Below are 72,089 nucleotides of genomic sequence, written 5' to 3'. Positions count from 1 at the left end.
TTTAACAGTGAAATACAAATTTACTAACAAGCCTCGGATATTAACACATAGGTGTTGAGAGGTATCTGAATCTCCTTCCACATAACAGACTAAATTGGAGACTTAGATAAATCAGTATACGAACAGTGTATTCGGAAATGCTACGAGTGGTTGTAAATGGTTTCCGGGTACGACATCCATCGACGCTACACAGCGCCGAACTTGTAGGTGCCGGCACCTGTCGCAATCCCACCCCTTCGATAGCAAATGTCTCCTTTATCTACCCCATTTATTCAACCAGGGAAAGCTGACCTGCAGTCTGGCGTGGCATTTGAACCACGTGGCGGTGCTGGACACTCCCCACTTCGCTGAGAGGTGAAAACTATGTAAAACGCAGAATCAAAATATTTGCGGTCTCGCTGGGATTCGATTACGTGACGTCGCAGTTTCCAGGCGAGCAGTTTACCGCTAGACTCCCAGACCCGATGGAATGTAACTGGCAAACAGTATCTAACTCATCCTCGGTCGATTCACTCCTGTTACTTCAACGTGTGCTTGCAAAGTAGACAATGTCTAGGACAAGTAGTCCGATAACGAGTGGTTCACTCTCACAATGTTCCATATGAACCACCAATCATCATCAAAGAATGGATTGTTGGGCGTCGGTAGCGTTTGACAGCCCTAAGATGCCTTTACTACCACTTTGTATGCATTTGGTGTCCGCAGCAACTGGTTCCATATTTTAACTTTACTTTGTTTTGTTAAGAGAAAACCGGTGTTAAATGCATATAGTGTCTCGAAATTCTACAATGTATTCTTCCAAGGTGCCAAGTGAATTCTCAGAAATGTTTCGATATTTCGAAAAAACAATGTGGATGTACAGAGATTACAGAGTGGTTGTACAGAGTTTCAGGGAGAGCATAAGGTAACAATTGACAGGAATGTGGGAAAGAAATACAGTAGAACAAGAATGGGTAGCTTTGAGAGATCAAGTAGTGAAGACAGTAGAAGATCAAGTAGGTAAAATGCGAGCGCTCGTAGAAACCCTTGGGTAACAGAAGAAATATTGAATTTAATTGATGAAAGGAGAAAATATAAAAATGCAGTAAGTGAAACAGGCAAAAAGGAATACAAACGTCTCAAAAATGAGATCGACAGGAAGTGCAAAATGGCTAAGCAGTGATGGCTAGAGGACAAATGTAAGGATGTAGAGGCTTATCTCACTTGGGGCTAGATAGATACTTTATACAGGAAAATTAAAGAGACCTTTGGAGATAAGAGAACGACTTGTATGAATATCAAGAGCTCAGATGGAAACCCAGTTCTAAGCAAAGAAGGGAAAGCAGAAAGGTGGAAGGAGTATATAGAGGATGTATACAAGGCTAATGTACTTGAGGACAATATTATGGAAACGGAAGAGAATGGAGATGAAGATGAAATGGGAGATACGATACTGAGTGAAGAGTTTGACACAGCACTGAAAGACCCGAGTCGAAACAAGGCCCCGGAAGTAGACAACATTCAATTGGAACTACTGACGGCCTTGGAAGAGCCAATCCTGACAAAACTCTACCATCTGGTGAGCAAGATGTATGAGACAAGCGAAAAAAGCCTCAGACTTCAAGAAGAATATAATAATTCCAATCCCAAAGAAAGCAGGTGGTGACAGATGTGAAAATTACCGAACAATCAGTTTAATAAGTCACGGATGCAAAATACTAACGCAAATTCTTTACAGAGGAATAGAAAAACTGGTAGAGGCTGACCTCGGGGAAGATCAGTATGGATTCCGTAGAAATATTGGAACACGTGAGGCAATACTGGCCCTACGACTTGTCTTAGAAGCTAGATTAAGGAAAGGCAAACCTACGTTTATAGAATTTGTAGACTTAGACAAAGATTGTGACAATGTTGACTGGAATACTCTCTTTCAAATCCTGAAGGTGGTAGGGGTAAAATACAGGGAGCTAAAGGCTATTTACAATTTGTACAGAAACCAGATGGCAGTTATAAGAGTCGAGGGGCGTGAAAGGGAAGCAGTGGTTGGGAAGGGAGTGAGACAGTGTTGTAGCCTCTCCTCTATGTTATTCAATCTGTATATTGAACAAGCAGTGAAGGAAACAAAAGAAAAATTCGGATTAGGTATTAAAATCCATGGGGAAGAAATAAAAACATTGAGGTTCGCCGATGACATTGTAATTCTGTCAGAGAAAGCAAAGGACTAGGAAGAGCAGTTGAACGGAATGGATAGTGTCTTGAAAGGTGGGTATAAAATGAACATCAACAAAAGCAAAACAAGAATAATGGAATGTAGTCGAATTAAGTTGGGGGATGCTGAGAGAATTAGAGTAGGAAATGAGACACTTAAAGTAGTAAAGGAGTCTTGCTATTTGGGGAGCAAAATAACTGATGATGGTCGAAGTAGAGAGGATATAAAATGTAGACTGGCAATGGCAAGGAAAACGTTTCTGAAGAAGAGAAATTTGTTAACATCGAGTATAGATTTAAGTGTCAGGAAGTCGTTTCTGAAAGTATTTGTATGGAGCGTACCCATGTATGGAAGTGAAACATGGACGATAACTAGTTCGGACAAGAAGAGAATAGAAGCTTTCGAAATGTGGTGCTACAGAAGAATGCTGAAGATAAGGTGGGTAGATCACGTAACTAATGAGGAGGTATTGAATAGGATTGGGGAGAAGAGACGTTTGTGGCACAACTTGACTAGAAGGAGGGATCGGTTGGTAGGACATGTTCTGAGGCATAAAGGGATCACCAATTTAGTATTGGAGGGAAGCGTGAAGGGTAAAACTCGTAGAGGGAGGCCAAGAGATGAATATACTAAACAGATTCGGAAGGATGTAGGTTGCAGTAGGTACTGGGAGATGAAGAAGCTTGCACAGGATAGAGTAGCATGGAGAGCTGCATCAAACCAGTCTCAGGACTGAAGACCACAACAACAATGTGGATGGCATAATGAACAGCATTTTGTAATATTTCTTCCGATGAATAACAACTAAACTAGTTACCACGTACAGGCACTGAATTTTTTCGAAATGATTTGCTGTTCATACAAAATATTTGTAAAACGATGCTGCTCCTAGTATTAGAAAAGTAAGAATTTCTTTTATGCTACGGACACCGTACGTTGTTTTGGATGTACTCGTAAAAGATTGATTTAATGGAAGTTTTTCAGAATCATTTTGGTTCCAGAAGTTCACGAGTTTACTACTAAGCACGTACCACAGACTTATCGTACCTAATGAGTTCTTCCTCCTTACTCTCCTGGAGGTATACAAGAACTCAACAGACGACAGATTCAGAACTCGAGACTCTCGAACATCCCCTTCAGATTAAGACCGTGGAACTAAGTTCACTGCACAGGCAGTAGCATAACCGCCCAAAAACATTGCTCCTTAGGGAAAATTAACCTCCTATGTTAGGCTTAAGCGCGGCACACAGACAGCGCAGTATCGGCGGACCCCTGTATCACAGTAAACCTGACTGGCAGGGTTCAAAGATAGTTCAAATTGCTCTGAGCACTATGGGACTTAACTGCTGAGGTCATCAGTCCCCTAGAACCTAGAACTACTTAAACCTAACTAACCTAAGGACATCACACACATCCATGCCCGAGACAGGATTCGAACCTGCGACCGTAGCGGTCGCGCGGTTCCAGACTGTAGCGCCCAGAACCGCTCGGCCACACTGGCCGGCTGACTGGCAGGGCCATCTAAGCTCATACAGCCTATTAACTAACAGTAACAGGGAATACGACCACACGAAACACCAAACACCTACGAGTCTATACAACTTCTCTGATGACGACTTTGGTATGTTACAGGTACGCTGACGCTGTAGCCCTGGAGATATCGTCGGAGCTACCTACAACAGTAACTAGTACAAATCCGCCAGTAGCACAACTACCCGCCCATGCTATCACAGAGTTGTTTTTCAGCCACGGTGCTCGCCGTGGTGCCTCCCCCCCCCTCCTCCCCTCCCCCACCCCGTGCCTATGAAACCGCTGTCATTCAATTCCCTTCAATCTATTATCTCCTCGATGAGACCGTACTAGTGGGTGATTACATACAGACGTATGGACAACATCACACTCCCGCAACCTGTGGCTCCTCGATTTACATACTAAATATTTTCCCAGAGGTGACAGTAGAATTTAATGCACTGGTCACTATGCTAATGCGGGAGTGGAATGACTCCACTTCGGAAAAAAGAGTGTATACTGTGAATCGGCGGGCAATAAGTGCAACAGTTCGTTTATGATTATTAAAAGACTAGCGCCAAGAATTGCAGATGTAAAAAATCCTTATCCTTTATCAATGTCAATCGAACTGATCATCAAGTAACATAAAACCATAACAGCATCCTTTGCAGTATCACGTCTAATGTAGTGTCAATAATAAAAAATAATTGTGTTCTGCCTTACGGCAGGTCTTGTCATGGGGGAAGCCTCGTCTGAGAGGTCCACCGCATGAGCGTCTAGGGAAGTGATTCCAGCGGTGCCTCTCACTGATGATGCTCAAATGATAATGAGGACGACACAGCAACCAGCCCCCTGAGCTGAAAAAATCTCCGACCCATCCGGGAATCGAACCCGGGCCCCTTGAGGTGACAGACCGCAGCGCTGACTACTCAGCTATCGGGGTGGACGTCAATAATGAAAATAAATTATAAAAATTGTGTGCTTCATTGTCGTGAAGGAAGTTTTAAAGCATACATTTCTACGTTCTCTTATATCATTAGGACTGCATATCCTCATTTCGTGAACAGTAACGATTTTGTCAGACTTCTTTGAGGTACACTGGCCTCCGTTTTCTAGTCTGTTTTTCCCTATTAGAAACGATTACCTTGTCAGCTTTTGTAGGAAATCTGCACCCTATGTTAATTCTAAGAAAGGGCTTTGCATGAAAATGCTTCTGTTAAGTTTCATGTCAACAGTGATTCGGTATTAAGAATTCCGGTTTACGGTCTGATGTACCAGCAGTTATCAATACAGCTACAAGCTTCCGTACCACGTTCACTTACATTAATAAAGATCAGCATATATCTGTATATTGTTGGGTAAGAGTGTGAACTGACACTGTATCAAAAGATTTGAGAAAATGGATGTCACAAATAGTACATTGCATTTACAATCACGCTATATAAATACAATGTTTATCCAAAGAAAATCGAAAATCGTTAACATTATTTCTTTAATTTACAATGCATCTGCATTAGTTTTTCTCCTTCCAAGATTAGTACCTTCTGAACGCGACTCCTTAAACTGACAGTGCAGTGACTCTAACGCTATTTTCATTTCATCCTCTCCAAAAAACGACATCTCCATCGGTTACGTTCTACCGAATAGAAGGAAAGAAAAATATCAAAACCAAAATAATCGAGTAAAGAACAAGTCTTTATCTGGGAGTCCACAATTTGAAAGATTTTTCAGTTATGAACAGTTTCAGCTTTAGAAACAGTCGACATTCAGTCTATAGTAGTTATAAAGTAATTCATCAGACTAGGAGCCAAGTAGCCCTCATATGTAAAAGCATATAACTGTATGACATTAGGTCCTTGAGTCTAGAAATGTACCTACAGCCAGCTTCAGGAATGATTACCGATATGCTACTAAAGAAACAGATCGGCGGCGGTTTCTCGTGATCTACAAACTGATACATAAGGTAAGGCAACATTCGCTGATGGGGAACAGTATCAAAACGTACAGCTGACGCATTTCATTCCACTTAAAAAATCGCCCATCACCTCTATGAACGCAGAGGTTTTTGCTACAAAGACATATGGCTTCATGCGATTTTCGTACGTATTATATCTAACCATCTGTGTGTGTCGACATGTACTTTACTCTCGCCCCAGTTGTCCAGTAGTCATCAGAAAGGTTTTCTGCCCGATAACGGGGAGGATGTTCTAAATGTTATAGCTGCGATCCACTTATCAGGTCGATGACAGACAGGAACTAACAGATGAGCATGTTTTTCACCCGAAGTTTGGTTCCTGCGGCGCGGCGGTGGTATGCTGTGTAAGAGTAAAGTCTTGATACTTGGCTTGTGAGAAAGCTCTGTGCCTCCACCACATCGGTATATCCCAAGGGTCTCATTTCCACCAAATGCGCTGATATCACGGCTATGCCGACGGCTAGTGCAAAGTAAGAGGACCAAATAGTCGCCCGAAACGCCAGAGTTTTTCACCGAGTTGACTTGATGCTCTCGCCAGTCCAAAGTAGCTTCAGTTAAGTTGTCTATGTGCTTATTTGTGATATTCCATTGCATTCACTGATATTCCTTATAAGCTCCCGTGTCCTCGGAGATTATATGGGTTAATTCATGATTATTATGTTACAATCCTCTTGTTGTAGTTGACCGTGTATATCGAGACTTCACTCATTGTTAAATGCAATGGTGCGGTACGGACTGATGGAGACGCATTAAGAACTGGCAAAATTTTATTTATTTCCTTTATCACACTGCACAAACATAAACATACTATTATTCAAACTGTGTGCCACTACTATTAAACATAGAGATAAATCCTTCGCTATGCAACCGCCTTCAGCTCACGCAGCCCACACCTTCCACAGCCTCTCAACAACTGCCTCTGCTTGCGACTCTCTGCTCCACTGGGCATTGTCGCCCTGCAAAGAACAACCACTTACAGATGCTACAGACCGGTACCCTCACATCTTGTGAAATTTGAGTTTCAGCATCCAACAGGAAAACAAATAATGACTGCCGCACCTTGTGCAGTCAAGATATCCGAGATATATAACAGTACAACATCGCGTTGTAAGTTCACTCTACGAGGGCGGCGCATCCGAATTCTTTATTGTCTTCTCAGTATCTCAGTACCACGTGATGCAAATTAACTGGACGACATTCCAGATTCGCTGACGCAAGTTGCAATCTCTATGACGCTAGAGGTCTCCAAAATACAGCGTGTAATGTGGTACTGTATAACGTAACTATGCAGGTGAGTGAGAGACCCTTAGAGGTCGTCCATACATGGGGCAACCTCTCCTTGAAGAAGACAATGCCAGGTCACACACGCACGCCTTAGAATCAGCAACAATCCGACTCCTTGGGTTCACTGCCATCAGTCATCCTCCATAATGTTCCGAACTGACCACATCTGATTTTTATTCGGCTTCTGAAATTTAAAGGACTTCTTTTTTGATAGTGCCGAAGGTAGAAGTGAGGTTATGGCCCATCAACAAAGTCATTCATAACGGTATCAACAAACTAGTCTTTCATCGATAGAAATGTGTTCGCCGCGAGGGTGATTATATTGGGAAATAAATATGTAGAAATTCTTCCAATCCATATGTGGCATACAGCAAACCAGTAGTTAACAGTATTCGTTAAAAACAGTCTTGGTTGCAATTTTAGTTGTTTTTTTTTTTATTTTTCAACGGCGCATTTCGCCTTATTTAGGCATCTTCAGGTTATTTTTTCTAGATGGACGCGAGAGGCACCAAGATCTGCATAACGCGTTCCCGTTCACAGGAGCGAGTAACAGAGTAAGATGGGGGCTCAGGTAGTAAGCATAACACGCCACAGCGTCGTGTGCAAATAAGGCGAAACGCGTCGTTGAAAAATAAAAAACTAAAATTGCAACCAAGACTGTTTTTAACCAAATGTAGACATAAAGAATAGAGATGTAGAATTTTATTAAAGTTCGTTTTATTTAAAAACCTTTTAGAGTACTCACCTAAAAAATACGGAGGCATTACTTTTAATCAAATCGACATATAAGAAGCCTATTGTGACGGCTTTTTACTGCAGTCCTAGTGTCAAATCACACACCCTTATATTTATCCATCAGTGTTACCATCAGTACTTGCTGTAGTCTGTAAATTAATGTACACTGTGAGAGACCTCCGCCGTAAACGTCGACCGTAGTTGTGCATCTACAGTCCCATTAATGGTGAAGCTCCATCTTGAAGGGATAGATTTGATCATGTTGCCATTAATGAATTTTTCTAATAAAAGGTCAAACCTTTATTTGTAGAGCTTAAATCTACTGCACTAATCTGCCATATTAGAATCTAGAAATTAATGGTAGTTCTGAGTAACTGGTCTGGTACCAGTACTAGGTCTCACTCAGAACAGAAGGCTGACTGTTGAAGTTACGCTACGGATTTAGGATAACGCGATCTGGTGTAAAGGGTCCCAAGCAATGAATCCTGATGGAGTCTCATTAAATCTTCTCTAACTCTTTACTAAGACGTGACATTTAATGGCTATGAAATTCAAGTCGCCAGTTACAATATCCAGAATTTATCGCCTTTCGCTGCTCAAAAAGTGAGACGTAAGACGGATATCACAGCTCGTCCGCCAATGACAAGGTGTGGTGTCACCGCCAGGCACCAAACTTGCTAGGTGGTAGCCTTTAAATCGGCCGCGGTCCGTTAGTATACGTCGGACCCGCGTGTCGCCACTATCAGTGATTGCAGACCGAGCGCCGCCACACGGCAGGTCTAGAGAGACGTCCTAGCACTCGCCCAGTTGTACAGCCGACTTTGCCGAGACGATAGTTAGCATAGCCTTCAGCTACGTCATTTGCTACGACCTAGTAAGGCGCCATTATCAATTGCTATTTATCTTGTGGTGCATGTACCGTCAGACCGATGTTCACCAATTATGGATTAAAGTTAAGTATTCCAACAGCTACGTACTTTATTTGCTAGACTCAAATCCTTTAACTGTTCCAGACCTCACGCCAGCCTGTGTGAGCTTAAACGCGTGCCTTTCGGCTTCCTCTCATAGTGACTTGGCTGTCTTGCCAAGTCGCAACACAAGGTGTGTTATTTCTGCCTACAGTGGAGGTACAAAAGGAAAGAAATAGGTTCTGTTCTTTTAGCATCGCCTGAGAGATACAGCCGCAACTTTATAAAGGCACATATCGTGGTGTTGATTTTTTTTTTTTTTTTGTTGTCAAGTTTCCAAAGTGTTATCTCACTCCGGAGGGTATATACTCCTGCACGCCGGAATAACGTTTCTCCGAACTCCCCCATGCCATCGACTGTTTTTCCTCGTCCACTTGCAAACGGTCTATGTTGTCTGTGGCCTGGGCAGGTAGAAACAAGGGCTGGAGAGGGGGTGAGCGGGAAGGGGGGGAAGGGGTTCGTACTTTTATCGCCGTAGCCTCCTCTGACCGGTTTCTCTTATGTCGGGATGTGCCGGTGATCGGCGCCAGGCCTTCTGCCAGTACAAAAGCCTGACCTGCCGCTTTACCCCCATTGTGCGTTCACAGCCCAGACCTGAAAGGACCCCGCTGCGGGCGTCCCGAGGGAGTGACCGTTGCATCGACCCTTCGCTGCCTCGCTATCGCCTGCTCTGAAAGGCCAAATGCCCGTCTTTTACATCTCCAGTTATAGAATCCCAATAAGGAAAGCACAATCATAGCTGGTTGTTACAGCTATATCTGACCTTACGGTTCTATGTTCAATTGCTACTTCCTGTCATTTCTTTCCTCACCGGTGACAGGCAGGGTACTGTACATACTATCCACCTTTCATAACTCCTTCCTTGGAATACAAATTTCGCAAAGGAGGTGACACACTGAAAAAATAAGTAGTGTTGGCCTTCGGCAGCATAATGTTTTTAGGTTAATGCCTCCTCATCATATCATTAATTTACCTTACCTGTAAGGGATAAGAAGGATAGGACACATATTTCATCCTTGCCAACATAAATCTAAATACACCTCGTCAGATTATTATGCTTCTTTAGGTATACATATCAAGCTTGGTTGGTTTGTGGGGGGGGGGGGGGGGTCTAAACAGGGAAGTAATCGGTCCCAAAGGATTAGGGAAGTGAAAGGAAATCGGCCGTTCCCTTCCAGGGGAGCCATAGGAATTCGCCTGAAGCGATGTAAGTTTAGAACCGTCGTCCTCCCGAATGCGAGTCCGGTGTGGTAACCAATGCGCCGCGTCGCTCAGTTTACTCATCAAAAACCACATTATTTATCTACTCTTAGCACTGGGCCTGTTGTGGACGGTAATTGCAGTGTTGCCATGGCAGACATTTTCTTACAAATATAACATAACAAAGTTTCACAGAAAAAATCTAAGTTACGTTATCGTCGCGGTCGAGCCAATTTGCTACACAGTTGTCACAAAGGGAAAAACGAAGAAGAGGATCAGTTTAGTAATTTCAACTCATTCTGCGTAATTAATAATGGACCATATTTAATAAACCAGTCACTTGATACAGCATGTAGGAGGGTGATAACATAAGGCACAGTCTGATTTCCAAAGATGTTATGCTCATTAACATACATATATATTATATCAAGCATCAATAAATTTATTTGAGTGAACATGTGACAGACAAACCCATAATTAACTACACTACTGGCCATTAAAATTGCAACACCAAGAAGAAATGCAGATGATAAATGGGTATTCATTGGACAGATATATTATACTACAACTGACATGTGATTATATTTTCACGAAATTTTGGGTGCATAGATCCTGAGAAATCAGTACCCAGAACAACCACCTCTGGCCGTAATAACGGCCTCGATACGCTGGGGCATTGAGTCAAACAGAGCTTGGATGACGTGTACAGGTACACCTGCCCATGCATCTTCTACACGAGACCACAGTTCACCAAGAGTAGTGACTGGCGTATTGTTACGAGCCAGGTGCTCGGCCACCATTTACCAGAAATTTTCAGTTGGTGAGAGATCTGGAGAATGTGCTGGCCAGGGCAACAGTTGAACATGTTCTGTATCCAGAAAGGCCCGTAAACGACCTACAACGTGCGGTCGTTCATTATCCTGCTGAAATGTAGGGTTACGCAGGGATCGAGTGAAGGGTAGAGTCACGGGTCGTAACACAACTGAAATGTAACGTCCACTGTTCAAAGTGCCGTCAATGCGAACAAGAGGTAACCGAGATGTGTAACCAATGGCACCCCATACCATCACGCCGGGTGATACGCCAGTGTGGCGATGACGAATACACGCTTCCAACGTGTGTTCACCGCGATGTCGCCAAACACGGATGCGACCATCATGATGCTGTAAACAGAACCAAGATTCATCCGAAAAAATGACGTTTTGCCATTCGTGCACCCAGGTTCGTCGTTGAGTACACCATCGCAGGCGCTCCTGTCTGTGATGCAGCGTCAAGGCTAACCACGGCCATGCTCTCCGAGCTGATAGTCCATGCTGCTGCAAACGTCGTCGAACTGTTCGTGCAGATGGTTGTTGTCTTGCAAACGTCCCCATTTGTTGACTCAGAGATCGAGACGTGGCTCCACGATCCGTTACAGCCATGCGGATAAGATGTCTGTCATCTCGACTGCTAGTGATACGAGGCCGTTGGGATCCAGCACGGCGTTCTGTATTACCCTCCTGAACCCACCGATTCCATATTCTGCTAACAGTCATTGGATCTCGACAAACTCGAGCAGCAATGTCGCGATACGATAAACCGCAATCGCTACAATATGACCTTTATCAATGTCGGAAACGTGATGGTACGCATTTCTCCTCCTTACACGAGGCATCACAACAACGTTTCACCAGGCAACGCCGGTCAACTGCTTTTTGTGTATGAGAAATCGGTAGGAAACTTCCGTGATGTCAGCACGTTGTAGGTGTCGCCACCGGCGCCAACCTTGTGTGAATGCTCTGAAAAGCTAATCATTTGCATATGACAGCATCTTCTTCCTGTCGGTTAAATTTCGAGTCTGTAGCACGTCATCTTCGTGGTGTAGCAGTTTTAATGGCCAGTAGTGTATTTGGAATTTCCATTGAGCAACAGCTCTGCATCTTTTATCCAAACACATAGTACAAGACAGTTCTCATTGCTGAATCCATTTTATATAGTACACATATAATTAATTGCAACAACACATGACAATGCCCAACAAAGTTTTACTGTACCAACGTCTAACATGTTTATACGAAATATTACGAGTGAATGTTAAAACCACGATTCCATATTACCTGTTATTATTTTCATGTTCAGTTTACCATCGACATGCCTTTCTAAGTTTGTAATGACACACACGATGTAATAACGCTCTGGTTGGGGTATACAGAATCGCCTGTATGTCATTAAATAAAAGTTAAGTAAGTAGCCGATCTCATACGTAAGACTGTCTTATTCAAACCTTACTCTCTTTATCTGGTATAATCAGTCTCCACGTGCTTCGATGTTTCATGCATAAATAAGAAACAGCCCAAGTACCCCATAGGAATTAAGCCGTCAGACCACTGAAAAAGAAAAACACAGTTTATTGAATATATAGGGAGACTATTCTGCCTCTACCTGACAGAAATAACACTTTCTCACAGAGTAGTTCGGATATGCACTGTCACTCTCCAGAAAGGCTATATGGCACTGGTATGTGAGTATATGTGAGCAGAGGGTTCATACGGAGGGAGAGTAGGGCGAATTCACGCCGTCCGTTGTCTGCTGCTCTGTGAATTTGTGGACATAGTAACATTCATCCTTTCTTCATAGCAATGGCCTGTCTAGACATTGGATCTCCTGCGGACCATACATCGGCAAATACGTCCCAGCCAGCGTACTATAGGGATTGGTATTACTCAAGGTATTTATGTGTGCTGGAGTGCCACATGGTGGCAGTGTCTCAGTACTTGCATTTTCACCTGCGTAAGGAGCTTGGACGTTTAGTACCTCTACACAAAACTGTCGTTCCTGTGGGCATCCTCAGTTACTCGAATATAGGAAAATACCATAGGGCTCCACGCAGGGAAAATTTGCTTAACATCAAGCAGAGTGGTAGGCAGGTCGCTGTTTGAAGTCGCATTGTACGGTTGGATGCGCGTATGTAATTCTCACCAGCAAAAAGTCTACATACATTACAGAATTCCTGGTACAGTGCTACTAATGTTGCAGCCTGGCCAAGTGGGCGTCCTCCTAAATGGAATGGTCCTGTTCCCTTGTGGTTTCGCCACTGTGCCATGACATACAGCAGAAAGAATTCATGGGACACCATCTTCTTCTGTTTGATAAACTATGCGATCGTATTAAAATCTTCTGACCCACTTCATACTGTATTCCCAGTCTTATCCTTTACTTTTGCTTGACCATCGTCGTTTGTATGTGCTTAATAGCTGCTTCTGTCACTTCTCTATGGACCGAGCGAGGTGGCGCAGTGGTTAGACACTGGACACACATTCGGGAGGACGACGGTTCAATCCCGCGCCCGGCCATCCTGATTTAGGTTTTCCGTGATTTCCCTAAATCGCTCCAGGCGAATGCCGGGATGGTTCCTCTGAAAGGGCACGGTCGACTTCCTTCCCCGTCCTTCCCTAATCCGATGAGACCGATGACCTCGCTGTCTGGTCTCCTTCCCCCAAAAACCACCACCACTTCTCTATGATGTAGCTGTTGTCTCTGAGGCAAACCTATTATCTCCGTAGTGTTGTCTGATGCTGCCTGTTATCAGCGCGAATTTTGTGTGACTTACGGATATGTCTTCTGTGTCTGTGTAACCGTGGTTTCCTCTACAAATACTTCTCAAAGGCTTCATGTGCACTGCGTTTTATCTTCTGTTCTATTCTGAGTTCATTCACAGTCAACTCCTTCCTTTTACCCATTGATTTGCGCGTCAGTGAAATGATGACGGCCCTGCAGATTGGTTCATTCGTGGCTAGCATCGGTTAGTTGTAGTGGTTGTGCACGCTAATTTCCATCCCGTCTGTAGTCCATATGCCCGTTATTCGAATGGCCATTGGAGAGTCGTTGCTCCATCGATCGATCTTGTTACCCCATCCTCCGTTTTGCGGTTGATATGGTCTAAAATGCCCGGCTCCGTTGGAATACACCATGTTGCTTCTACAGCCATGGTGTGGTCCCCGCATACGACTCGAGTTCGATATTTGTGTCACAGGCTGATTTCCTACACCAAACTGTACATACTGCGATACTTAATAGGCCAGTAAGCAGCTCAGTTGCAGAGGAATGAACGTCTCCAAAAAGGACAATCAGAGAAACTGAAACAAATATAGGTACAAATAAGATAGCGACTACGAAACTTAGGGTAACATAAGAAATACTTCAGTTGACTAATGAAAGACGGAAGAACAACGGGCAAATATAGGAATACAGAAATACAAGTCGCTGAGGAATGAAGTAGATAGTAAACCCATGGGGGCTAAGACGAAATGGCTCCATGAAAAATGTGGAAGAATCGAAAAACATATGATTATCGGTAGGACTGAATTACCGTACAGAAAATTCAAAACACCCTTCGGTGAAATTAAAAGCAAGGATGTTAACAAGTGTGCAATGGGGATTCCACTGTAAAATAGAGTAGAGAAAACAGATAGGTGGTAATAGTACACTGAAGACCTCTTAGAGTGTGAGGCCTTGTCTGAGGACGTGATAAAAGAAGAATCAGGAGCCAGTAGGGAGGTGATATGGGATACGGAATTAGAATCAGACCTTTGGAGGACTTAAGATAAAGGCAGGTGGGATAGATAACATAGCATCAGGGTTTCTGAGATCACTGGGGGAAGTGGCAACAAGGCGCGTATCACGTTGGTGTATTGAATGTGCGAGACTTTCGGAAAAATATCATCCACACAAATCCCAAGATTACAAATGCCAACAAGTGCGAGAGTCGTCGTACAGTCAGCATAACAGCTCATGCATCGCAGTTGCTGACAAGAATGATATACAGCAGGGTGGAAAAGGAAATCGAAGATCAGTTAGATAACGATCTGTTTGTCTTAAGGAAAGGTAAAGGCAAGAGAGAGGCAGTTCTGACGTTGCGGTAGCTAATGGAAGGAAGGCTAAAAAAAAATCAAGACATATTCATATGATTAGAGGACCTGTAGAAAGCGTGCAACAATATCAAATGGTCCAAGGTGTCCGAAATTCTGAGATGTATAGGGATAAGCTATAGCGAAAGAAGGGGGATACACAATATGAACAAGAACCAAGAGGGAACAAAAAAGTGTAAGACCAAGATCGTAGTATTCGGATTAAAAGGAGTATAAGACAGGGATGTAGTCTTTTGCCGCTACTGCTCAAGCTGCACAATGAAGAAGCGATGACTGAAGTAAGAGAAACGTTTAAGAGTGGAATTAAAATCAAGGTAAAGCATTCACTTGTCACATTGCTTTCCTGAATGGAAGTAAAGACGACCATGATATGCTGAATGGAATGATCAGGCTAATGAGTACGGAATATGGATTAAGAGTAAATCTAAGAAAGACAAAAGTAGTGGGAAGTAGCAGAAATGAGAGCAGCGATAAACTAAACATCATAATTGATGATCACGAAGTAAGTGAAATTAAAAAATTCGGCTACCTACGCAGCAAAATAACTCATGACTGATGGAACAAGGAGGGTTATTGGTAAGAGTTCGAAATCTATGCACGTAATATGAAATTTCGGACTTTTATCATGCCGTGATGGCAAGTCTTAGGTTTCACCAGTTAATTCTAGGATTTACCAATCACTTTACTTTTACAGTAACATATACATAACTTGCGTTGTTGCAAACAAGGTCGCAAAATAAATGTAATTAATTACACAAAATTAGAAGTCTTCAGATAGTGGCTTTGTTGTTTCATATCAATTTCCGTTAACCCAAATTCACTACCCACTACCCACTAAGCGTTCATTCGCTACCACCACATAAAGTTTGTGAAACAGCACATAACTTAATGTACTGTACAAGTACGCACGTACCAGTGTTCAAATACTGCAGTTAGCCGAGTTGGTGATGTTAATGTTAATCACATCTCATCCTGGCCCGTGAGATGTTACATTATCACAAGAAAGTACAGTTCACATTATGTCCCTCGGCCACGAATGTCACTGAGTCCCTTTCGTTCCTTTTGACTAAAAAAACACTAAAGGCTGTTTACCACATAAAATCAGTCTCCCATAAGAATTTCAGAGTCGAACAGTCTCACGTGACACTATAGTCAAATCCAATAACGATAATAACAACTTCTAAGTGGAACTACACAGTGATTTAAGTTCAAGTTATCATCGCATTAAGCCCATTTTTCGTCTCCCGACATTCGCAATTTTGAGACTTGAGAGCAATATGATACTCCTGACGACCGTAAATAGGACGTAGGTATGGTTGGATCACTAAAATACACACTACAAAGCAAACGCATCTACATTTTGTTCAACTGATTATTGCGGCACCGCTATGAAGCAACTATTGCTGCTGTCTTCTTACATGCTGTTAAAAGTTACATAGTTCAAACCACTTTTATAAAACTGTCAGTTTTATTAATTGCCGTTATGTTGAAATGTTAGTCTTGCATAAAAGGAATCTTAAAGCAACAACATTTCCTCATAGGTAGGTAGATAACTTGTATATTTACATTGTGCAGTCGTTTTACTACGAGAACATGTCCGAATTACAACGTTCTAATAAATGTACTTATTGCTCACTTTTAATTCTTGTTATAGTGTCTGAAACGCTTAATGACTCTGCGAGATCCCTTGGTCAGCTGGTGCCAGGGGTAATCGTTAACGTAGTGTATGTCTCTGTAGCTCTACAGGTGTTAAGTTAATTTAGCTTCGTTGGTTAGTGTTAGAGGTGGTAAGTTCCCATGCAACCAAATTGCTGAGGTTATCGGTCGTTGATTAGTGTAATGATGTTTTGTACGCCACGACTTTGCCAGTTTCCGTCAAACATACTGTTCTCCAACGTCAATGAGCTCATCTTCGCGATACGAATAAAACTTTGCACTCAGATTTTTCATAATTTTAATGGATTATGAATAAAGTGATTATCATTGGATACATTGACCACAAATCTACAATATGCAGCCACCCACAGTCGGTAACAGCGCAAAGTTATTCCATAGATTATTTATACAGATCTTCTCTTCCTCCTTGCAGAAAGAGCCACCTGACATGCAAATGTCAAACCCTGTCTCAGGTAACCACCTTGAGTTACGCTAAGTTCTGCCAATCACACTAGTGTTTAGTCCACTCAGCTGGTTCGTCACCCAGCACCAGCTATCGCCGTAATAACTGCTTCGTACGTCACGTAACATTGTTACTTTCTCATTACAAGGTAAGTATATTAATCACAGAATTTCTCCCTGACAGCTACACGTTTGCGAAGTGAACAATGTTCTATTCAACTCATTTTTAGCTGCAATACAGTTCTGGAACGTGTGCCATTATCAAGAGTCCACAAGCCTGAATATAAAGCACAGAAAAAATATAATATGTGATTAACAGCTTGTATGTCGGTTTTGCCACTCTTTAACGTTACTATATTTACAATATATGGCGTCATAAAACAGGTTGAACACATCAGCAGTGTATGGCAGTGTTATTATTTACATTGATAGGTTTGTTGAAGACATGCAAGTTGAAGATGAGCAAGAACGTAAGATATATATTAAAAATAACTAGGTAGCAGTACATTATCGATCATGATACTCCATTTTATGTGATGTGTTCTTGAGTCAACTACATTCATGACGATGGTTGTTTACATGTTTGAAAGTGTGTATTTACAGTACATTATAGTAAACGCCTCAAACAGTCTCGAAAATTTTTAATATTTCGGCCCGTCTCTTCACTGGTTTGAATGTGTTATGAATGTCAATTTCTTCTAAAGCGTCCATTAATCAGCCAGCCTTCACCGAACATAGTGCCTTGAAAGATTCTTCAATGCTACTGGTGTTATGATTGTAATTGCACCGGTGAGATGTAAAGGAGGATTAACAACTTCCTCTTATGGTTGTGTGCGCTCTGCATCTGCTGGAGGAATATCTCACTATTTGGCTGGCGCAGAACATTTCACATCGCTGTCGGCATGGGCTAGCACTAGGATGGGTGACCATACGGTCTGCTGAGCGCTGTCGGCAAGCGGGGTGCACTCAGCTCTTGTGAGGCAAACTATGGGGCTACTTGATTGAGAAGTGGCGGCTCCGGTCTCGTAAACTGTCATACGGCCGGGAGAGCGGGGTGCTGAGCACATGCCCCTCCATACCCGCATCCAGTGACGCCTGTGGGCTGAGGATGACACGGCGTGGCCGATCGGTTCTAGGCGCTCAGTCCGGAACCGCGCGACCGCTACGGTCGCAGGTTCGAATCCTGCCTCGGGCATGGATGTGGGTGATGTCCTTAGGTTAGTTAGGTTTAAGTAGTTCTAAGTCTAGGGGACTGACGACCTAGGATGTTAAGTCCCATGGTGATCAGAGCCATTTGAACCATGACACGGCGGCCGGTCGGTACAGTTGGCCTTTATGTACTGTTCGGGCGGAGTTCAGTTAAGTTTTTAAGTTTTAGTATATCTCACATACACCACATTTAATTTTATAAATGCTTGGCTGCTGTAGCGCATAATTTGGGGTAGGGTTTGGCTTGGGCTTGCGCATGGGAAACTCTCGTATAATTAGCAATATAACGTAAAATGGAGTGCGTAACAAAAATAAAAGCTTTGCGTTTGGTGGCAGACTAACACATCTAAAAAACTGTTAATATCAGAAATAAAGACCGTCCGGCAAGAACAGAGAAGTAGTTATTCTTCCTTAACATGCGGAACGATATAAAAGAACACTCATCCGTGATGACGACGAACGAGTCGTCGCCAATGTGAACGACTGGTGGCCAATGCTAAATGGAAACATACAAATCTCTACTTTGCATATACTGCAGATTCGTCAGTGAAGTCGATAAGGAGCTGACTGCACGGTCTGGGTCTACATCGACTAAAATTATTAGAAGTCGTTGGTAAAAAATAAAATATGGTACTTAACTGGTGGTACAGGAGTCTTTATAGTCAGGAGGAATATAATTACAAACAGAGAGCTATAGAGGCATCACATACGCCATACTTTAACTAAGCGCCTTGTTAGAGGTTTCTTCCTATCAGCTGAAGGCTATACTACTTTCCTACTTGACGTCCCGAGCAAGAGTGGCCGAGCGCACGCTAGAGACTAGTTGCAAGCCACGGAGCGGCGCTGGTCTCGACTCGCGGGTCCAGCGATACTAGTATGGACCGCGGTCGATAACTGCAGACCCTAACAAGTGTGGTATCGGACGTTCATACCATATACACTCCTGGAAATGGAAAAAAGAACACATTGACACCGGTGTGTCAGACCCACCATACTTGCTCCGGACACTGCGAGAGGGCTGTACAAGCAATGATCACACACACGGCACAGCGGACACACCAGGAACCGCGGTGTTGGCCGTCGAATGGCGCTAGCTGCGCAGCATTTGTGCACCGCCGCCGTCAGTGTCAGCCAGTTTGCCGTGGCATACGGAGCTCCATCGCAGTCTTTAACACTGGTAGCATGCCGCGACAGCGTGGACGTGAACCGTATGTGCAGTTGACGGACTTTGAGCGAGGGCGTATAGTGGGCATGCGGGAGGCCGGGTGGACGTACCGCCGAATTGCTCAACACGTGGGGCGTGAGGTCTCCACAGTACATCGATGTTGTCGCCAGTGGTCGGCGGAAGGTGCACGTGCCCGTCGACCTGCGACCGGACCGCAGCGACGCACGGATGCACGCCAAGACCGTAGGATCCTACGCAGTGCCGTAGGGGACCGCACCGCCACTTCCCAGCAAATTAGGGACACTGTTGCTCCTGGGGTATCGGCGAGGACCATTCGCAACCGTCTCCATGAAGCTGGGCTACGGTCCCGCACACCGTTAGGCCGTCTTCCGCTCACGCCCCAACATCGTGCAGCCCGCCTCCAGTGGTGTCGCGACAGGCGTGAATGGAGGGACGAATGGAGACGTGTCGTCTTCAGCGATGAGAGTCGCTTCTGCCTTGGTGCCAATGATGGTCGTATGCGTGTTTGGCGCCGTGCAGGTGAGCGCCACAATCAGGACTGCATACGACTGAGGCACACAGGGCCAACACCCGGCATCATGGTGTGGGGAGCGATCTCCTACACTGGCCGTACACCACTGGTGATTGTCGAGGGGACACTGAATAGTGCACGGTACATCCAAACCGTCATCGAACCCATCGTTCTACCATTCCTAGACCGGTAAGGGAACTTTCTGTTCCAACAGGACAATGCACGTCCGCATGTATCCTGTGCCACTCAACGTGCTCTAGAAGGTGTAAGTCAACTACCCTGGCTAGCAAGATCTCCGGATCTGTCCCCCATTGAGCATGTTTGGGACTGGATGAAGCGTCGTCTCACGCGGTCTGCACGTCCAGCACGAACGCTGGTCCAACTGAGGAGCCAGGTGGAAATGGCATGGCAAGTCGTTCCACAGGACTACATCCAGCATCTCTACGATCGTCTCCATGGGAGAATAGCAGCCTGCATTGCTGCGAAAGGTGGATATACACGGTACTAGTGCCGACATTGTGCATGCTCTGTTGCCTGTGTCTATGTGCCTGTGGTTCTGTCAATGTGATCATGTGATGTATCTGACCCCAGGAATGTGTCAATAAAGTTTCCCCTTCCTGGGACAATGGATTCACGGTGTTCTTATTTCAATTTCCAGGAGTATATAACGAAATATATTTCTAAGGCAAAAGAACGCACCACGAAGAAATGTTCCGAATAATAAGTGATTGTAACTTCAAAATTCGAAGATTTATTCAATAAAATCAATTTTTTTTTAAGTTGACGATTTCTTCAAGAGAAAGAGGCTCACAAACTAAGCAGTACAGTTGGTCCATTTCTGGCCCTCATACAAGCAGCGACTCGGCCTGCGGTTGATATACAGAGTTGTTGGATTCCTTCTGGTGGGACATCGCCCCTAACTCCTTCCAGCTGGCACGTTACATCTTCGAAATATCCAGCTGGTTGACAAGCCCATAATGCTCCAAGCGTTGGCAATTGGAGGGGTTTGGCGATCTCGCTGGCCAAGGTAAAATTTGGCAAGCCCGAAGACAAGCAGCATAAGCTCTGACCGAGTGCAAGCGGGCATTTTCTTACTGAAATAAAAGCCCAGGATGGATTGCCGTGAAATTCAGCTAAACGGGAAGTAGAAAATCGTCGACGTACCGCTGCGCTGTAAGGGTAGCTAGGTCGGATAACAACCAGAGAGGTCGTGCTATGAAATGAAATGGCACTCCAGAGCATCGCAATTAATTGCTGGGGCGCAGGGCGGCCGACATCACTCTGGCATCCCATCACTGTCTCCGGAGTATCTGTCATCGGGGCAGAATTCTAAGCCGGTCTTGTCACAAGACAATCCTTCCAGCATGCTGAAGTAACGGCAGGTTAGCAATTTATGTTGACCGGTATAACGGAAAAGCGGCCAAAGTTGCAATTTTGCAAAGTGAAATTTGCAACACTGGCTGTTGTTCCGTTGTATTAATGCTACTCCACTCAATGAGATTCCAGGGCGAAAGTGCTCGACACTACGGCAGACGCGCTTGTTGATGTACACAGGTTAGTCAGTTGCACCCAACGCAAGGTGTGACGTGAAGTCAGCCCCCTTCCTGTGAACCAACTGTTAATGGTGCCTGTCGTCTCTGAAGCAGTAGCTCAATGTCGGATTCAATGTCGGATCGACTTACACGTACAATGACATCAACGTGGTTAGTCGGCAAATCACATCTCTACTACTCCAGTCTCATACAGCGGGCGGAAGAAACGAACACCTATATCTTTCCGTGCGAGTTTTGATTTCTGTTATTTTATTATGATGATCGTTTCTCCCTATGTAGGTCCGCGTCAACAAAATATTTTCGCATTCGGAGAAGAAAACTGGTGATTGAAATTTCGCGAGAAGATGCTGCCTCAACGAGAAACGACTTTGGTTCAATGATTGTCACCCCAAATCCTGTATAATTTCATTGACATTGTCTCCCCTACTTCGCGGTAATACAAAACATGCTTCCCCTCTTTGAACTTTCTCAATGTAATCCGTCAATCCTATCTGGTAAGAATCTCACACCGAGCAGCAATATTCTAAAAGAGCGCAGACAAGCGTAGTGTACGCAGTCTCTTTAGCAGATTTGTTGCGTATTCTAAGTGTCCTGCCAATAAAACGCAGTCTTTGGGTAGCCTTCCTCACAACATTTCCTATGTGTTCCTTTCAATTGAAGTTGTCCGGTAATTCCTAGGTATTTAGTGGACTTTACGGTCTTTACATTTGACTGATTTATCGTGTAAACCAAGTTTAACGGATTCCTTTTAGCGCTCATGTGGATGACCTCACACTTCTCGTTATTTAGCGTCAACTGCCAAATTTGCACCATACACATATCTTTGCTAAATCGTTTTGCAGTTTGTTCTGATTTTCTGATGACTTTACTGGTGAATAGCGACAGTATCCTCTGTAAACAACTTGAGACGGCTAATCAGATTGTCTCCTAAGTCGTTTACATAGCAAAGGGTTTATGAAACTCTCTTGGGGAACACCAGATATCACTTCTGTTTTACTCGATGACTTTCCGCCAATTACTACGAACTGTGACCTGTCCAACAGGCAACCACGAATCCAGTCACATAACTGAGATGATATTTCATAAGCACGCAGTTTCACAACGAGCTGCCTGTGTGGTACCGTGTCAAAAGCCTTCTGGAAATCCAGAAATACGGAATCGATCTGTATCCCTTGTCACTAGCACTCAACACTCCATGTGAATAAAGAGCTAGTTGTGTTTCACAAGAACGACGTTGTCTAGATCCGTCTTGACTGTGTTCCAATATACCGTTCTCTTCGAGGTAATTCATAATGATCGAGTAATATTTTGGAAATCTATGGTAAGGACTTATGGGACCAAACTGATGAGGTCATCAGTCCATAAGCTTACACACTACTTCATCTCACTTTAACTACACTTCTAGCCATTAAAATTACTACACCACGAAGATGACGTGCTACAGACGCGAAATTTAACCAACGGGAAGAAGTTGTTGTGATATGCAAATAATTAGCTTTTCAGAGCATTCACACAACGTTGGCGCCTGTGGCGACACCTACAACGTGCTGACATGAGGTAAGTTTTCAACCGATTTCTCATACACAAAAAGCAGTTGACGGGCGTTGCCTGGTGAAACGTTGTTGTGATGCATCATGTAAGGAGGAGAAATGCGCACCATCACGTTTCCGACTTCCATAAAGGTCGGATTGTAGCCTACCGCGATTGCGGTTTATCGAATCGCGACATTGCTGGTCGTGTTCGTCGAGATCCAAGACTGTTAGCAAAATATGGAATCGGTGGGTTCAGGAGGGTAATAAGGAACGCCGTGCTGGATCCCAACGGCCTCGTATCACTAGCAGTCGAGATGACAGGCATCTTATCCGCATGGCTGTAACGGATCGTGTAGTCAACAGATGGGGACGTTTGCAAGATAACAACCATCTGCACGAAAAGTTCGACGACGTTTGCAGCAGCATGGACCATCAGCTCGGATACCATGGCTGCGGTTACCCTTGACGCCGCATCACAGACAGGAGCGCCTGCGATGGTGTACTCAGCTACGAACCTGAGTGCACGAATGGCAAAACGTCATTTTTTCGGATGAATCTAGGTTCTCAGAATGAGATTTTCACTCTGCAGCGGAGTGTGAGCTGATATGAAACTTCCTGGAAGATTAAAACTGTGTGCCCGACCGAGACTCGAACTCGGGACCTTTGCCTATCGCGGGCAAGTGCTCTACCAACTGAGCTACCGAAGCACGACTCACGCCCGGTACCCACAGCTCCGCAATATCCTTTCTTTCAGAAGTGCTAGTTCTCCAGGTTCGCAGGAGAGCTTCTGTAAAGTTTGGAAGGTAGGAGACGAGGTACTGGCAGAAGTAAAGCTGTGGGTACCGTGCGTGAGTCGTCCTTCGGTAGCTCAGTTGGTAGAGCACTTGCCCGCGAAAGGCAAAGGTCCAGAGTTCGAGTCTCGGTCGGGCACACAGTTTTAATCTGCCAGGAAGTTTCAATCTAGGTTCTGTTTACAGCATCATGACGGTCGCATCCGGGTTTGGCGACATCGTGGTGAAAGCACATTGGAAGCGTGTATTGGTCATCGCGATACCGGCGTATCACCCGGAGTCATGGTATGGGGTGCCATTGGTTACACGTCTCGGTCACCTCTTGTTCGCACTGACGGCACTTTGAACAGTGGACGTTACATTTCAGATGTGTCACGACCCGTGGCGCTACCCGTCATTCGATCCCAGCGAAACCCTACATTTCAGCAGGATATTGCAAGACCGCATGTTGCAGGTGCTGTTCAACTGCTGCCCTGGCCAGCACGTTCTCCAGATCTCTCACCAATTGAAAACGTTTGGTCAATGGTCGCCGAGCAACTGGTTCGTCACAATACGCCAGTCACTACTCTTGATGAACTGTGGTATCGTGTTGAAACTGCATGGGCAGCTGTACCTGTACACGCCATCCAAGCTCTTTTTGACTTAATGCCCAGGCGTATCAAGGCCATTATTACGGCCAGAGGTGGTTGTTCTGGGTACTGATATCTCAGGATGTTTGCACCCAAATTGCGCGAAAACGTAATCAAATGTGAGTTCTAGTATAATATATTTGTCCAATGAATACCCGTTTATCATCTGCATTTCCTCTTGGTGTAGCAATTTTAATAGCGAGTAGTTACGCTATGGACACCACACACACCCATGCCCGAGGGGGGAGCCGTGCCTGTTCGAACACAACATACGTTCCAAAATCCTGCTGAATATCGATCTTAATGATATGATCGATGATAAGAATCCGGGTCTCTAAGGACCGCTTTGACAATTGCTCGGTCGTCACCTTCTGTCGCCGCTCTAGGTCAACTGCTACCTTCTTGAAGCTATGTTCAGCCGTGGTTCACCCATTCCTGCCAACGTCGTCGAACAATGACATCGCCCCATACAAATGTCGAGTGATTGGCCAATTACTCCAACCGACTTCTTTGAGACTAACCTCACACCCGCTATAAAATATTGACATCTATGTACTTTGTTCAAAACCGTGTGTACGAAGCGCAGTTACTGCCTAACTGAGTACACGTAATGAAATTCTCAAAGACTTGCTTGTAACGACACGTCCCTTGTTTGTGTCCTTCCCAGCTGCGTGGTGAAACTCCGTGTAGTGTCACACATTCATCCATCGGCTGCAAAACATTACAGTTCCACATTTTCTTCCGATAACTGTATGAGTATCAATCTGTGACCATTTTACATAATTCCTTCGTGATTTTTTTTTTTGACTGAGCATAAAAAATGTCATGTTACTGAGAGGGAGGACCCTCGGAAGTAACCATACGTAGAGGGTGGACCATTTTAATCCATAATGGTTAATAACTCGTGATAAAGAGGGGTTGCAGCAAAGAGTTTCAGATTATAGCTGTAGAAGAGTTGTGCATTGCTAATGATGACCGTTACCTTGAATGCGATTTTCAAGGTGATTTGTAGTTGAAAGTGGTTTACTTTGGATGGGAAATCCAATATTTAATTTAAGGTTTGAAAACAAGTCAATTTTTGGTATAAAATGATACATTATTCAAAGTCATGGCAAGGTTAAGTGAAGGTCAAATAAGCAAGCATGTTTTTAGCTCCAGTAGGAATTAACTCGTAATAGACGTGAAGTAGACACCATTGGATGGAGCATCCCGAGGACTGAGAGATGAGCGGTCTCAGTCAGCGACATGTAAATCAATGATCTACGTTTTATTTGTGTTGGTTCTGTTCTGCAAATGTCAAAACAACTTTTGTACGTTATAATGTATTTATTTCGCCAATAAAGACGTTAATAAAAGTATTTATTTTACCAATAAATGCGTCAATTAAAACTTTATGTTTAAATCTCTCTCCGCTCTTTCCAAATGCGATGTTATAATTAGGGGATGCCAAGAAACAAAACTCAAACTTCGAATGACTTTCGATAAATACCTTTAATATAATAGTTGTAGATAATGATACGTTACCTTACGGCCCTTCGAATTTGCATAAAACATCGTATTTTCCTGTATCCCTATTCCGAGGGACTCCTCCATACAACTAAAATCATATTTGCCTATTTAACGTTCATTCAGCCTTGCCATGACCTTGAATAATGTGTTATTTATACATATAATTCGCCATTCTTTTCAAATCTATGAATCAAATACTAGCGTTCCCATCTAAAAAAGTCACTTTAACATGCAAATCACCTAGAAAATCACGCACAAGACCAAGGCCAGTGGTATCAACGCGTGATGCTCTTCGACACGTGTAACTTTTATGTAAAACATTTTTCTACAGGGTGTTACAAAAAGGTATGGCCAAACTTTCAGGAAACATTCCTCACAGAACGCACCAGCGTGACTTCGAACACTTTGTTACGGGATATGTTCAAAATGTCCTCCGTTAGCGAGAATACATGCATCCACCCTCCGTCGCATCGAATCCCTGATGCGTTGATGCAGCCCTTGTAGGGAAGCAGCATACTCATGCCTTAGAAAAATTCACATCCGTCTTTCCATTGTGTGCCAGCCTAGTCCGCTGTAACTAGCACTAACGTCATAAATGTTGCGCAATACTTTAAAAATCAAGTAAATAACCGGAAACGTTTCTGGCATGTCAGTAGTAATACTAAATCAGTATGTGTTGAATACCAGTTCAATAACTTTAACCATTTTCGAAATTTGGACATTTTTCTGTAAAAAGTTATTGGCACAACAGAAAAGAGCTAGAAACTTAAAAATTTGTATTCAGATTCCTTTTGCATAATAATTTAGTAGAAACAGTATTCTGGATCTCACAAATTAAAATTTTAGTTGAAATTCATGATTTTCTGGGTTTTGTCTTAAAAGTTAAGGAAGCAAGATAGATTAAGTAGGCGAATAAATAAAGCTAGGATGTTTACATTTAAGTAGAAGGGAGATCCGCTATAATCATAAAGATGTGAGAAGTTTCAAGAGAACAACTATATAACTATAGCTATAGCGTATCTCCCAAGAGCAAGTTCAGAGCTCGTCTACTGCGTGTAGTGTAATTAAATTAATTCTCTCGCCTAAAATATTTGACTGAGACACATCAGACTTTTATTATGATTACTTACCTGAGTGCTGATTGCACATTTAAATTGAGAGCTTCATCGGCCATAAGCAAAAGAAGCAATGATTTATTCGATAACTTAAAGTGGTGCTTTACTAGCCCAGCGGCTAGTCGGGAGAGCGAATTTGATCAGGCGTTCCCTTAGCCGTCCGCACTGCAGCTTTATATGTAACAACGCTGCGCGAGAAAAAAAGGCCCCAGTTCTCTCCAGACGCTGATTAGAGCACCACCTGTGCCGGGAGTCGCGTCCTGTCAGTATCATTGCTATAAACAGCCTCCGATGCCGTAATAAGTTACTCGGGATATGCGTAACCATGAAATCGTTTTCGAGTGAAGTGTTAATTCTGGGATGACTTTAATGATCTATCTTCAGTTTGCGTATGTCGTATTTTCACGTGCCGCCGCGGGACAGACATTCTACCATTATTTAGTGTGGCGTTTGATGAACATTATCATCAAATTATGGCGAGCATTCACTTAAACATTTAATTTGAGCAGTTATAGTTGCATCAGCACATTAGACTCTGAACTGCTCTGGTAGCTGAATTGTGTGGATTCTTTTTGGTCTGTGACTTTCAGAATATAGTGAACATTTTAGAGAGGTATTTCTCAGATGAAGTGACCACTAGGAATTCTAATTACAGGCATCAAGTTTTGGTAATCACTTTCTGGTTGCCAATATTGTAGTTAGAGAGCCAGTGTTGAGAACGGCAAACAACAGCAATAAATAAATAATAGGAACATTTTAACAACAATTATTCCACCCGCCACCCCACATATGTTGCTAATCGGCCGGGAAATGCATATTTTCTGCATTACAATCTACATTTATATTAACAATAATTCCACCCGCCGCCCCACAAATGGTGCATCGGCTGGGAAACGAAACTGAGTAAAAGTGAAAGTGATTTTAAATATTCGGATTCGGGAGTGAAATGCGACACGCAAGTGAGTAATAGAACAGTGGTAGTGTTATGTGTGCATGTGGACGACGCAATTGGATTAACAACGCGTCTGGATTGACGGAGCTGGCACTGAGTCTAGCGCCGCTGCCGGCATCGCGAGGAAGCCAGTTTCGCCTCACCGCAGTCGTCCGCTAGAGCAACCAGAGCCGCGCCTGCATTTGTGGGCCACGCAAACACACAACAGCCGTCGAAGTGCCGTCTGCAGTTCAACGCACTGCGTCACATCAGTGATCCTGGTACGCCGCGCCGGCAACGCCATGCGTCGTGCAGAAGGAACTAAGTTAAGTGAAAAGCTGTTAAAAATTTTACTAACCTGCACTAAAAGTCTGTCGGCGATGGAACCGCCAGAAGAAACTGAGGTGAAACTTAAATCAAAACGTATGTCTGTTGAGGGAACTGTAAATCCAGTCAACGGTTCAAGTGTAAATATGGATGAAAATAGTAATGTTAAAGTGAAATATGAAGTATTGTCTCCTGGCAGTAGTGTGAAAAGGGGCAATGATTGAATAATAGAGACCCCTGTAGTAAAGCAGATATCAGAAATTGTTAATTTATTGGATGATACTTTATCTGATGAGTTAAAAACGGAACAGTCATCAGAGGTGGTAAAGTTTAAACAGGAGAAGTTAGATATGACTGATCAAACAGAAGTTTCATTTAGTTTTGATGATTCTGGTGTTGGAGCGAGTTTTCGTCACCTGAGTGTGATAAAAAGCCAGCCAGTGAGCAACACAAAGAAACTGGGGACATTGATTTAAATGTTATATTACAAGCAATAGCTACCAGTAATGCTAAAATGACAGCTGAATTAAAGTCTGAAATAACTGAGGTCAAAAGCAGTAATGCAACAATGTCAGCCAGTAATGCTAAAATGACAGCTGAATTAAAATCTGATATAATTGAGGTAAATAACGGGATTGTGGCCAGCCAAACTAATTTTAATATACGATTGGAGGTAATGGACAATACCTTCAAGGCTGGTTGCAATAACGTGAAAGAGGATCTGGACAGTTTAAACTATAAAATTGAATACAATCATGAGGATATTAAGAAAAAGGTTGCTCAACAGTATTCTGAAATGAATAAAAAAGTAAAATCCGAAGTTTCTGAGGTTCGCAGAGACTTCCAAATGGAAGATGCGAAGCTGGAGCACACGTTAACAGAAAAGATCGAGGCGGAATCTGTACTGTGCTCAGATAGGTTTAAAGATGTTAATATAAAAGTAAACATATGTCAAGCAGAATTAGATGCAGTCAAAACTGATACTACTCATATTGTGCAAAGAGTAGCTAATGTTGAAATGAGAGTAGAAAATATTAGTACTAACATTGCTAACATTGAGAGTAAAGTAGCTTCAGTAACTTCTGGTAATGGTAGTATGCAACAAGTTGTAGCTGCAAACGTCGCTTTTATCGGGTGTCGGCAGTTCTTGCGTTACGATCCAGATAAAAATATCAACCCGCTAGATTTCTGGAACGATTTTGAAGATGTGATTCCACCAACTTGGGCTGAACGAGAGAAAATCTCATTTATTAGAAGAGCCATGCGTTGGTCAGCTGATGTTATGTTAAAGTGTAAAACATTAGCGGAATTTAAAACAGCTTTCATTAATGAGTATTGGTCTAGTAATAAGAAAAATGAAGTGTTGAGAGAATTTTGGAGTGGAAAACGCTTCAATGCAGGCGAGGAATCTATTAAAGAGTTTGCTATGTCATGGATCTCACGTTTGTCACATTTGGCCGAAAAGCTAAAACCTGAAATGATAATACTAGGGTCTTAAAGCCAAACTCCTATGGTATTGGCAAACTAGAATTATTTCTGCCCCTAGAGACAATCTGGATCATTTCATTGAATATTAGGAACATGTAGAGCGTGTGGCTGCCAATGAGGAGCAAGCACGTAATAACAGAGATGCGAATAATACTAGTAGTAATTTTAAGAACGATCAGATTGGCAATGTAAACATCAGAACAGTTGGTGTTCGCCATTCTAAGAGAGGTAGGAATTGGAGAAATAATTATCAGAACCAACAGTGGCATCCAAATGATAGTAATTTTGCTCCAAACAAAATTTTGCGGGTAAACAACAGTGCGGAAAGCAATGCTGTGCCAGTTAACTATAATGGAAATAAAGGAAACAGTAGTAGGCCGAGGCAGGAAAACTAGTTCCCGTCTATGAGGACACTGGCGCTCACCAGGCGGTTACTTTTCCTAAGCCAGTAATTACAGTAATTGGTAAGACAGATCAGAATACTCAGACTGAACATGTGGATGAGGGGTCGGTAGCATCTAAGGATACAGCAGAAATATTAGATCACTCACAGTATATGACAGATACCGTGTTAGAGACGCTTTCCAAGTGGGAAGAGAAAGAGAAGGCGCAGCAGTGTAACGGTAGGGAAGAGCTACAAAATACTGAATTGACAGGTGAAGAAGCAGAATAAATTCATGCTTATATTTACGATGAGGATGATGTGCTCTTATCTAAAGTGCCTGTGCGGGATGTTGATACTGTACTAATAGATTTAGGACAGGAGGTAAGTGGGAACGTAGAGGATAGCCTTTTGGGGGTCCATGAACCCAGTAGCTGTGACCAGTTGTCACTTGAGAAGGAACCCGACGATAATAGTGAAAGTGGTTTAGCTGTAACTAGTGTTATGCCCGGTCTGGAGGCACAGAATCGCTCGGACTACAGTAATTTGAGTCATGTTCAGCAAACTAAATGTAATGAAGTCGTGCGGTGTTCCGATTTGAAATTAATAGACCGACTGAAAAAGGCAGCTGAAAATGTAATTCAGGAAACCCTACACACTTTGACCCAAATGTAATGAAGACAGATGTCGATCACTTTAGTTGGAGACAAATCCAAAAGGAACTATTGGATGAGTTTGAGGAACCACATGTACAACCTAGAATAATCCACTCTATAATAATAGTGAATATGTTGGGTATCAATGTACGTTGTCTCTTAGACAGTGGAAGTGAGGTGAGTGCGATATTTCAGTCCTTCTTTGATGCATTACCTGGTAAAGAGAAGCTTACAGTAATTAGGGTATCAGGACTAAGAATAATTGGTGCTACTGGCAAGGTGTCAAAAACGGTAAAACAAGAAGCTTTTCTGCCCTTTAACTTTAATGGTAATTTAATTGATCATCCATGCTTAATTGTAAATAATCTCAATATTGAGGTTTTAATTGGCATATATTTCTTGTATATTTCTTGTCGAAATATCAGAGTGTTGTTGACTTTGAAAGAAGCCAGTTAAAATTGGTCTTGCCGATAACCAGAGTTATTACGGTACCTTTTATTGATAAACATGTAGTAACTAATGATGAAACTTGGGAGCTACCTATACGAGTTCTGAAAAATAGGAGATATTGGGACGAAGGTGTCAATCTTAGTAAAAGCAAACTAAACACCGAAGAAGAAGAAGCATTTATTTTGGACAAAATAGAAGCTACATTGCAGGAAATAGATAAAATTTCAGCTAATCAGAAGGAGGAACTGAGACATGTTTTAAAAAGGCATCATAAGGTATTTTCAAATCGACCTGGCGTGGTCAAAGGTTATGAATGTCAATTAAAGGTGAAACCTGGTCAAGAGTTTTTCAGGAAGCCATACCAAATACATGTAGCTAGGAAGGAGGCGGTTCGAAAGGAGATACAGAGAATGCTAGAGTGGGGTGTGATTGAAAAAGCGGTCAGTGAGTACAATAATCCTCTTGTTGTTGTACCAAAAAGAGACGGGAGTGTCAGATTGGTCTTGGCCGCTCGTTGGTTGAATAAAATAGTGGTTAGGGAAAGTGATAGACCGCAGAACATGGACGAGTTATTGCAAAAGTTCTGGGGAGTAAAATTGTTAACCTCTATGGACATCACGTGTGGATACTGGAATTTGCCACTGGCGGAAAGTTCAAGGAAGTACACAGCTTGCTTGTACGAAGGAGTTTGTTACCAATACCGTGTGGTATCTTTCGGACTTAATATCTCTGTTTGTGCCTTCGCACGTGTGATGTGCCATGTTTTAGGACCAGCCTTAAGTAATAAAATAACAGTCTACGTAGATGATCTGTTAATAGCAACTCCTACCTGGGAAGAACACATAGTTTTATTAGAGGAAGTGCTAGAGGCTATTGAGAGAGGTGGCATGAAACTAAAGATTGAAAAGACAGAGTGCGTTAAAGAGGAAACAGGTTTCTTGGGACATATGATAAGTGGAAAAGGTATTCTGCCTGACCCAGGCAAGCTAGCAGTCATTGAAAAATTTGAGGCTCCCAGAAACAAGAAGCAGCTGAGATCGATGTTCGGTCTTTTCGGCTTCTATAGGTGTTTTGTTAGTGATCAGGCTTTTAATGCGCCCTGTCTTCACCTCCTGCTGAAAAAGAATACCCCTTGGGTTTGGACAGCAGAATGCCAACAGGCGTTCGAGGTGCTTAAACAGTCTTTAATTAATAGTCCTATTTTACATCATCCTGATTTTGAAAAACCAATCTGTATGTCTCTTGATGCTAGTGGATATGGTATAGCTGTGGAGGTATTCCAAGTAGAAATCGAGAACGAACAAGAAGTGCACAAGACTATAGCCTTCGCAAGTCGATCTTTACAGGCAGCAGAGAGAAATTATGGCGTCTCAGAACTGGAAGCATTGGCAATTGTATTTCGTGTACAGAAATTTGAGCAGTATCTATTAGGTCACAAGATAATTGTTTACAGTGACCATAAGGCGTTGACCTTTTTAAAGACCTGTAAGTTGAGGAATGCTCGTTTGGTAAGATGGTCATTGTATCTCCAGCAGTTTGACCTTGAGGTTAGATATATTCAAGGGAAAGACAATCTGGTAGCTGATGGGTTATCTAGAAGTGCGGAGCTCTGTGATGACACGGGAATTACAGCAAAAGACCTAAGTGAAGTACGAATGTTTGCGGTGCACGAAGTAAAGGAAGAAAGTGCATTAAAGAGGGTGATTACGAACTTGAGACGTGAGCAGAATGCAGATAGCCAGCTGAAATTAGTAAAGAGCTATTTGGGAGATGCGAACTATCATAAGGTTTCGCAATACTACTGTCTGCATAAAGGTATTCTGTTTAGGAGGAAAAAGGTAGGTGTTTCTGAGTGGAAGCTGTGCTTTCCCTCACAACATGTAGATTTACTAATCGACTATGTACACCTGAGGTATGGGCACTATGGTGCAAAGAAGTGCCTTGCAAAATTAAAAGAGAAAGTTGTGTTTGACAACATGTACCGCCGTGTTGCCAAGGGTCTCGCATCTTGTGTAGTGTGCCAAAAAGTCCGTGTTGCTAACACCAGAATACAAGGGGATATGCGTTCAGTAGAGCCAACTGAAACCCTAGAATTTCTGGCTTGTGATTTGTTTGGCCCTCTTCCTGCTTCGAGAGGTGGGTGTCCCCATGTTTTTGTGGTTGTGGATGGATTAGTAAATATGTTAAGCTATACCCAATTAAAAGAGTAAGTGCAAAAACTCTGGTAGAAAAGTTGGAAAAAGATTTCTTCGTGAACGTTGGCGTTCCGAAGAGTTTGCTGTCAGACAATGGGCCTCAATTTGCTTCTGATAGATTTAAAGAATGTCTGGATAAGGCCGGAGTGAAAAATCTGAAAATATCTGCGTATTTCCCCCAAGGAAATATGAGTGAACGTATTATGAGAGAATTGAATAGGCTTTGCAGGACTTATTGTGCTCGGAAACACTCAAGTTAGGCAGAACACATGAAGTATTTTGAGAACGTAATCAACAACTTAAGGCATGGTGCAACTGGTTTTCCGCCTTGCGAATTGATGTTTGGCCAAGAACCGCACAATGTGATTGCAGATATGGTAGAATTCCATATTCTAACGCAAATATCCACAGACGAGAAGAAGTTAAAGGCTAGGGCAAATACATGAAAAATAGCATTGGAAAGGAAGAAGCGTCATGACGCAGAAACTGTACCCACCAGTTTTGAAATAGGTCAGTTAGTCCTTGTCAAAACCAAGGAAAAATCAAAGAAAATAAATGCAGAAACAAAGAAATTCATGTTCGTATACCAAAGACCTTTCAGGATCATAGGAAAACCACATGCCAATGAATATAGGCTAGAGTACCCTAAGAGTAAAAAGCTATTAGGTCTCAGGAACGTGATCGACCTAAAGAAGTTTATAGGTAGTGAATGAATTCTGTAGGGAGGAGGTTGTTCTGTAACCTCTACACAGTGTGGCAGCTGTGCAGTCCCAGCTGTGTGAGATCTTCTTTCCTTTTCAGGTCTCATTCATTCTTCATCTTTCCTATCCACCGAAATTTCGGCTCTTACTCTCAAATACTAAAATCTTCCGGTATGACTATCAAGCCAGCATTAAGCTAATTAATTCTGTAGGGAGGAGGTTGTTCTGTAACCTCTACACAATGTGGCAGCTGTGCAGTCCCAGCTGTGTGGGATCTTGTTTCCTTTTCAGGTCTCACTCACTCTTCATCTTCTCTATCCACCTAAAATTTCGACCTCTTCTTTCAAACACATTAAATTATCCGTTATGGTTATCAAGCCAATAATAAACTAATGAATTCTGTAGGGAAGAGGTTGTTCTGTAACCTCTACACAGTGTGGCAGCTGTGCAGCCCCAGCTGTGTGAGAACTTCTTTCACATTTCAGATGTCACTCATTCTTCATCTTTTCTATCCACCTAAAATTTCGACTTCTTCTTTCCAACACATTAAATTTTCCGTCATGTCTATCAAGCCATGAGTTCTGTAACCATTCTATCCACCGATTAGTGAAGAAAATACCTAACGTGACAAACCTAACAGTGACATGAACAATAGGGAAGTATGATGTAATTACGATACAAAGGTATTTGAGTAACAAGTATGTATAGAACCCTGGTAATATTATAAGTACAAAGTTGTTGTTTTATTGCAAATGGTCCACCAACAGTAATTTAAAAAAGATACACAAATTCGTGTACAAGCAGGATCAGAAGTGGCAATGAGACCTAGTGTATGCATTAGAGCTAACTAATTAATAGTAAAAGAGATTGCTTAGTGTTACGAAAAATATGCAGATAAGTTGTAAAAATGAACTCACCTTGTGTAGCAAGGAATGGCAGTGTAATAGAATTGAACGGTGTTTGTGGTTGAGACGTGAAGAACACGTCCTTGAAATATTTATAAGGTTGGAGCTGGCCGTTATTTGGTGTAGTGTGTGACAGGACACACCTACATGTATTGAGGTTATGAGTTGGAGGCGTGAATGCGACCATAGGTACCCTTATGTTAGATGAGACAGAGCAGCTCACGGTGTCCTATAGGTTTAAGGAATTAAGCATTACGCTCGTCCATAATTACTTAATGCACTTTAGTGGTAGGTCGAGAGAGACTACCTGTGGTTTCAGCATCCAATCAAGTGGAAATGGATTGCAACGTGAGCAAACTGATCAGCTGCAATACACTATAGATATGAAATAAATGTGCTATCCTATGTGTTAAATGTTAATAGAGTGAGTGTTAAATAAGTACATACACTAGCAACATAATTGAGTAACATAATGGAAGACGTGAAACATTATTTATAGCTCAGCATAAATACACTTCGATGAAGTAAATACATAATTGCAGATGTGGAACTGACACAGCAGCAGAGGACCAATAAGTGGATTTAGTAGTCAACAAAACGTAGTGTGTTTTGAACACTCAGAAATGTACTATTACCACAAGTTACTCACGTGTACAAATAAGCTGAGAAGACAACTACTAATCAAATATACTCATACTATCTCTAAGAATAAGGTAATCGAAGATGAGTCAGCTAAGTAAATAAAATACAGATTTGTCAGGAGTGTACCGAGCATTGGTTCAGTGTTCCAGCCCAGAAATAATAAATTGAGATTAAATAGGATTCATGATTGTATGCCTTGAGCATAAATTTTCTCTAGTACGTGACTAACGGCGTTTTGAGGCATTTGTTTACCGATTTTATGACAATTAAGCAACCATGAGAGTAAAATTGAAAAAAGTTCTGTTAACTTGTTCCAGCAACATATTGAAAGATAAAATGAATATATTTCATTGTGACCCCCCCTTAGATATTAAGTGAACAGAGTCTGAGGCTCTCTTTTTGTTTGTTGTACAGTACAAACCAGATAGTGGCAGCCTGGTAGCTGCGTGAAAGCGTGGAGTGACTTGGACACAACTCACAGTGACCCCTCCCCTTTCCCCATGAAATTTAGAGTGAACTTCACGGACGCACACTATAGCAACTTCTCCTCCTCTACCCATGTGAATGGAAGTGTAGAACGCCAGACAAAGCGGCTACAACCACGTGTGTAAAAATGAAATTGTCATGATTTGTGAAATTTTCTTTCAGGTTTAGAAAAGACTGCTAAGATATAATTATCTGTTTATGTATCATGAATAACTGTGTTATTTTCTTTGAATTTGTGTAAGTAAAAATGTATATAATGGATTTAAGATTTTCATAATTTTACATATTTTATGTGTTTGTCTGTCTAAGGCAATATGTATGCCAGAGTGTTTCACTGATTTTGCTTAAATTTTCAGTGATAATGTTGCTTAAGAGACAGTGAACTTGCCAGCAATTTAAATAATTGAAGTAGGTAGTAAGTTTTCTTTTAATATTTCTATATGTTTACATTTCAATTTTAATTTTTCATAGGGAGTTAAGCTGTATTCTTGCTTCTCTTTTTGTAATTATTTTGTTTTGTTTTTCCATTTACATGAAAAAAATTAAGTAGAGGGTGATGTAGGGAAGCAGTATACTCACGCCTTGTAAAAATTCACATCAGTCTTTACATTGTGTGACAGCCAAGTCCACTGTAACTATCTCTGAAGTCATAAATGTTGCGCAATGCTTTAAGAATCAAGTAAATAACCTGAAACGTTTCTAGCATGTCAGTAGTAATACTAAATAAATATGTGTTGAATATCAGTTCAATAACTTTAACCATTTTCGAAATTTGGACGTTTTTCTGTAAAAAATCAATGGCGCAACAGAAAAGTGCTAGAAACTTAAAAATTTATATTTAGATTCCTTTTGCATAATAATTTAGTAGAAACAGTATTCTGGACTCACAAATTAAAATTTTAGTTTAAATTCATGATTTTCTGGGTTTTGTCTCAAAAATTAAGGAAGCAAGATAGATTACGTAGGCGAATAAATAAACCTAGGATGTTTAAATTTAAGTAGAAGGGAGATCCGCTGTAATCATAAAGATGTGAGATGTTTCAACAGAATAACTATAAAACTATAGCTATAGCCTATCTCCAAAGAGCAAGTTCAGAGCTTGTCTACTGCGTGTAATGTAATTAAATTAATTCTCTCGCCTACAATATTTGACTGAGCCACGTCAGACTTTTGTTATGATTACTTACCTGTGTGCTGATTGCACATTTAAATTGAGAGCTTCATCGGCCATCAGCAAAAGAAGCAATGATTTATTCGATAACTTAAAGTGGTGCATTACTAGCCCAGCGGCTAGTCGGGAGAGCAGATTTGATTAGGCGTTCCCTTAGCTGTCCGCACCGCGACTTTATATGTAAGAACGCTGCGTGAGAAAAAAAGGCCCCAGTTCTCTCCAGACGCTGATTAGCGCACCACCTGTGCCGGGAGTCGCGTCGAGTCGGTATCATTGCTATATACAGCCTCCGATGCCGTAATAAGTATAAGTTACTCGGGATACGCGTAACCATGAAATCGTTTCCGAGTGAAGTGTTAATTCTGGGATGACTTTAATGATCTATCTTCAGTTTGCGTATGTCGTATTTTCACGTGCCGCCGCAGGACAGACATTCTACCATTATTTAGCGTGGCGTTTGATGAACATTATCATTAAATTACGGCGAGCATTCACTTAAACATTTAATTTGAACTGTTATAGTTGCATCAGCACATTAGACTCTGAACTGCTCTGGTAGTTGGATTGTGTGGATCCTATTTGGTCTGTGACTTTCAGAATATAGTGAACATTTTAGAGAGGATGGTTTTTGATTATGAATCCCAGAAAATCTCCTAATTCCTCAGAGCTATAAACTGTAGCTATAAATGTATTTCGCAGATGAAGTGGGCACTAGGAATTCTAATTACAGGCTTCACGTTTTGCTAATCACTTTCTGGTTGCCAATATTGTAGTTAGAGAGCCAGTGTTGACAACGGCAAACAACAGCATAAATACAAAACATTTATAACAATAATTCCACCTGCCGCCCCACATATGTTGCTAATCGGCAGGGAAATACATTTTTTCTACATTACATTCTTCATCTATATTAACAATAATTCCACCCGCGTCCACACACCCTGGAGAACGGCGTATTGTATCACAGCCGTCCACAATACGAGCACGAAGAGTCTCTACATTTGGTACCGTGGTTGCGTAGACAAGAGCTTTAAAATGCCCCCATAAAGGAATGTCAAGACGGTTGAGGTCAGTAGAGCGTCGGGGCCATGGAATTGGTCCGCCTCTACCAATCCATCGGTCACCGAATCTGTTGTTGAGAAGCGTACGAACACTTCGACTGAAATGTGCAGGAGCTCCATCGTGCATGAACCACATGTTGTGCCGTACTTGTAAAGGCGAATGTTCTAGCAGTGCAGGTAGAGTATCCCGTATGAAATCATGATAACGTGCTCCATTGTGCGTGGAAGGACATGGAGCCCAATTAAGACATCACCAACAATGCCTGCCCAAACGTTCACAGAAAATCTGTGTTGATGACGTGATTGCACAACTGCGTGCGGATTCTCGTCAGCCCACACATGTTGATTGTGAAAATTTACAATTTGATCACGTTGGAGTGAAGCCTCATCCGTAAAGTGAACATTTGCACTGAAATGAGGATTGACACATTGTTGGATGAACCATTCGCAGAAGTGTACCCATGGAGGCCAATCAGCTGCTAATAGTGCCTGCACACGCTGTACATGGTACGGAAACAACTGGTTCTCCCGTAGCACTCTCCATACAGTGACGTGGTCGACGTTACCTTGTACAACTTCTCTGACGCTGACATTAGAGTTATCAACTGCACGAAGAATTTCCTCGTCTATTGCAGGTGCCCTCGTCGTTCTAGGTCTTCCCCAGTCGCGAGTCATAGGCTGGAATGTTCCGTGCTCCCTAAGACTCCGATCAATTGCTTCGAACGTCTTCCTGTCGGGACACCTACATTCTGGAAATCTGTCACGATACAAAAGTACCGCGCCCCGTGCTAATCCATAAGTCAAATGGGCATCTGCCAACTCCGCATTTGTAAACATTGCACTGATTGTAAAACCACGTTCGTGATGAACACTAGCCTGTTGATGCTAGGTACTGTTGTGCTTGATGCTAGTACTGTAGAGCAATGAGTCGCATGTCAACACAAGCACCGAAGTCAACATTACGTTCCTTCAATTGGGCCAACTGGCGGTGAATCGAGGAAGTACAGTACATACTGACGAAAGTAAAATGAGCTCTAACATGGAAATTAATCGTTTCCGGACACATGTCCACATAACATCTTTTCTTTATTTGTGTGTGAGGAATGTTTCCTAAAAGTTTGGCCGTACCTTTTTGTAACACCCTGTATATCTATCTCTAAGCTGTAGCAGGCAAAGAGGGTCACGTATTGCCACTAATATATGGTAATATATACCACCGCGACTGTTCCAGATCGTGAGCTGTGGAGCGCTCACATGCCCACAGGGTGGTATGTGCACACGGCTCTGCTGCTACCATAGCTACATGTAAAGTCAAGGAGCCGCCGCCGACTGACGTCACGCGGTACTGCAGCTGCACTCTAGAGCCACCATAGGGAACGACTGTTTGTGAAATCGCTCTAATTCTAATTTAATCTACATGAAATTAATCTGAATTACAAATTGAAGGCCATAAAAATGTAACAGATGGCAAAGGAAGAGCCTGCTGCGGAAGTGGCGAGCAGAACAAATTAACGAGTAAATTTAGCATAAGTAACGAAAGAATTATTGATTGTTTTCTGTTATTTTTAAAGATTTTTTTGCGATACAAGAGAGTTTGTATTAGGTGTTTCTTGTTTGTGCTGTGATGCACTGAATACTCTTCTTTTTTAGGAGCCTTAAGCAATGACCTTTCTTCGGTTCTTATCTTCGTCATTGCAGGGAATGGCTGCTCGAAATGATATGTTGACCCTAACACGCACATAACTCCAGCTACATTCATATGCAAGCTGGGAAATGTTTCTACCTTCACATTTTGATGAAGTTGAGACAAAGTCAACAAACTGTAGAACACGTCCTGTAAAAACGTTGAATTTTATACTTCAGTTGTATTTGTGTTGTTAGCAGCACATCATTAGATGTAACTGGAAAAGGGGTACTGAACAATTGCTATTCCTTCTCAAAAAAGTTTTTTTCTAGTAACGACGACTCGAAACTAATTAATTAATAGAATAATTAGATTCTCTCAATAAATGAAGTATACAGTCACCAAATTGCATATGTTTACTATAAATCTATGATCGAGAATCAATAGCACTAAAGGTATCTTTTTCAGAAGAAAAGTCATATATAACGTTTTAAACACTTTTTTATAATTTTTGTGATTTCATTCCCCTGCCCCGTATGGGCTCTTCAGCCAAGTGACCTTACAGTGAAAAGAAAAAGAGGAAACTAGACATAGAAAACCGGAAAAAACTGGGACATAAACATTTTTAGGGAAAAATGTCTAAAATACCTCACACATCACTATACTGGATTGGAATTCATGGAATAAAATTGGTACATGTATCAGTTATATGACCTTAAAATTGTAAACATACATGCTGAGCGAAGAATCTCAAGAGATGTAGCAGAAGATATGGAATAGTTGTCCACGGAAAGAGTAAAAATCGTTATAGAGGTAGAGTTTGTTAAAGAAGCAAACACTGAGAGGGAGGTGTGGCCACTAGTTGCTATGCCAGGTAAACGTGGTGCAGAGCGATCCACTTACAGGGTGCAAGAAGCTCAATACTCTCTAGACAGTATGAGATATACAACTGTTACAGTAGTGCTTCAGTGTGATACGTATTTGGATATTTTAATAGAGTAATTTGTGCCTAATATAAAAGTAAGGATGTATAAAACACACAACAGAATTAATTTTTATAATGATGGCTGCAGCAACATTAAACAAAAAGTAAATGAAGTGATTGATTACAAATAAGTGCTGAGAATAAAGTACATAGTACAGCAGGATTTTATCAAGATGTTACAACGTGCAAAAAGCGGGGAATATATTTTACATAATATCTGCGAAATAGAAAGTGGTATACATAGCCGTCTGCCGTCCTATCACTAAGAATTCTTTATTTTATACGTTATACTAAACTTCTAAACATGTATCATTCTGACATATTACGATAACAGTTGCGTATTTCATACGGCTGAGCGTTTATCACGCTACCAGCACTCAGTAAGTAAGTAAGTGGTGCACCCTACACCACATTTACCTGCCATCGTAGCTGGTTGCCACACCTTCAGTCTACTGTTTTCTCTTTTAACAGGCTGTACCTATGTAACAATTCTTACTGTTTCCATGAAGCATTTCATTCAATATCTGACTTGAGCTTCTTAGCTCACCAAATATGTTCGCAATATTAACATCATGTAATTTATGTCATTATCAGCATTAATTATTTTAGACGTTTATTTAATAATATTTTTAAAACATTGTAGGTGACTTTTCTTCTGATACACTTATTGGTACTGAAAGCTGGTCTAGGTTTTTACAATAAACTAATGCAGCTGCTTGGCTTATCGCTTATTTTTTGAAAATTATTTTACGATTTCTGCTGTCTATCGTATTTAAAAGTTGTGTTTAATTTTTCGTTGTTATTTTACATAGGATATGTCTGAAGGTAAATCTGGAGAATAAAGGCGGGTGGAGAACGTTAGCTTCCCGTTTCCTGTTTGGCTCTGAAATAAACGTGTAGCTCGGAACGCTGTGAGTTTTGCATGCTTGTGTACTGTCAACAAATCTTTCTCCTGTAGTTTTACATTCGGTGTATTTAGATGCATCGTTGTATTAGCTAGAAAAGCAATGTCTGACACGTACTTTCGTTTATAAGGCAACGAGTGTCTTCGCCTTTCATAGATGGAATGCAGTTTCCTCTCGGATTTCCTTACTTAATATTTGAAAGATACCCTTTGATCTGACCATGGTTGACACTGCACCTTCATACAAAGTTCATACATTTGACCGTAGTATAAATTAGATGACTACAGTCCAGATTTTTGGCACACGATGCTTCCTGCTGAATGAAGCAGCGTGTACCGTAGATGTCCTTTCCAAAGTTGTGTCTGCAAATCATATCCCGTGTCAAGTGTTGGGCGAGACTGTTTGCTTTGAGAGACAAATGCCTTCTAAAATTGGTAAGTCTCTTCGAAGTATGCATTCTGTTACTGCTGCCACAAATGATATAAAGAGTCTCAGAGAGAGTGCCAGTCAGTGCTACGATGTGAGACTCTTTGTAATCTGCACGAATTACAGCTACATTTAGGTTTCCTTCAGCATGATTCAGCTGAAATTACATTAGTACAACTTGTGTTTTACAGTACTAAACACGCTTAGTCACCATTTTTTTAACTTACGTCTCACTGTACCATTCCCTTTAAATTATAAACCAGTTCGTAGCGAGCATCCCTATCCATTCTGTCATAATCTACTGGGTAAAGGCGATTGTAATATAAATTGTATCTTTTTGTGACACACCAGGTACTACAAACGTACGTCTCTGTTACTGAAGAGATAAGTTTCTCTTAGTGAAGCAGGCAATGGCTTAGGAGACTAGACAGTTTTGTTGCTATCACAATTATATATCCACGAGAACTAATATTTCGAATGCACATGGGTTCAGTTGTGTCCCCAGAGTGATGCCAGCTGCCCTCGGCATCTGAGCTTCAAAATGGTTCAAATGGGTCTGGGCACTATGGGTCTTAACATTTGAGGTCGTCAGTCCCCTAGACCTTAGAACTACTTAAACCTAACTAACCTAAGGACATCACACACATCCATGCCCGAGGCAGGATTCGAATCTGCGACCGTAACAGTCGCGCGGTTCCAGACTGAAGCGCCTAGAACCGCTCGGCCACCGCGGCCAGCTGAGCTTCTAGATCAGGCCGTGAGCGCTCGTGAACGCTCCTGTCCGTCGGGTAGTTTCTGAACAGCCTGATCGATGATCAAAAATAGTACGAACGTGTAATATACTTCACAAACGGGAATACTGAATCACCCTGAATAACTAAGACTAGTAACTACCTCTAGAAAAATCTATATTCTAATAAGAACTCCCTTCATCCTCTAATAAACTAATTAGAAAGGGAAACACATCTACAAAGAGCTAACTGCAACACGGACAGAGAAAGTGATGTACAGTACACAACAACTTACATTTAGTGTACAGTGACAGAATCACGTCTGTCTGTGTACGAAATTTTCCCAATAAGATATAACATCCTTGTAAGCCATGGCCCTGCCATGTAATCTTGTAATTGCATTGACAAAGCTCCTCACCGTATCGCCAAGCTCCAGTACCACCAGAACAGACTGAAACCAACATTAACTACCTCGGCACATACCGTACCACTGCGATTACTCGGCCAATTGATGTCATCAACTCAAGGTGTGGCTCACAAGAGAATACTTCTTTATACAGGGTGAGTCACTAACTATTGCCACCAAGAATAACTCTGAAAGAAGGAGCTGAAAAGTTTATGGAACAAAAGTTGCATGGGACAACGGTGCCCTAATATGACGTGGTTTTTTGATGCTAGGTGGGGTCGCTTCAGAGATATGAACGTCAACTTTGTTTTTTTTTTAAATGGGATGCAATAGTTTGGTACTTCTTTTCTGATATCGGCTATCGAGACGAATCCAATGATGTGTAACAGTAAAGTCTTTGAAGGTCAACGAAGGTCAACAAGGTGACATGAACGTCCATTTACAGAAGGTGTTCGAAGTGATGATCATTGGTATCAATGCAGTGCTGCAGTCTTATTATCATGGACTGAGTGGTATTCCTTATCACATCGGCACTTAGCGAAGCACATGCTCTGAAAACTCTCTGTTGCTTATCTTCAGGTGTAGTGGGGATGTCTTTATGTACAATGACTTTAAGAATCCCCACAAGGAAAAATCTAGAGGCGCCAAGTCTGGCAAACGAGCCGGCCACAACACATCTCCTCCGCGTCCTATCCAACCATTTCGGAGCTGTCTCTGCAATTCATTTCTAGCCATCTGCGAAAAATGTGCCGGACACCCATCGTGTTGACAACACATTCTTGTTTCTAAAGGTATTTCTTCCAATAACAGACCTAATGTTTCTTGCAGGAATGTGATGTACTCCCTGCCATTAAGACTTCCTTCGATGAAATAAGGGCCTATGATTCTGTCCTCCAGAATCCCGCACCATACATTCACCGACCACGGTTTTTGGTGCGCAACTTGACGCAGCCAACATGGATTTTCAGTTGCCCAATAATGCATATTATGCAAATTAACATTTCCACGATTCGTGACTGTAGCGTCGTCAGTAAATAAAATCAAATTGATAAATGTGTCATCCCTCTAAATCTGAAGTTGAGCCCATCGGGAGAATTCAATGCGACGCATACAATCCGTACCAGTTAATTCTTGGTGGAGACTGATATGGTAAGGATGATGTTTATGTTGATACAGAACACTACTCTGGATCACGCCACACTCCCTTATGATATGACGCGAACTAATACAAGGATCTGTAATCACAGAGGCAAGAGTACCAATTATCCTTTCCTCGTTAGCAACATTCCTTTGCCGGATGTGTTTCCGATGCGTTAAAGATCCCGTTGTTCTCAGTTTATCATTCACATATTTAAATGCACGACGTGTAGAGTGAGAACGTTGAGAATATCTTTCAGTTGAGGATATGTTTCAGCGTATAAGTCTCTATCTGATACTTAATTTCATTGACATTCTCCGTAAATGATAAGCATATCGACTTGTTCTTCGAAGGAATATATCATTCACATTAGCTTGATTCGACGATACTGTTCTTACCATTCCTATCAGTGTTGTATTGCAAAACCATAGAATAGTTTTTACATGTCAATGGCACGTTAGATGGATACGCCGTATTCGGTGAGTATTTACTATTTGCACGATATACGAGAATTTTCAGAGGATGTGCTTCGATAAGTGCCGAAATGATAAGAAATACCACTCAGTCCATGATAAGAAGACTGCAGCACTGCACTGATACCAATGATCATCACTTCGAACGCCTTCTGTGAATGGACGTTCATGCCAACTTTTTGCCCTTTGTTGACCTTCAAAGACCTTACTATTACACATCATTGGTTTCATCCCGATAGCCGCTATTAGAAAATAAGTACCAAACTGTAGCATCCCATTTAAAAAATGGTTCAAATGACTCTGAGCATTATGGGACTTAACATCTGAGGTCATCAGCCCCCTAGAACTTAGAACTACTTAAACCTAACTAAGCTAAGGACATCACAGTCATCCATGTCCGAGGCAGGATTCGAACCTACGACCGTAGCGGTCGCGTGATTCCGGACGAAAGCGCCTAAAAACGCTCGGCCACCGCGGCCGGCACTTACTGGGTACAGAACCGACTTTCAGTATCGTCGCTGAACTATCTGATTATGAACGTCACACACTGGTTCACATTTAATTTCGCAGCACATGAATTGGGTCACAGGTCACTCCACCCCTTATGAAACCACGATCTGCTCCTATTCGAATATTATTTGCTTTTGATGTGGGCACTCGCGTGCCGACTGCTGTGGCCGAGCGGTTATAGGCACTTTAGTCCGGAACCGCGCTGCTGCTACCGTTGCAGGTTCGAATCCTGCCTCAGGCATGGCTGTGTGTGGTGTCCTTAGGTTAGTTACGTTTAAGTAGTTGTAAGTCTAGGGGACAGAGGACCTCAGATGTTAAGTCCCATACTGCTTAGAGACATTTGAACCAATTTGGGCAGTCGCGCCTGAAATGGACGGTAGGCAACACACGAAACCACCTAGAACGTACGCATTGTTTCTGTCGACCTCTCCCTCCATGTTCCATGAGTTTCTTTTTACTTTCCCCCTTGCTTAACATACCAGAACCCTTTGTCTGCTAATTCCTCTGTCCACTTAAACGTTTAAGTGGGCAGGGAACATCACATTTGACCTATCAGCATGTCTGAAGACTTCCATCAAAACGTTTACACCTTCCGCCTCCATGTCTTGAAGGCAAAATGCCCAAGCAGCTATTAAAACCCGAGTTATGTGTTTATTCGGCAAACTGCTCTCTTATTCCCTATCCCCGCCCATAATGCGAATCTACAAATGTCCGTGCTACGCTATATAGACTTACAGCCCTACTTAATGGTCTAGGCCTGCCACAGTTTCCCATCAAATGATAACACACGCTGTCCTCTATGCATTTGTATGTAGTAATACTGATAGGTTTTAACATCACTTCTCCCAAACACCTGTAACTGCTTGGTTAAGGACTTCATGTACTACATGATTTATGGTACTGAGTGGTACCTTGTACTACATGATTTATGGTACTGAGTCTATAGAAAACTTACGACCATTTGGCAAGCTTGCTAACAGAGGACACAACCTAGCGAACAGACTATGTTTTCCACTTTCGGCCTTCCAGTTCTGGTGCCTCACTTCCCCTGCTTGATTTATCTCACCGTTTGTACTGCATTCAAGTCCCTCCTGACACCCCGCAAAGGATAACGCTGACAACAAATCACTGAGAACATCTACCTGTGCTGCCCTGCCTTTTAATGCACTCAGTTCCTTTCTGCTTTCCCTCTCTTTAGCTACAAGTAATAAATAATATTTCGTACTTAAGTAATGCCTAATTCTAGTCTTAAACCACATAAGTTCACAAACGAAGGTTTCTTGTCTTCATAAAACTGAAGTATCTATTCGAACGCTATGAGAGCCAACTAAACATTTTTAATCTCCTTACTCGTGTCCACCTGCTGCAAGCGTAAATTGCTCCATTATCACCTGGCGAACTTCTTGTCTTAACTTGGCCATTGTGCACACAGGTATTGGCTCTAGAATGGACATCTCTTGCACATCTTATACAATCTTGCGGCAGCCTGCACTTCCTTAACGGCCATATTTGCAACACAATGGATGAATGCATACACAGTTTCCAAACAAAATAATGCTAAGGCTACAGGCACAGCGCCAGCATATTGTATAAACACGTTCTGCTACCAGTTGTAGCACCAAATTTGTGTTACTGTGATTTGGCTGGAGTTCGTTCAAACATGGGCTTCTGTTAAGTATCCTCTTATTAAATGTGGGCTTTTATTGATTGTTTATTAACCTAACAATAAAACCTAGCATGGAATGCATAATATAAACAAACGTTCTGCACTTGTAACAAAAATAATACTCTCAGATAAACTGTTAATACCAGAAATAAAGAATTTCCGTTCCGTTACAAAAATAAATATTATTGCTTAAATTTGTTAACCATAATATATAAAACAGAACATCTTGTAACGATTCATCTACTGCCACCGTATTATCATATCAAAGTCAATTTTCCTTTCTTTATTTCCATAAACAGAGAATTACTTTCTTTACCCCAGATGCCGTAGTAGATATCAGATTTGAGTAAGCTTGCAGCAGCTAGCACTAGACATAGTACATAATTGTGTAGGCAGTGACTGAAGCATGAGTTGTTAGAAGCTGATGATTTCTAGCTGTAATTATTGTAACTGACTAACTGTCGGTCTCGATTCTCTACATTCATCTGGCAGAATATGTTGTTAAATGTGGAAGTATTTAGTAGTTAAATAGTAGCGTGTGTAGAATACACAGTCAGATAATATTGTCAAAATGGTTAAATACATTTGGAGAGAGCAGTGCTCTTAGACATACCAAAGATGTACGGCAGTTAAGGAAAGTTCGAAAAGACCAGAACCCACTTGCTAGCTCGCCTTTTTTCCTGGGAGTTCCTTGTGGGAGTGCGAAATTAGCGGTCATTGATGTGGTGCTTGAAGAGGGGCTCGTGAAATGGATATCAGAAACTTGCTTCGTCTGGACACTGGTTAGCTAGACAAAGGAAGCAGAATCTTATATGGAATCTTATCTACGATTCAAATATTGAACTTGCTGCAATCGGAGTGGTTTCTTAGTACTAATGGCTGTGGAGGTATCGGACAGCAAGTTACTGAGACAAATCTACTGAAGTATTTTTGTGAAAGTATTCTGTTAAACAGTGAAAAAAGTGTTCACGTTATGTTACCTAACGAAGATAAGTACTTTCGATTTGTGAAGCCATGTGTGTTAATGTGCATAATAACCACTTATGTGAAAAGTGATTCTGTTCTTCCGTGTATTCGTTTCGTAAACAGTGGAAGAGTCCCATACTTCTGGCTGCTCAATTCTCTAAAGTTGATTCATGTTACACAGTTCTATACGTTAATGCTGCTAGAAGGTAAATTAATATAGTAAGAGTCAAGCAGCTGATTTTGATTAAATATGTACTAAACCAGCTTGTTGTAAAAGCTGAACATCATGCAGTTTATAATGTGACTACTCCGACTATCACTGGTAACTGTTCACATTAAATAATAATGAACGGATGCACAGTGGTGAGGCTAACTTCAGCGAAGGCAGTGTTATCACTTACATATGCTCAAGCCACATCATTCAATCTTCAAAGCTTACATTTTACTGAAACATTTCAATCAGTTTACTACAGCCACTATTAGAAAAGCGCTAACGTCAATGACGTAGTTTTTCGATGCTGAATGAAACACGGGAGAACGGCCTTCAACTTGTATTTAAGTCGCCACATTCTCATTTCATGCAGACTATACTACACGAGAACTTACGGAGCTCATGTTCAGAAATGGCTGCACGAAAAGCGGCAAAAAGCAGAGGTGCCATAGAACTATCCCTCCCGGCATCATCATCTGAGGCGAGTGGAAAAACAAAGGAAAAGGATATAAATTTCGGCAGTTGACAAAAATAAAAATTATGAATGAGACACGAAGGAATGACGTACGTCTTCCAGTATAGTGGTGCGATATGTTTGATATTCTATAAGTAAAGTCGAGTACTTTACAATACGTATGTGAACGAAGCAGAATAACTATTTGAGATCAAGAGACCAATGATGGCATTATAATAAAGGTTCAGACTTGAGATTGATGTTAGGTTACCAGTGACGAATATGAAACAGAATTATAGCATCATTTCAACGGAAGGATGTGTGTAATTAGTACACAACATGTGAGAGTAAATGAAATAGGAATATATGTTTAAGAAGAAGCAGAAATTGGGTTAGCGACAAATTTAATATCGAATATGGGGCCCTTGTAGTAGTGATGGAATATTCCTTCCTTGGGAGAAAAGCAGGGTGGAATATTCGAACAGCTTTGCTAAGGCAAAGAGAAGGTTCCTCGCTAAAAAAGTGTAGTAGTATCAGTGATATTCCTCACTTTTAGGAAAAGCATTGTGGGAATGCTGACTGTGGGGAAAAAAATCTTGGATCGTCTGTAATGTGGGTTACTGGAAGGATGCTGATAATTTAGTGAAAACGAGGAATTCCTCCATAGAATCGACGAAGAATGGAATATGAGTTAACACTGATGAAATGAAGAGATGGGATAATATAGCTAGGGTTAAGATTTGATATCATCCATGGTACAAGAGTGAACGGTATGAGACAATTACGGCGGGAAGGCAGACATTGAAATACATCCAAGTAATAATTGAGAACTGTGGCTGTGTGACCTAATCAGAGATGTAAAGATTACCACACGGCAGAAAGTCGGAAAGGGCCGCTTCAACCCAGTCAGAAGACCACGACTCAATAAAATACTTACGTGTTGCGCAATCTAATACTGTCTCATATAATTGTGTAGTACGAGCAATGTCCAGAAGAGACTCGACCTACTCGAGATGAAGGCGACAAGCATAAACACAAAAATAACTGTTGTTAAAGTGCACACCGCTGTTTATGCACGGTGTGTGCCGCAGGATCCAGTGACCAAAAACTCAGCACGACCTAGTCCTCCCCATGTACTTGTTGAAATGCTGTGATCAATTAAGCAGCTCTGTACTTCGCGGAAAATATTCAGCAATTAGGAATATAAAGATATTTTGCCGCTGCCATTCGTCTGCGTTCTGCAGTGTCTAATGGCAGGGCTTACTTTTGATTGTAGTTGGTTCTACTCCAATCAGCTCTAACTGGTTAGTATTCCATCGTTTGCGATTTCTGATTGTACGTGTTTAACCGAGCGTTTGTTTCACATCTCTGTGTGCAGTACGACTAGCAAAACTGCTGTTTTAATATTTGCGTGATGTTCCTCTGATTCATTTTGAAGATAAAATATACTACAGCCTTCATTTTCTCGCAGAGCGTTCTCGCACGGCAGTACGGTAACATTTCGTAAAATATGATATTGAAGGATTGGTATCAACATCGGTAGGAATGTTTAAGAAATCCCTTTATGAGACTTCACCACCATGTTAACACGTGAGAAAGGTTGGAGGTGGCCAACTGCTCAAAACATCTCACCGGATAAAAAGTTAGTTACCCCTTGAGAAATCGTTAAAAGTATAATTTTATATTGTGTAATTATGTTACTGGCCCTGATAACCACCTGACGTCAATTAAATCCACAAGGTTGTTCAGGACGTCGCATCCAGATTAAGATACTGATCGCACAGCTCCACCATATTGCGGGGATGCTGCCGTTGGCGTTTCTCCCGCTGCTCCAACATGTCCCACAGATTACTTATGGATTTCAAAAAATGGTTCGAACGGCGATAAGCACTATGGGATTTAACATCTGAGGTGATCAGTCCCCTAGACTTAGAACTACTTAAACCTACCATGACCGAGGCAGGATTCGAACCTGTGACCGTAGCAACAGCACGGTTCCGGACTGAAGCGCCTAGAACCACTCGCCCACAGCGTCCATGGATTTCAAGTCAGGTGATTTTGCGTGCCAATCGAGATGCACTAGGGTGCTGGAGTGTTCAGAAGATCAGTCAAATATTCTTCCAGTCTCATGAACTCTGCTCTTGTAGTCTTGAATAATAGGACTATGAATAACAAACATATAATGCAGGTGTTGATTAAAAGGCAACACCTGATCATTCAGCATGTTTAAATAAACGCTTTGGTTCCTGTTAATGATCACGTAACCGAGCAGGCCCAATTTATGATAAATAAAAAACGACCCAAAAATATCACAGATCCACTTCCGTCTTGCATCTGACCGGAATGCTTCTTTTGCGCTTTGATACTCTCGATGACGCGCATCATTTGAATATAGGCAACAACGTGGTTCGTCAGACTAAATTACGTTACGCCAGTCAGCTATTGTCCACGTTCGATAATTTCTAGCACACTGAAGACCCACAGCAGTGCCTGTGTGAGTAATGGCCTCCTAAAGACGTGACTGTCTCCAAATGTTCATTGCATGTTATAAAAACACTCAGCTATCTTCAATTACTATTATTTGTATTTTGCCTATACTGAGACCTTTATACCGAGATGTTTCCCACACCACCTTGTGTTGTGGCTTTATACACTCCTGGAAATGGAAAAAAGAACACATTGACACCGGTGTGTCAGACCCACCATACTTGCTCCGGACACTGCGAGAGGGCTGTACAAGCAATGATCACACGCACGGCACAGCGGACACACCAGGAACCGCGGTGTTGGCCGTCGAATGGCGCTAGCTGCGCAGCATTTGTGCACCGCCGCCGTCAGTGTCAGCCAGTTTGCTGTGGCATACGGAGCTCCAACGCAGTCTTCAACATTGGTAGCATGCCGCGACAGCGTGGACGTGAACCGTATGTGCAGTTGACGGACTTTGAGCGAGGGCGTATAGTGGGCATGCGGGAGGCCGGGTGAACGTACCGCCGAATTGCTCAACACGTGGGGCGTGAGGTCTCCACAGTACATCGATGTTGTCGCCAGTGGTCGGCGGAAGGTGCACGTGCCCGTCGACCTGGGACCGGACCGCAGCGACGCACGGATGCACGCCAAGACCGTAGGATCCTACGCAGTGCCGTAGGGGACCGCACCGCCACTTCCCAGCAAATTAGGGACACTGTTGCTCCTGGGGTATCGGCGAGGACCATTCGCAACCGTCTCCATGAAGCTGGGCTATGGTCCCGCACACCGTTAGGCCGTCTTCCGCTCACGCCCCAACATCGTGCAGCCCGCCTCCAGTGGTGTCGCGACAGGCGTGAATGGAGGGACGAATGGAGACGTGTCGTCTTCAGCGATGAGAGTCGCTTCTGCCTTGGTGCCAATGATGGTCGTATGCGTGTTTGGCGCCGTGCAGGTGAGCGCCACAATCAGGACTGCATACGACCGAGGCACACAGGGCCAACACCCGGCATCATGGTGTGGGGAGCGAACTCCTACACTGGCCGTACACCACTGGTGATCGTCGGGGGGACACTGAATAGTGCACGGTACATCAAAACCGTCATCGAACCCATCGTTCTACCATTCCTAGACCGGCAAGGGAACTTGCTGTTCCAACAGGACAATGCACGTCCGCATGTATCCCGTGCCACCCAACGTGCTCTAGAAGGTGTAAGTCAACTACCCTGGCCAGCAAGATCTCCGGATCTGTCCCCCATTGAGCATGTTTGGGACTGGATGAAGCGTCGTCTCACGCGGTCTGCACGTCCAGCACGAACGCTGGTCCAACTGAGGCGCCAGGTGGAAATGGCATGGCAAGCCGTTCCACAGGACTACATCCAGCATCTCTACGATCGTCTCCATGGGAGAATAGCAGCCTGCATTGCTGCGAAAGGTGGATATACACTGTACTAGTGCCGACATTGTGCATGCTCTGTTGCCTGTGTCTATGTGCCTGTGGTTCTGTCAGTGTGATCATGTGATGTATCTGACCCCAGGAATGTGTCAATAAAGTTTCCCCTTCCTGGGACAATGAATTCACGGTGTTCTTATTTCAATTTCCAGGAGTGTATGTATGAGTGATTGTGTGTTGTGTTGTAATGAATACATACACCGTAAATGGGATACAGGGCGATGGGTGAAACTGCTTTCACACTATACCCTTCTGTTGTTATGGCGATCTGCTCCAGCTGCTGCTGATTCTGTATTGAAGCAGACAGTGTTAATCAAAGATGCGGGGAAATATTCATCGGGGCTCTGTTGCAAAGCAATCAGATTTGCCTTCAGTTCTTAGAAACATTGGGGGAAAAAATGATCCGTGGTATCACTTGTTTTCCGTAGAAAGCATCAAATTATTTGATTAGAACTGAACGCTTCCGTAGGAATTGTTCTCGAGCTGGTATTCATTAATAGATCACATTTGAGTATACGTCGTTTGTGGAAATAACACGTACCTTTCTGAAACGAACGAAATTTAATGACCTTAGTGTCAATGAAATTCTTCTCGCAAATCAATTAGAGATTCTCTATCATATATAAAGATGCGTATATCAATAAGCGCTACGCAATGAGGTACAGTCATTATTTAAGCGAACTTGGCCACGGAGTAACAACGAATGTATCTGACTCTGTCTGTCGTTCTGTCGCATTAATGCATGGCAATCGCATTACGTGATAGATAATAATGTTCCTGTCGCAGCATCTTCATTCACTGCCTGCAGCAATTCCTGTCGTGTGTGGAAGCGAGTTTGATTCAAAAGCCTGGAAACGCATGATCGGTTTCTCTTAGTCAGGGTCTTTTTCTGACGAAAATTCTGGCGTCCTGTGTCACGGTCATGAGTGTTACACCACTGCTTGTAGTCACGTTGAACAATCCGCCGTGAAGTACCATCCAATCTAGCAACTTCGAACACTGCATGGCCGTGGTAACAGCCAAATGGTATTGCCCCATTTTGCCAATCTGTCTCTTCGTTACATTCACGAATATATACATACAATGTCCACTAGAAAAAAAAATTGGTCGGTGATCGCTAGTGCCGTATTCTGATGTAGGGGCAGTGCGCTATTGGTTTATTTCGAGAATCTGTCACTGCGTCATATGTAAAGGCAAAACGAATCATGTGTGCTTGCGCACTTGGACGACTATTTCTTTTTTGTTTTGTTTAGTGAGCTTATCATCGCTGTGTACTTCATGACGCAATTAGCTTCAAATGTACGAGTGATTCGTTCACGATACGTTGTGTGTTATTCGTGGTGGACCGACTATTTATTGCGTGAAAAGCAACAATATAATTAAAAGGATTTAGCTAGCGGAAATCTGATTTGGCAGTCGTAGCAGCATGTAAAATACATAACAGTCCGAAGCATATATCACGATATTTGTTTTGACAAATTTGCAAACTTCAAAAGGATTACTGTCAATAAATATAAAACGGAAAAAACAATAACAGTATTGGATTAGCGGGGCTTATTTTATCAACCAATGAATTTTACCAGTTTTCCGTTTATCGACATTTATTAACAAGATGAGCGCACGGAATATGTGTTGTGGTATCTGTGGTGTCACCGCCAGACACCACACTTGCTAGGTGGTAGCCTTTAAATCGGCCGCGGTCCATTAGTATACGGCGGACCCGCGTGTCGCCACTGTCAGTGATAGCAGACCGAGCGCCACCACACGGCAGGTCTAGAGAGACTTACTAGCACTCGCCCCAGTTGTACAGCCGACGTTCATAGCAATGGTTCACTGACAAATACGCTCTCATTTGCCGAGACGATAGTTAGCATAGCCTTCAGCTACATTTGCTACGACCTAGCAAGGCGCCGTATTCAATCGATAATTAATATTATGAAGCATGTACCGTAACGAGAGATGTTCTACAATTGTGGATTAAAGTTAAGTATTACATCATCTACGTACTTTATTTGCAATTCTCAAGATATTGTCCTGTTCCAGACCTCACGCCAGTCAGCGTGTAATTAAACGCGTGCATTTCGGCCTCCTCTAGAAACACATTGTTGGCTCTTCTGCAAACACTACAGTATCATTCTCTGCAATTACGTTTCGTAATAGTAACTACGACTCATTTGCCAACGTTCAGCACTTTATATTGAATACCGTTATATTCTTGACTGAGGATATCACACTACCTCTTGATGGCAAGCTGACCTATTAGGTGCTAAAGTTATATAATCTGTTGCCGTAGTGAATTCTCTGTTAGCCAATTCGGTCTCTGCAGATCAACACATACGCAAAATCAGCACTCATCAACTGGAAAGCGTAAAATGAGGTTACAGTTAGCATAAGCACCACAATCAATGAAAAGCATGTTTCGATTACTTTTTTTGGTTACGTGTTTCGGTTACTTCATGCATTGAAGTGTTTTTCTGGATTTTCTATGACTGGCACTATCCTCAGCGAAACGTTTCTGTCCCTGTGACATCGTTCATCTCACACTGAAAATCAGTATTGACTGTTTAGTTATGATTCTCTAGAGACGGTATTCCAAAATAAACTCTTCTTCGTATTTATACTTTAATTTTGGTTTCATCACGATTTAACGGTATAAGATATTGTGTGAATAGACGATTAAATCCCAAAATTGGCAGAAAAACCTGAAACAGAGTTGTTACTGCCAAAACATTTTTGTTTTGACTCTGAAGACAGTGATTTGGTGAAATTAAAAATTAGTAACCTTAAAAGTTAAAATAATCCTAGCAAGCGGGGAGGCGCAGAGATTAGCATATTTCACTCGCATTAGGGAGGACGACAATTCAAATTCTCATCCGTCATCCAGATTTAGTTTTTCCTTGATTTCTCTAAATCCTTCCAAGCAAATTCGCGGATGGCTCCTTTGAAAAGTCACATACGATTTTCTTCTCTTCCTTGCAAAATCCGAACTTGTTCTCCGTTTCTAATGACCTCGACTTCGATGGGGTGTTAAACCCTAATCTTCTTTCCTTATTTTATAATAACCCTCAGGTCTATCTCACAAATTATATGAGATATATAGTGTGACCTTATAAACTTGTGGTATAAGTATTAATGAAACGTATTTAATCACTCATCAACTATCAATTATCCTGTGTACGGTACTAAATACTTTCGTGAACTAATAACATTTGAGCAACTTTTCTCTACAAACGTTTTTAGTATGTTTGGACCTTTGTAAGGTAACTACTCTTTCACAACACTCAGGAATACGGGAGTTCATAATCAGAATTTGCATTATCATAAGATACTGTACTCACGTCGGAAAGACCGTGATTTAAATCGCCAACTGCTTAATCTTATTTAGGTATTTAACCGTATTATTATTTAACGGTTTTAGCAAATAATATTAGGTGTGTGTTGTAATACACTACAGGGCTTAAATTTGCTATACCAAGAAGAAATGCAGATGATAAAGGGGTATTCATTACACAATATATTATACTAGAACTGACATGTGATTACATTTTCAGGTAATTTGGGTGCATAGATCCTGAGAAATCAGTACCCAGAACAACCACCTCTGGCCGTAATAACAGCCTTGATACGCCTGGGCATTGAGTCGAACAGAGCTTGGATGGCGCGTACAGATACAGCTGCCCGTGCAGCATCAACACGATACCACAGTTCATGAAGAGTGGTGACTGGCGTATTGTGACGAGCCAGTTGCTCGGCCACCATTGACCAGACGTTTTCAATTGGTGAGAGATCTGGAGAATGTGCTGGCCAGGGCAGCAGTCGAACATTTTCTGTATCCAGAAAGGCCCGTACAGGACCTGCAACATGCGGTCGTCCATTATCAGGCTGAAATGTAGGTTTTCGCAGGGATCGAATGGAGGGTAGAGCCACGGGTCGTAACACATCTGAAATGGAACGTCCACTGCCCAAAGTGCCGTCAGTGCGAACAAGAGGTGACCGAGACGTGTAACTACCATCACACTGGGTGATAATCCAGTATGGCGATGACGAATACACGCTTCCAATGTGCGTTCACCGCGATGTCGCCAAACACGGATGCCACCATCATGATGCTGTAAACAGAACCAGGATTCATCCGAAAATATGACGTTTTGCCATTTGTGCACCCAGGTTCGTCGTTGAGTACACCATCGCATACGCTCCTGTTTGTGATGCAGCGTCAAGGGTAACCGCAGCCATGGTCTCCGCGTTGATAGTACATGCTGATGCAAACGTCGCCGAACTGTTCGTGCAGATGGTTGTTGTCTTGCAAACGTCCCCATCTGTTGACTCAGGGATCGAGACGTGGCTGCACGATCCGTTACAGCCATGCGGATAAGAAGTCTGTCATCTCGACTGCTAGTGATACGAGGGCGTTGGGATCCAGCACGGCGTTCCGTATTAACCTCCTGATCCCACCGATTCCATATTCTGCTAACAGTCATTGGATCTCGACCAACGCGAGCAGCAATGTTGCGATACGATAAACCGCAACCGTGATATGCTACAATCCGACCTTTATCAAAGTTGGACACGTGATGGCACGCATTTCTCCTCCTTACACAATGCATCACAAAAACGTTTCACCAGGCAACGCCGGTCAACTGCTATTTGTGTATGAGAAATCGGTTGGAAACTTTCCTCATGTCAGCACGTTGTAGGTGTCGCCACCGGCGTCAACCTTGTGTGAATGCCCTGAAAAGCTAATAATTTGCATATCACATCATCTTCTTGCTGTCGGTTACATTTCGCGTCTGTAGCACGTCATCTTCGTGGTGTAGCAATTTTAGTGGCCAGTCGTGTAAGTGCAACACACCATGACTGATTGCGTCCCTCATTGTCTTCGAACTGGTGTACTGTCATGACACTCTCAAGGTTGTACACGAAATCGCCAAGCAAGTTTCGCCAGACAACGTCGTTTACATACGAGCAGTACACACAGTCAACATGGTGCTTTTAAATATTCTAAGACCTCACATGTCTTAAGATATCAAACTGATATTCTAAATAGGGTTTAGCCACGACACAGAACACATTATAACATTCGAAACTGCGGTGTTTTACTTGCAAATGCCGCACTAGGCTGCGTCAGAATGTGTGAGGATTGTTTGTTATAGGCAAATTCCCGTCAGCTGAAATTTAGATGACACATTCTCGCGATGTGGGTCTTCCGGACGAGTTGCTCCAACAGCTATGTTACTGTACTCGCACTCGTAACGAGGAATGTTATAATCTGTATTTGGTCATACTAGTGTGTATCTTCCGAGGTCTACCTGAACCACGTCAGGCCAATAACCTGATAAATTGTGGAGATATCTTCACCTCTTCTTCTACAACTTGTCCTACTCCAGCCTTTTTTTTTCGTTCTTCTGACTGGTTTCATACAGCCCGCCATGAATTCCTCTCCCGTACCAACCTCAGAGTAGCACTAGCAACCTATGTACACAATTATTTGCGGCATGTATTCCAATCTCTGTGTTCCTTTACACATTTTGCGGTCTACAGCCCAGTCTAGTACCACGGAAATTAATATTTGCTTTCTTAATACATGTCCTACCATCCTGTCCCATCATCTTTTGAGTGTCTTCGATACATTCTATTCATTGCCTGATACTATGGAGAACCTCCTCATCTTAACTTACCAGTCCATCCAATATTCAACATTCTTCTGTAGCACCACATCTGAAAATCTTTGATTCTCTTCGGCTCCGGTTTTCGCAAAGTCTAAGTTTCACTACCATATAATGTTGTGCAACAAACGTACTTTCTCAGAAATCTATTCCGCATTTTAAGGCCTAAGTGTCATACCAGTAGATTTATTTCGTTAAGTAATGCCGTTTATGCCAGTGCTTATCTCCTTTATATAGCCTCCATGGGTTATTTTGCTGCCTAGATAGCAGAATTCCTTCACTTCGTCTGCTTCGTGATCCTCAATTATGACGTTAAGTACCTCGCGTTTCTCATTTTTGCTACTTCTCATTACTTTCGTTATCATCGATTTTCTCACAATCCAGATTGTGCAGTCACTAGACTTTTCATTCCATTCAAAACATCCCATAATTCTTCTTTACTTTCACTGATGATAGCAGCGTCATCCTTTCACAGATAATTCTATTCCTCATGTAACGCTACCACCGACCACCTCAAACGGCAATCGATGCTAGCGTTATTACCTCTGCGAGGAATTTTTAAGTAGTTTTGACCGTGAGATAACGTAATGGAAACAGAATAATCAAACTGGGATTCGCTTCAGAAACACTCCAGCAAAGTAAACGGTGGGTCGGGAACAGTCGTTCTCCCAGCACGAGAGCAAGTTGTAACATCACATATTAAAACCGGTCGCCAGCCTAAGTAGGCATTCTTGTGTCAAGCAAAATGATAAAGCAGAAGGCAGTGCTAAGGCTAACCTAAACTTTCTTGACACACACACACACGCACACTAAACTCTTTCCTTATATATTTTCATGCTTCAACACATTAACCTAACCTCGCAGATAAATGTGCTGCTAACAAACAAATGGCCATTGAGATTGTAGACAGTAACATATGCCTCTCAATAACACGTACCTTAAATGAACAGTTTATGAAACCGATTACCGACACACATGAAACTAGTAGCACTACTAAATGGGGAAAAGCTTGAAGTGATTCTGAATTTTAATCAGAGGGTCTGCTAATAACCATAATCTATAACTTCTATGCTTTGTACATGGTGCCAATGCATGTGCATTAACCAGCTCGCGATGCAACCAAACAGAATGCAAATCTAACTTCCCTGGCACTGAAGGAGCCTTTGCATTGCTTCATTAAGTAGCTGGCCTAGCCGGCCGCAGTGGACGAACGGTTCCAGGCGCTTCAGTCTTGAACCGCGCGATCGCTACGGTTGCAGGTTCGAATCCTGCCTCGGGCATGGATGTGTGTGATGCCCTTAGGTAAGTTAGGTTTAAGTAGATCTAAGTTCTAGGGGACTGATGACCTTAGATGTTAAGTCCCATAGTGCTCAGAGCCATTTGAACCATAACTGGCCTAGTACATGACGGCCATTAAACTTTCATCGTTTGAAGAACCATGCTCATTAACAAAACTACACCAGCGTGTATGAGAAATTGTAAGTATTCTTGTCGTTAATTATTAATTAAGTAAAGCACAATTACATAAAACTCTTTAAATAACAAACGTACTTTCATAAACAATTTTTTGACCTACACATAAGTATAACCGCCTGCGTAAATTGCCAACACAACATTAAATTCAGGTTCAACCAATATCTTACGGTGAATCAGGACACTCGGAATTAAATTCACTAGGATAGGAGTCCTGTCCAGATTTGCGATTTCGGATAGTCACGGATGAAAGATAGAGATTTTAGCAACACCCTGATTATTATTATAAAATCAACCAAATTTCGCAAATACCCCGTCCATTTACAGAGTGCCAAATACAAATAATTTAATGGAAGGCTGGTGGAACTGGTGACGAAATTTTCAGTGGCTATCAATCTGGCGGCGTTGCTATCATAGCAATACTGTTGGCTTCGCCCTGTTACACATCTTCCTGGTGTCGGAATTATACAAACATCAAAAACGTTTTGCATTCCCCTGGTTCCTGGAAATCCTGAAGACAGATGTTGACTGTGGTTGTTGTATCACAGGCACAGTCCCTTTGACTGTTCAGAGGTGTCACTAAACCCACCCAAAGATGTAAATAACCATGCATGAGCAGCGCGTATTCGTCGGAGGAAGTACGACAGCCGATCACTTCCAGTCATTCCACCAGGAAGGAGGTACATGGCTCGTAATGTCTGTAGTTCAACCATGCCTACATGGTCAATACCACCCGATCGCGTCCGCATTGTTGCTTTGTGCCAGAAACGGATCTTAACAAGTAAAGTGTCCAGGCGCCTCGGTGTGAACCAAAGCAATGTTGTTCGGACACAGAGGTGATACAGAGAGACAGGAATGGTCGATGACATGCCTCGCTCAGGCCGCCCAAAGGCCACTACCGTAGTGGATCACCACTACCTACGGATTGTGGTTCCGAGGATACCTGACAGCAAAGCCACCATGTTCAACAATGTTTTTCGTGCAGCCACAGGACGTCGTGTTACGACTCAAACTGTGCGCAATAGGCTGCATTGTGCGCAACTTCACTCCCGACATCTACGACGAGGTCCATCTTTGCAACCACGAAACCAAGCAGTGCGATACAGAGGGACCCAACACCGTGCTGAATGGACCGGTCAGGATTGGCATTACGTTCTCTTCCGCGATTAGGGTCGCGTATGCCTTCAACCAGACAATCGTCGGAGACCTGTTTGGAGGCAACCCTGTCGGGCTAAACGCCTAAGACACGCCGTCCAGCGACTACAGAAAGGTGGAGGTTCATTGCTGTTTTCCGGTGGCATTATGGGGGGCCGACGTACGCCAATTTTGGTCATAGAAGGCGCTGTAACGGCTGTAGAATGCTTGAACATCATCCTCCGACCGACAGTGCAACCATATCGGCAGCATATTGGCGAGGCATTCGTCTTCATGGATGACAATTCGTGCCCCCATCGTGCAGATCTTGTGAACGACTTCCTTCAGGATAATGACATCGCTCGACTAGAGTGGCCAGCATGTTCTCCAGACATGAACCCTATCGAACATGCCTGGGATGGTTTTAAAAGGGCTGTTTATGGGCGACGTGACCCACCAACCACTCTGAGGGATGTACGTCGAACTGCCGTTGAGGAGTGGGACAATATGGACCAACTGTGCCCTGATGAACTTGTGGATAATATGCCAAGATGAATACAGACGCCCGCATCTCGTGGTCGTGCGGTAGCGTTCTCGCTTCCCACGCCCGGGTTCCCGGGTTCGATTCCCGGCGGGGTCAGGGATTTTCTCTGCCTCGTGATGGGTGGGTGTTGTGCGCTGTCCTTAGGTTAGTTAGGTTTAAGTAGTTCTAAGTTCTAGGGGACTGATGACCGTAGCAGTTAAGTCCCATAGTGCTCAGAGCCATTTGAACCATTTTGAATACAGGCATGCATCAATGCAAGAGGACGTGCTACTGGATATTAGAGGTACCGGTATGTACAGAAATTTGGACCACACCTCTGAAGGTTTCGCTGTTTTCTGTACAGGTTCTGAAACTCTCGGAACCGAGGTGATGCTAAACCTTTTTCTGATGTGTGTATTTATAGGGCCAAAAACCATGCAATGATAATGGTATCACCAAATGAAGCATTCGAGGCCCATAAACACTTCCCATAAGCTCTGGCCTTAAAACTCCAGGAATATGAGCCATAATGATCCGTTACTGCTAGCGAGGTGTTTACCACATCACTGCTCAGCTGAAACTCCTTACCTGTCACAAAGGTCGAGTTGCCACTTGCGCGCGAAAGCTTTTCCATTCCGCCAGACTACTTCCGTAGCTGCGGGGCTTTCACGCATCTTTTACATTCAATCTACATTTCCTAAATATGGACCAAGTCATTTACAGTACATTATATAACAATCATTCCAGTAGTTATTTAAGTTCACAAGCACTATTTAACCATCGTTCCAAAGTTCGCATAAATATATACACATAGTCAAAGAATTCTCATGACAAGATACAACATTCTACATAGGCAACACTACAAACTGACACAGAAATATCGATAAAGATACAAAATAGGTCAAAATTACACTGTGTAATCAAAAGTATCCGGACACCTGGCTGAAAATAACGTAGACGTTCGAGGCGCCCTCCATCGATAATGCTGGAATTCAACATGGTGTTGGAGGCCCTTAGCCTTGATGACAGCTTTCACTCTCGCAGGCCTACGTTCAATCATGTGCTGGAATGGAAGATTTCTTGGGAAATGGAAGAATGGCAACCCATTCTTCATGGAGTGCTGCACTGAGGAGAGGTATCGACGTCGGTCGGTGAGGCCTGGCACGAAGTCGGCGTTCCAAAACATCCCAAAGGTCTTCTGTAGGATTCAGGTCAGGACTCTGTGCAGGTTAGTCCTTTACAGGCATTATATTGTCGTGTAACCATTCTGCCACAGGACGTGCATTATGAACATGTGCTCGACCGTGTTGAAAGATGAAATCGCCAGCCACGAATTGCTCTTCAGCAGTGGAAAGCGAGGAGGTGATTAAGACATCAAAGTAGGACTGTGCTGTGATAGTGCCACGCAAAAAAACAAGGGGTGCAAGCCCCCTCCATGGAAAACACGATCACACTATAACACCAACGCCTCCGAATGTTGTTGTTGGCACTACACGCGCTGGCAGATGACGTTCACCGGGCATTCACCACGCCCTGCCATCGGATCGCCACATTATGCAACCGTGAAACGTCACTCCACACAACTGTTCAATCGTCCAATGTTTACGATCCTAGCGAGGCGTCGTTTCGCATTTACCGCCGTGATGTGTGGCTTATGAGCAGCAGCTAAACCATGAAACCCAAGTTTTCTCACCTCCAACCTAACTGTCTTAGTACTTGCAGTGGATCCTGATGCAGTTTTGAACTCCTGTGTGATGGTCTGCATAGACGTCTGCGTATTACACGTTACGACCCTCTTCAACTGTCGGCAGTCTCTGTCAATCAACAGACGAGGTCGGCTTGTACACTTTTGTGCTATACGTGTTCCTTCACGTTTCTACATTACCATCACATCGGAAACAGTGGACCTAGGGATGTTTAGAAGTGTTTAAATCTCGCATACATACGTGTGACGCAAGTGACACCAAATCATCTGACCACATTCGAAGTCCGTGAGTTAGGCGGAGCGCCCCTTTCTGCTCTCTCACGGTGTCTAACGACTACTGAGGTCGCTGATATGGAGTATCTGGTAGTATGTGGCAGCACAATGCACCTAATATGAAAAACGCATGTTTTTGGGGGTTGCTCGCATAGTGTTGGTCCTACATTATCTTTAGGCTTTCTTTTATTTCCATCATTACTTCTTCTGTGTATGTATATGTAGGTGGAAAGCCTACATCCATTTCTTACACCATTTTCATTCCGAACACTTAAATCTTGGTCTTCCAGTCTTATTGTTCCCTCTTGGTTCTTGTACATGTTGTATATTACATGTTTTTCCCTATTGCTTACATCTTTCTGAATTACCAACGCCCTGAACCATTATACATTTAGAATGCTTCCTCCAGGTCGACAAATAGCTTAACTGTGTCTTGATGTTTCTTGCGTCTTGCTTCTATTATCGGTCGCAACGTCAGGACTACCTCTGTGATGCCTTTAACTTTCCTAAGGCCGTACTGACAATCATCTAACAGATTGTCAGCTTTATATTGTATTCTTTTGTATGTTATACTTTCAGCAACTTGGCTGTATGAGAGGTTAAACTGATTGTGCGATGATTCTCGTACTTGTCGGCTGTTGCTACATTCGGAATTGTGTGGGTGATGTTCTTCCGAAAGTTTGACTGTACATAGCCAATCTCACGTATTCTATACTCCAACGCGAATAATAGTTTTGTTGCCACTTGCCCCAGTGATTTTAGAAATTCAAATGGAACATTATCTATCCTTTCTAGCTTATTCGGTATTCAGTAGACCATAGCTCGTTCAAATACTGGAACCCCTATCTCTTCTCGGTCGACTCCAGTTTTTTTCTCGTGTCACTTCGTCAGACAAGTCTTCCCCCTATTAAAGGTCTTAGTGTACTCTTTCTACCTATCCGCTCTGCCCTCAGCATTTAACTGTGGAATTCCTGTTGTACTCTTAATGTTACAGCCCTTGCTTTTAATTTCAGCGAAAGTTGTTTTGACTTCTCTGTATGCAGAATCAGTCGTAGAGTAAACCATTTCCTATTTCATTTTTTCGCTTTTTTACACAGACACGTAATCTTAGCTTACCTCCACTTCCGTTTTATTTCGTTCCTAAGTGACTTATATTTTTGCATTCCTTAGTTAATAGCACATTTATTATGTCTTTCAACTTAAGTATTTCTTCTGTTACCCACGGTTTTTTCGCAGGTACTGTGTGGTGTCACCGCCAGACACCACACTTGCTAGGTGGTAGCTTTTAAATCGGCCGCGGTCCATTAGTATACGACGGACCCGCGTGTCGCCACTGTCAGTAATTGCAGACCGATCGCCGCTACACGACAGGTCTAGAGAGACTTACCAGCACTCGCCCCAGTTGTACAGCCGACGTTGCTAGGAAAGGTTCACTGAGAATTACGCTCTCATTTGCCGAGACGATAGTTAGCATAGCCTTCAGCTAAGTCAATTGCTACCACCTAGCAAGTGTGGTGTATGGCGGTGACACCACATTCTGTACCTATTCTCGACCTATTTTATATCTGTATCGACATTTCTGTGTCAGTTTGTAGTGTTGCTTATGTAGAGTGTTGTATCTGTCATGGAAATTCCTTAACTATGTATACATATTTCAGTTATGCGAACTTTTTTAAGGAAGTTGTTTAAACTCTGTTTGTGGATTTAAATAACAGCTGGATTGATTGTTATATTATGTACAGTGACTTGGTCCATCGTTAGGGAACGTAGAGTTGAATGTCAAAGATGTGGAGTAGCCCCGCAGCTACGCAAGTAGGCTGGCGGAGTGGAAAAGGTGTGGTTGGTGTGCAAGTGGCGACTCGTCCTTTGTGATTGGTAAGGAGTCTGGGCAGAGCAGTGCTGTGGTTAACATCTCGCTGCCAGTAGAGGATCACTGTGGCTCATATTCTTGGAGTTTCGAGGCCTAGGAGCTTAAGGGCAGTATTTATGGGCCTCGGGTGCTGCATTTCGTGAGACTATTATCGAGGCATTTCTTTCAGCCCCACAAAAATGTAATTCCGACTCTAAGAAGATCTGTAACAGTGCAAGGCCAACACTACTGCCATGACTGCATCACCGCCGCTGAAAATTACGCTACCATTACCACCAGCATTCCACTAAATTGCTTATATTTGGCACCCTGTAACTGGACCAGGTATCTGTGAAATTTGCTTGATTTTGGTAATAATTGTGGTGTTTGCTGAAAACTCTGTCTTACACCCGTGATTACCCCAAACCACAAACCTGGACAAGAATCCAGTGAATTTAATTCCAAGTGTCCTAATTTATTAAGACTTATTCGGTGGCTATAAAGTAGATGTAACTGCTTTGTAATGTGTGGAGTTATAGTGTTTAAAGGTCAGGTTTATAATTTGAGAAATACTCCACTTACAGTGCATTTTTTTAAAATCAATCTACAGTCATTACGTTAAATAATTTGCCTTACTTGAAAAGCTGCTGAAAATAGCAAATTTGACCTGAAGTGAAAAATATTATTAATTGCCGTATTTATGCACTTCGATCACAATTACGAAGTTTTATCAGTGTTCATTTCATGAGATAGTGTTTGAACTTAGTTTTTTTGGCATTTGTACAGCCAATTATTTTTTGAGTAGGTTAAAATACTGCTTACCAAAGTTCATTTGTTATTTAAAAAGTTATAGTTTGTTGTGCTTTACTAAATTAACAGTTATTGATGATAATACTTACCATTTCTCATAAATAGTTGTGTAGTTTTGTTAATGAATGTGGTTCTTCAAACTATGAAAGTTGGAGGGTCCTCATGTACTAGGCTAGCTAGTTAATGAAGCAAAGCAAAGCAAAGGCTGTTTCAGAGCCAGTGTGATTAGATTTGCATTCTGTTTAATTGCTTCAAATCCAGCTTCAGAAAGAAATATTTACTGTGTTAGCTGGTCTAAAGCAAGTTGCTTCATGTACAGGCATAGAGACCCTGTACTAAGCAATGATATTTTAGAGCACGATGATTAACAGGCCCCCTCAGAATCATTCATACTCTTCTCTGTTGCTATTAGTTTCATGTGTGTTGGTAATTGGTTCTATAAACTGCTGCTGCTAGTTCATTTAAGGTAGCCTTTGCTGAGAGGCATATGTTACTGTTTGTTATCTCATTATCCATTTGCTTCTCTGACTTACAAGTTAGTAGTACATTTATCTACAAGGTTAGGTCACTGTATAGTAGTGTGAATAGATGTAAAGAAAGTGTTTAGTGTGTGTGTGTCAAGGAAGGCTAGGTTAGCCTTTGCACTGCCTTCTGCTTTATTATATATCTTGACACAGGAATGCCTATTTAGGCTGGTGGTCGATATTAGTATATAATTTTACAACTTGCTTTTATGGTGGGAAAACGTCTGTTCCTGACCCACATGTTTACTGCTGGTTATGCTTTGTTGTGGTGTTTCGGGAATGTATCCCAGTTAGATAGTTCTGTTCCCATTAGGTTATCTCACGGTCAGAACTTTCTAAAAAATTCCTCGCAGATGCTTAACGTTAGCATCGATTGCCCTTTAAGGTGGTCGGTGTTACAGTTACAGTACATTCCTTGTACCTACGTTCTTGTTTCCTCATCCGTGGTTGCCCCTTCAACTGGTCTACTGGGCTATTCATTACTGCAGTACCCTTGGCTTCAGAGGATCGCAACATATCACTTCCTTCCTAAGCACTTCAGTACCTCACTTCTTTTCGCATTGATTCTATCTGTATACGCTCCCAAATTTCAGCCGGTTTTTCATCACCAGCATCTGACTTCGGAATGTCTGCCTGACTATGATGTATTATAATTGATATCTTCCCATATCTCCTGGCGTTTTCCAAATGTAACTCCTTCTCTTGTGATACTTGAACACAGCATTTGTTATTACTGATATTTATTGCAGAACTCAGTGAGACATTCTCCTCTGTAGTTTGTACTAACAAGGCCATAATCTCCCGTAACCTTCTCGTCCAATCACTCACCTACAACAGCATTCAAATCCCTCAGGACTACTAGATTTTCATCTCCCTTTACTACTGAATTAACCGGTCAATGTACTTATATACTTTCTCTATCTATTCATCTTCTGCTTGCCACGTTGGCACATATACCTGAAGTATTGTTGTCGCTACTGGTTTTCTGTCGATTCTGATGAGGACAAACCTCTCCCTGAACTATTCATAGTAACTAACTCTCTGTCCTACTTTTCTGTTCATAGCGAATTCCATTCCCGCTATACCATTTTTTCTGCTGCTGTTGACATTACCCTATACTTGTCTAACCGGAAATACTTTCCTTCTTCCAATTTCACTGCACTGACGCCCACTATATATAGACTGAGGTTTAGCATTTTCCTTTATAGATATCCTAGCTTTGCTACCATGTTCAAACTTTTTATATTCCTCGCCCCAATACTTAGAACATTATTATTTTTTTTCCTACTATCATCCTCATAAAGTTCTCCACAAAATTAATGTACCAGGCCAATCCTCTCATCTGTCAAATAGCAAAGCTAGCGTCTTATATCTTGCTCCTGAGATGCCTTCCCCTTCATCTATCTCTATTAGCCAGGCAATCTTCTTTTCCTTTATATTTCCTTAATTATGTTTCATCATGTCTATTCTCCTCCCTTCACCATGAGTCTCCCTCATACTCCCTGCTGCCAGAACTCCTATCTAAAATTTGTCTCTTCAATAATGTATAATTATAACAGTACTTATGATCTACGAATATAAACTCTATATGTATGTATTTTTCCAGGTGTACCTTTCTAATTGTTTATTTCACTTTTTGTACTAGATGTAGTTTAACATGCCTACTAAAACGTATGAATGTAAAATAAGTAGAATGCCTGGTTAGATGTAAGAGAGGGCCTGATGGCCCTAACCTTGCCAGGTTAAATAAATAAATAAATAAATAAATAGATAGATATTTTTCTCCTGATCGCCTGCCCCTTGGCAGGCCCCTCCCTGACATTCGAGTAGGTGATTAATTCAGAATCTACTACCACTGGAGAGATCATCATTAGTACAGGCCACATGTCCTATGGATAGGTATTATGTGCCTTTAATGCTGTGGTTGCCGTTGCCTTCTGCATCCTCATGGAGCTCATAATTGTTCATCCTTCCGCCTTTGAGGGGCAGTTCCCACCCTCAAGGGCAAGAAAGTATCCTGAACATATGTCTGCTCCTCCGCCCTCTATGCCAAGGCTGTTGGCAGATCGAGGATGACATTTTATGCCAGAAGTCTTCAGCCACCATTTCTGATAATTTAGAACCCGGGGCTAACCGCTTTTGCTTCATTAATTATGTTCATCATTGTTCTCATCACTGGATTTCGACGGCCGTCAGATGATACCCCTTGAAGTTCTTCGTTGAATACTTCACTCAGGTTTCCTATTTCAGAGGGGAGGCAGCCATCTGACAAAATACGCTGAGCTACCGTGCCAGCAATCCATAGACCACAGCTCCTTTACTATTCGCGTTTTTGGAATGAGAAATCCTTCCTGCTGTCGAAAAGATTTTGTACTGATTTCATGTACGATGACGAAGTTGGAGCGCCAGCTTATGATGAGGACTCGTTTATTAACAGACGGCCGTTACAGGTCAAACGATTTTCCAGGCTGTTCACTTTTAGCAAGTTGAGAATCCACCATCAGTAAGCAAAATGGAAAATGGAAATTGACTTGGGTGTGTGGGGCGGCAGGTGAAATAATTGTAAATGTTCCTATTACTTATTTAATGCTGTTGTTTGCCGTTCTCACCACTGGCTCTCTAACTACAATATTGGCAACCAGAAAGTGATTAGCAAAATGTGAAGCCTGTAATTAGAATTCCTAGTGCCCACTTCATCTGAGAAATACATTTATAGCTACAGTTTATAGCTCTGAGGAATTAGGAGATTGTCTGGGATTCATAATCGAAAACTATCCTCTCTAAAATGTTCACTATATTCTGAAAGTCACAGACCAAAAAGAATCCACACAATCCAACTACCAGAGCAGTTCAGAGTCTAATGCACTGATGCAACTATAACTGTTCAAATTAAATGTTTAAGTGACTGCTCGCCATAATTTGATGATAATGTTCATCAAACGCCACGTTAATAATGGTAGAATGTCTGTTCTGCGGTGGCACATGAAAATACGACATACGCAAACTACAGATAGGTCATTAACGTCATCGTAAAATTAACACTTCACTCGAAAACGATTTCATGGTTACGCGTATCCCGAGTAACTTATTACTGCATCGGAGGCTGTTAATATCAACGATACCGACGCGACGCGACTCCCAGCACAGGTGGTGCGCTAACCAGCGTCTGGAGAGAACTGGGGCCTTCCTCTTCTTGCGCAGCGTTCTTACAAATAAAGCCGCGGTGCGGACGGCTAAGGGAACGCCTGATCAAATCTGCTCTCCCGACTAGCCGCTGGGCTAGTAATGCACCACTTTAAGTTATCGAATAAATCATTGCTTCCTTTGCTGATGACCGATGAAGCTCTCAATTTAAATGTGCAATCAGCACACAGATAAGTATTCATAATAAAAGTCTTATGTGGCTGAGTCAAATATTTTGGCCGAGATAATTAATTTAATTACACTACATGCAGTAGACGAGCTCTGAACTTGCCCTTTGGAGGTACGCTATCGCTATAGTTTTATAGTTATTCAGTTGAAACTTCTCACATCTTTATGATTATAGCGTATCTCCCTTCTACTTAAATTTAAACTTCCTACCTTTATTTATTCGCCTACTTAATCCATCTTGCTTCCTTAATTTCTAAGACCAAAACCAGAAAATCATGAATTACAACTAAAATTTTAATTTGTGAGATCCAGAATACTGTTTCTACTAAATTATTATGCAAAAGGAATCTAAACATAAATTTTTAAGTTTGTAGCTCTTTTCTGTTGCGCCAATGATTTTTACAAAAAAACGTCCGAATTTCGAAAATGGTTAATGTTATTGTGATGTTCAACACATATTGATTTAGTATTACTCCTGACATGCTAGAAACGTGTCAGGTTATTTACTTGATTATTAAAGTATTGCGCAACATTTATGATGTCAGAGCTAGTTACAGCGGACTGGCTGGCACACAATGGAAAGACTGATGTGAATTTTATAAGGCGTGATTAGGCTGCTTCCCTACAGGTGCTCAAATGCTCATATGATAGTTGGGGGGGGGAGGGCGAGGGGGGGACGCTTAGACCTAGGGTTGTGGAGTATTTTTACTACTTTTCAAGACGACTGGCGACTTTTAACCCTTCCAGATCTCAGCTTTTCTGGAGGAAAGAAAATTTTTTTAATGATTTTAGGTGCAAGATTTATACAGAAATATGCAATCATTTTGACAATATGCTTTGCACGCATGGATTCATTTTACAAACCAAAATATCTAATTAAGAATTATTTTCTGTTGTAATAAATGGTAAAATGATCATTCAGTAATTACCATGCAAAGTAACTACAACAGGATTTAGTAATTACTATGCAAAATAATTATTCAGTTCTACAGTGTGTAATGGTACTTGAATTACGTAACCATTACGGCTCCTCTCCTCAACCTCTTGATACCAGCAATATTCTACTGTGTTTCTGTAAAATAGTTCACATATTTCTGTAACAACATTCAGATTTGATTTCATTAATGTTGAGGTACTTCGATACATCGATATGTATATATTGCAATGATATTATTCTTATGTGTATTCTTTCTTTTGTCACTATGGTCACTGGCGTACTTGTAACTCTGATTTTTGGGCGCGTAAGCGGTTATTAGAGAGTCAAGCTTTGGTCGTCATGTTAAAAAGACGCAAATTGTAGTCAGTTTATGAAATGTGAACTTTAACAGTAAGGAAGATATTTTCAAGTATGTTTTATATTGTAAAGTGATGTTTTGGAACGAGTTACGTGATATTGCAACAAAAGTAATAAAAAAGTAGTCTAATTTAAATTTGGAGTGCTGATTACTTTTTTACATCACCATTGTCCTAACTTGCAAAAGTTTAATCTTCAAGAATGGTTTATGAAACACATCTATAAAACTTTTGAATATCGCAGAATAACACCTAGGCCTCTTCGCATACGAGCTTGGTATCATCACTACCTAGATTTTCGACGATTGAGCCATGAGTTCTCAACGAGACCAGCGTGGGAAACACGAAAATATGAGTGCCTAGTTTATCCATTATTTCAAGAAATGACTTTATTAACTGTGCTCCAATGACACCTGCCACATAATATAACTTTGTTGTTGCCCGAAAATGCAATATTTAGCAGCGTGAGCAACACTACAATCATAATTAATTTTTGACCTTTCTTGTGTTAGGGTTGTTAGAAGTGGAATATATTGAACCAACCACATCTGTGCATTCTGATGATCAGAAGACGCCACACACAGCCACATTTAACTTCCTGATATTTTGATTGTGATGCTCGATAGTTGGCAGCACTTGTGCTTGATGGAAAAGTTAAACATTCAAAAATGTGTACATCAGGTTTCCATTCGGAAAAAATACTTTTCTTGCAGCTAAGACACAGTAAACGTTAACGTGCACA

Source organism: Schistocerca piceifrons, chromosome 2 (assembly GCF_021461385.2).
Source record: "Schistocerca piceifrons isolate TAMUIC-IGC-003096 chromosome 2, iqSchPice1.1, whole genome shotgun sequence".
Classification (NCBI taxonomy): domain Eukaryota; kingdom Metazoa; phylum Arthropoda; class Insecta; order Orthoptera; family Acrididae; genus Schistocerca; species Schistocerca piceifrons.
Note: the sequence above shows the minus strand (reverse complement) of the source record.